We start from the raw sequence: 70,055 nt of genomic DNA on the forward strand, positions 1-70,055 counted from the left end.
ACAGACTTTGGGTTTGGCCGCTTACTGTTCTATCAGGATAAAACCCAGAAGTGACGGGGGACAGCAGGCCGCTGGGCGGGTCCGGCATCCCCACCTGGGCTGCAGGGGGAGGGCACCTGCTCTGTGGCCAGCAGAGACCGTCTCCGCTCTATCCAGCTGTGGACAGCCCCCCTCCAGCCTCCTGCAGTGTTGGAAGACGCTGCAGGACGTTTGCATCTGTAGGGTTTTGTGAGCAGACATTCATTGAGCAAATAACTGTGCCAGGCAGGGCCTGGCGGTGTAGGTTGAACCCAACGAGATCGGTGCCACCCTCCTCCACAGCCACCGGCCAGCGGCTTGGGCAACTGCCCCTTGCTCCAGGACAGTCCCTCCAGCCCTCAGCAATTGTGCCGAGGTGCCCAGAGCCTCTTGGAGGCTGTGCCCTAATCGTTTGCAATTAGTATGTTCTCTCCGAATAATTATTCCAGAGAACAATTCTTAGCCTGGCGCTTATCACGGAAGAGGTGTGGACCACCACGGGGCAGGGACTGTGGAGCACCACAGGGCGGGTATGACCTGGGGTTCTGCCCTCTGCAGCGCTCCACACCCTGCTGGTGCCGTCTTCTAGGTCTTGCGGCCTCTGAACAGGGACCCTGAGTGTTTATGCACACTGAGCTCCACGCATTCTACAACTAGTCTTGAACAGGAAGCCACTGTGTGCAGCTCGGTCCTCGGGTTCCGAAGGACGATTACGCTGCCAGGAACGGGACGTTTGGGGAGCCATCGCTGAGGAAGCCAACCTCAGCTCCATGCAAGGAAGGACTCTGCTGCCCGTGGAAGTGGCTTCAGATGCACTGCCTTCCAGGCACTTAACCCAATCACCACCGTCCTTCCTCCTCACCACAGCCCAGGAGGCCGAGACAGGAGGCTCGCAGGTTCAAAAGCAGCCTCCGTGAGGAGGGAGACACTGTTATCCCCATTTTGCAGAGGAGGAAGCTGAGGGTCCGTGGGCTTTGTTACTTGTCCAGCTTTGGCCAGCTGCTCAGCAGTGCTGCTGGAACTCAAGTCCCAGTCGGACCATTTGGGTGGGGCCGGCTGTCGTCCTCACCAGGGTCCTAGCCAGCAGGGCCCACCCTAGCCCAGCACAGGCACGCAGGGTTCCCCCTTGGCAGAGTCTGATCGCATCACCCAAAACACCCCCACCCAGCAGGGCTGGCAGTGCGGTGGCTGGCAGCACCCCATTCCCGGGCAGTCTGACCCATTCCTAACCCCTTCCCACAGCACAGGCCCAATTTATGAGGATTTCCTTAGGAAATAAACTGGATACATTTGTCCTACTACCGTGGTTAAGAGCAAGGGCTCTGAAAGCGGACAGGCCTGGGTCTGAATGTAGCCCCATGGCGTCCTAGCATCAGGGCCTCGAATCCTGCCTATCCTCTCTCTACAGGCCGAAAAATGAGAATAATGTAGCACCTGGCCTCTTCTTTCTGAGTATCTGTTTATTGGTCCAGAGATTGAACCTAGGGGCATTCTACCTTGGAGCCATAACCTCAGCCCAATTTTTTTTTTTTTTTAATTTTGAAACAGTGTCTCACCAAGCTGCTGAGGACCTTGCAAAACTGCTGAGGCTGGTCTCAAACCTGCAATCCTCCTGTCTCAGCCTCTCAAGTACTAGGATTACAGGAATTCACCACCACGCCCAGCACTTTGCAAACACTCAGTTCAGACTTGTAAGTGTGTGAATACTGAGTTAGGTGGTATATATAAAAGAACGTCCGGAGCAGGACCTCACAGATAACAGACTTTGATTCATTGCTTGCTGTCGCTTTTGCATGCAAGGAGAGTTGCTTCCTAGCAGACACCTCTTCCGTGATAAGCGCCAGGCTAAGAATTGTTCTCTAGAATAATTATTCGGAGAGAACATACTAATTGCAAACGATTAGGGCACAGCCTCCAAGAGGCTCTGGGCACCTCGGCGCAATCGCTGAGGGCTGGAGGGGCTGTCCTGGAGCAAGGGGCAGTTGCCCAAGCCGCTGGCCGGTGGCTGCGGGGGAGGGTCGCACCGATCTCTGGGTTCAACCTACACCGCCAGGCCCTGCCTGGCACAGTTATTTGCTCGATGAATGTCTGCTCACAAAACCCTACAGATGCAAACAAGCTCAGCAAGACGGAGTCACCGGGCCCAGAGCCCAAGAGGTGCTGGAGGAATCGCACCCACAGGCGCCTTCCCCGCAACCGAGCGGGCGGCGGCCCCACCCTGGACCTTTAAGCGCCGCGCGGCGCCGGTACCGGGACACCACGCGGATTTAAAACCCACGCGGCCTCCGAGTTCCTGCCCTCTCCCGCCATTGGTCGAGGCCTCCAGCACTTGTGTCCAATGGAACTGGGTCCTCCTGAAATCCCAACTTGGGATTGGTCGATCCGCTGTGTCACTTAGGGCTGCCTCTGACGTCACTGAGTCTGGCGCCCCTCCTCCTGGTGTCTTCGCTCCAGTTAAAGGAGCCGCCGCAGGCTGGGAAGCACGTTTGTCCTTCCCTTCCAAAACGGTTTTAATGCTTATTGTAGGAACTATAGAGAACGATATCAAAGAGATATACCGGGTTTAGTCCATTACACAGAGCTAGTCCCTGTTAACATTTTTTCTTTTTTTTTTTTGCGGGCCTGGGGATGGAACCCAGGGGCATTCTACCTCCGAGCTAGAACCCCTGCCCTATTTCTTATTCTTTATTTTGAAACAGGGTCTCACTGAGTTGCAGAGGGCCTCACTAAGTAGCTTGAGGCTGTCCTTGAACCGTGATCCTCCGGTCTCAGCCTCCCTAATGCTGGGATTACAGCGTGCACCACCAAGCCCGGCCCCAGTTAACATTTTAGCCTATTTCTGTCCTTTTTTTCTAATCATTTTATTTGTACAAAATTTGGACCCATTCTTCAGCCAAGTTTTTAGATTTAGTTTTAAAGAAAAGCACTTCTTTAGATCCCCAAATAATCTTTGAAAACAATTTTGAGCTGGGCGTGGTGGGGCACACCTGTGAGGCCAGTATTTGGGAGGCTGAGACAGGAAGATGGCGCAGGTTTGAGGCCAGCCCCAGCAACTCAGCGAGACCCTAGCAACTTAGTGAGAGCCTGTTTCATAATGAAAAATAAAAAGGCCTGGAGGTGTAGCATGGAGGTAAAATGACCCTGGGTTTGATTCCTGTACAAAAAAAAAAAAAAAAAAAGAAGGAAAAGAACAAAGAAAAGAAAAAGAACCCTCATGTTGAACAGTTTTGTTACTTTTGACCTTTCTTTTTCTTAATTTCATTGCATTTTGACTTTTACAGAGATATGATCAACATTCTTGTCTCTACATCTTTGCTCAGTTCTGTAATCATTTCTTTGAAATACGTCCTACAAATGGCGCCACTGGGTGGCAAAAGTGCCTTCTACCCTTTCCGGCAAGAGGTACTTACTGAGCACATCCACTTGCCAGTAGCTGCTGGAGCCAGGATGCGGCAGAGATCAAAGGCCGCCTAAGCCACGCCTTCTTAAAACAGGCAGTGAGCCGGGTGTGGTGGCACCTTGTAATCCCCGCGCTTGGGAGGCTGAGACAGGAGGATTGCGCTGGTTGGAAGTCAGCCTCGCTGGCTTATGAGACCCTGTTTCCAAATAAAAAAATATAAAATAGGTCTGGGAGTGTAGCCCGGAGGTAGAAGGGTTTCCAGGAACCCCAGTACCACAAAAAAAAAAAAAAAAAAAAAAAAAAAAAAAAAACAGGCAGTGAGCCAGGCATGGTGGCACACCCTTCTAATCCCAGCATTTGGGAGGCTGAGAGCAGAGGATTGCGGTTCGCGGACAGCCTCAGCTACTTAGTGAGGCCCTTTGTAACTCAGTGAGACCCTGTTTTAAAATAAAGAATAAAAAATAGGTCTGGGGGTGTAGCTCGGAGGTAGATGCCCCTGGGTTCCATCCCTAGTACTGAAAAATAAATGAGGCAGTGGAGCCGGGTGTGGTAGCCTGTGCCTGAGATCCTCCCAGGAGGATCACAGGTTCAAGGCCAGCCTCAACAACTTAATAAAGCCCTCCACAACTCAGTGAGACCCTGTTTCAAAATAAAAACTAACATAGGGCTAGAGGTGTAGCTCAGAGGTAGAATGGCCCCGGGTTCCATCCCCAGTAACAAAAATAAAATAAAATGGCAGTTTCTTTGCCTTCAGTGCTGGTACTTGAACACTTTCTCCTGACCTGTGGGGGAGGTCAGTGTTGCCCAGCTGGAGGGTCCCAGTGCAGACAGACAGACAGGAGAGGGAGGTATCTGTGACCCTGGCAGGGGGGCTGCGACGTAGACCACTGAGAGTGCTCCTGTGCACGCCCACAGGAGGACCACTGGGGCACCGTGGTACCGAGTCTCTGGATTCTGACAGCGTGGGCCCAGCCTTCTGGAGTCTCTGGGGACATCTGACCTTCCATTCCTGGGCTCAGGCACAGGGGACACAGCCCAGCTGGGACGAGAGACACCAAACAGAGCAACTCCCAAATCCATAAAAAATGACAATTCAAGAGAATTTCTCTAAAGGGGAGGCGGGAAATCTACAGTTCATTTGCATTTTGTATGGCACCTGGAGCCCAGCGCATACAGCAACAACCATCATCAGTAACAATAATCAGCCCTTTCCTGGGGCCTGCTCCAAGCCAGGCGCCTTGCTAATGGCCTTTGTGAGTTCTCTATTTAATCCTTCCAGCTAAGGGAGGCTCCCTGAGAGGAAGCCCCTTTCTGATTCCCGCTTTATTTATTTATTTATTTATTTGTTTATTTATTTATTGGTCCTGGGGATTGAACCCACCCCCAGCCCGATTTTATTTCTTATTTGGAAACAGGGTCTCCCAACTTGCCCAGAGAGAGGCTGGCTTCCATCCTCCTGTCTCCGCTTCCCAAGCCCTGGAATTATAAGAGTACGCTGCCACCATTGGCCCCGGTTGATCTCCATTTTAAAGACGAGGAAGCCAAGGCCCTGGGTGGATTATTTCCTCACCAAGGTTATGCAGTTAGACTTGGTGAGGTCAAGTTTGGGAAACAGACCGAGGAAAGAGGGGGGACCCCAGAGAGCAGACTCTATGAACACAGAGCCTGCCTCGCCGTGGTCTCCAGGCCCGGTATGGCACAGGTGGAAAGGGTCTCTGTGCCTGCTGAGGTGCCCGCCGTTGGCCCAGCTCCACGCAGGCAGGCACAGCATCCTGGCGGCATCCTCTGTGGCTGCTTGGCCTTTGCCCTCACAGCTGGCAAATCCACTTGCCTCCAAATCCACCGGCAGGGTGCCAGGGCCAGCCTTGCCCCCACGCCCCGCCTGCCCGCTAAGGATGAGGGTCCTGCACTACTGCACTTCTCACAACAGCGGTCTGCCTCGTTCCTGTGAACGGAGCTGCAGAACATTTCCACTCCAGTATTTCTGGTCCGTGAAAGCTGTGTGACTAGCAAACAGTTCTTTTAGGAAGTGTTTCCGGTAGAATCCGAGCATCTGGAAGCTTCCCCACCCCTCGCAGGCTCAGCCCGTGTGCAGCGGTCTCTTTGGAGGCTATTTAAGGCGGCCAAAGACCCCGTAGACCTGGGCCAAAAGTCGGGGCGTGGGGGAGCTGCATCCCGGCTCGGCTTTCAGTTTCCTGAGCACCTTGCCTTTCCCAAGTTACGTTCCTCTTTGGGCTTCAATTTACAGAGGCGGAGAAAATGCAGCCGCTTGACACCTGTCCATCGGCTAAGCTCCTACGTCCACACCTAAACACAAGTGACAGAACCAGGAAAATTCACCGAATGCAGGCACATCCAACAGAGAACAGCACACGCCGGCTATACACACTCCCACACGCTCCCCACACACGCACGCACCCCCTCCCACGCCCCGCGCGTCTTTGTGTTTGAGACCTTCACTCACTATACTCCTGTGCGTCTTTAAGGTTGAGACCTCCGGTTCTGCTTTGGCGCTGGCCAGAGCTTGTCCTCCGTGCTTGGGTCACGCAGGCCCGCGATGCTGAGAAGCTGGGACCCAGAGGTGCAGGAGGAGTTCAGCACGCAGGCAAGAAACAATTGTAAGCAAGTGACGGAGGCGGTGCTTGTGCTGCCAGCTGGGCCCCCCTGAGGCCCCAGGACCCAGTGCAGAGTGAGCCGCACGGACCGCCCACCAGGGGCTCCTGGGTGTCAGATGAGGTCTATGCACCTGCCCTGGTCCTTGCTGGGAACTCCTGTTCCACATGCACCCGGTGGTGGAGGGAACGCGGGTTCAGCCAGGTGAGTCCCGAGCAAGGAGATCCAGGCAGGGGCCGCAGGGGGAGAGGAGGCACCTGCCGCCGAGGCCAGCCACTCGCCCAGCTTTTGGTCCCAAGTGTACGTGTTCACAGCCCAGATCCGTCCTCGCTTGCGGGCGGCAAGCCTCAGTGACCCTCTCCGTCGAATGGGACCGATAAGAGCTCGGCCTCCGTGGTTGTGTGGGGCTCCAAGGGGCGGACCCTGGCTCGCTGGACGACTGGCCGCAGGCACAGCCGGTCAGTGCTTACTTGGAAAGGCATGAAGTCAGGGAGCCGGGCTGTGCATGGGGGTCCCCAGCCAACACTGGCTCTGGGTGGTCTTTAGCAGACCAATAAGAGGATGGCTAGGCAGAGGGAGTGGAGGCTGGGGGGGGGGGGACCTGCAGTGGTGATAAGCCTGCAGCCCAAAACAGCTCAGAAAGGGCACCTGTGTCCCCAGGCCAGAGGGATGGGGCAGGCGGGGCTGGCCCCAGGGAAGCTTCCTGCCTCCTCTGGGCCTCAGCTCTCAAAGCGGCCCCTTTGTGGCCTCCCCGGCACCTGTTTCTTTAGTGGCCGGCCACCCTCGGCCGGCAGGCACCATCAAGGCATCGCCAGCCACCCTTGGCCCTGGCCACAACCCACGCCAGCCTCCACAGACTCCCGGCAGCCAGCCAGCGCGGGCTCGGCATCTGAGCCGGACTGGCGGCAACCTTAGGGTTCCTTGTTGAAAAATTATTACTTATTATCAATTTCAAAGAGGTGGTAGACAATAGAGCATTGAATTAAGCCTGGGCTCTCCAAGTCTGGGGCTCATGTGGATGCAGGATGCATCCCAGGAAGCCAGTGACCACCCCAGCCCACTCTATCCCTGGGAGCAGAGCCTCCTCTCTGACCCAAACAAGGCTTTTTCTTTCTAAATATCCTCTGAAGCCCGTCAAGGCAGACGCCGCACAGGCTGCCCGGAATCCCTGAGAGCCCCGCCCCAGCCACCACCTGGGGACACAAGCCCATTTCACAATCCTGGGACCTTAGCCAGGTTGGGAAATATGTCCCAAACGCCACACGGCTTCTCCACCACCCACAGCCCTGGCCTCGGCACCCGCTGCCCCTGGGCTGGGACCCCAACTCGCCTTATTTCCTTATGCTTCTGGGTCCCACCTCCCCAGAGAGGCCACCCCGACTTTGGGGGCTCAGCCACCTACAGACCCTCTCCCTCTCTGTTCTCCTTCGGGCTCGTCCTCCTCTCAAGTGGCCACCTGGACTCCTGTTTAGACACGTGTTGCCTGGGTCTCCTTGAGAACGAGGACCCCAGTGACAGGGCCCTCAGCGGGTGCTCGGTGAGCCCTCTGAGTCCAGTGACATGCACCACCTCGGGAGGGCCTCCTGACCTTACCCCCACCCCGGCCTCCGCTCACCACGACCCCATCTGCAATGACCGTGGGGTGCTATGGCTTGCATGTGGTCTCTGGTCCCATGTCACATGATGGCAGGGAGTTGATTTTATTGGTAGCCCTACACCCAGGGCCCCGGTGCAGAAGCTGACACCCACCCCCACCTGGCCCCACTTGCCCCAGGGCAGGATCTCTAAGGTGAGGCTCCTGCAAGCTCTCTGCCCTCATGGCTGAATTCCCAGCCAGAAACACCCAGCGCTCAGAGGGTTACCAGACCCAACAAATAAAAATACAGGACATCCTGTTCCGTTTGAATTTCAGATAAGCCACACATAAATTTTTAGTACCAGGATGTCTCAAATATTGCATGGGATATATTTGTTAAACATCGCCGTGGTTTATCTGAAATTCAAAGGTACCAGGCATTCCCAAGTTTTAGGTGGCGGCCCGAGGCACCCACATAGCCTGCCCCCGGAGCAGTGTATGCAGAGCAACCCTGTCTTCTCCTACTGCCCACCTCCTCCTGCCGATCAGGCTTTCACCTGTAAACTGGACAGGGCTGCCGCGAACACCGAGTGGCCGCTGAAAGGTCTTCACTGTGTCTCGTAATCAGTGGTCCCTTTTTGCAGAAGAGAAAACTACAGCCAGACAGATGATGACAGGCACGTGTCCAAGGCCCCCCCAGCTGTACCCCAGTCAGGTTTGGGGCCAGATTCCGCCCCCACGCTTGACGCCCAGCATGGCGCTCTCCAGGCAGAACCAACTTTGGAACGAGGGCAAGAAACCACTAAGCCCATCCCAGGTGCTGCTGCCAGCACGCCGGGGTCACGCTGCGGTGCTCGGCCAGCGGTGGCATTGCCTCTGTCCCAGACGGATCAATAGAGGCCAAGCATGGGTAGGTTTGCTTTTTTCAATCTGCTAAACTAACTGGTTATCTTATTTATTTATTTATTTATTTATTTATTTATTTATTGCCGCTCTGGTGCTCACCCTCCATTGTGTAAAAGCTGTCTCATTTCCAAGACGATCAGCGTGTGATTTCTTGCTACCAGATAAGTCCCATCTCCTGCAAGAGACTTCTGGGAGAACGGGGGCTGTGCCTCACATTGCTGGATTCCAAGTGGAGATTTGTTGATTGCATGGAGGAAGGTTAAGAGGAGGGGTTGTGATGGGTGGTCTCCACCTGCCTAGGAGGGGAGCGCTTGGTACCAGGGCCATCCCAAGGCCTGGCCAGTGTTTCCAATGCCTTCTAAGGCATCCTCAGCACCCCCTTTCCTCCCCAGCATTTCTTCCAAGTAACAGGGACTGACCTGCCCCAGAACGTTCCCCGGTGAAGCAAATACTTACTCCAGAAACTGCCCTCTCCAAGGCCGAGCAGCGCTCTCTGAGGTGGGGGCTCGGGCCTGTCCTACGGCCGACTGTGGCCGGCTGTGGCTCTACGATGCCTTCTCCAACAAATGGCCTTCGGCACCTCTGAACCTCCTTCTGGTCTGGATACTCTTAGGCTCCCGGTAAAGCTCCTATAGGTCCTCTACCATCTCTGGGGAGCTTGAACCCTCCAGGGAAAGCTCCCAGCCCCTGGGAAGCTCTGGCCCCCAAACGGACAGAGAAACAGCCCGGCCTTAGGCTGGCTCTGTACGAGGGCGTTTTGTACAGGTCTAGACTGTTCCTTAGCACTACGGTCACCTCCCAAATTCTCACCTTCTCTACCCAACCCATTAAAAATAAAAGAATGCTAACTTGTAGAGAGAGAGAGAGAGAGAGAGAGAGAGAGAGAGAGAGAGAGGGAGAGAGAGAGCTTTCTTTTTCTATCATTATTATTATGTTTGGTGGTGGTTCTGGGAGTTGAACCCAGGGGCATTCTACCTCCAAGCCACACCCAGCCCTTTTTACTTGGAATCCGGATCTCACTGACTTGCCCCAGCGATCCTGGAACCTGTGGCCTCCGACTGAAGCTTCCCAACATTTTTTTTTTTTTCGTCTCTATACAAAAGCAGTTCTTGCTCCTGAATAAAAGTCCAGGCATTATAAGAGCCCTGCTTGTGGATATTTAGAGAACTAGAAATACGCCTGCGTGGGGGCAGATGCCCCGGCGCCTGCTTGAGAGCTCGACCCCAGCACTGACTGTGGCTGAAGGGGACAGCGAGCCAGCCTTCTGCCCTGTGACAGGAAGACCGGGACGCTTCGCTTCCCCTACTCCGAGTCAGCTGACCTTGGCGGCCTTTCTGGCGCACAGTAGGTGTCCCACCAGGGCTTGTTCAGTAAGTGGAGATTTTTGGAAGGGGTCTAAGAGGCGTCACACCAAGCGCTGAGAGGTTAGGGGTGTGCTGGGGAGGGGAGGCCTCTTATGTAATCTTTTAATATCTTTTTAAGCCAAGAGAATGCGTTCTTGTAGCAGCCTGGTAATAAAAAACTTAATAAAAGTTCACCCCGCACCCCACCCCTTTTGAACTCCGGAGCCACGCCTCCCAGCGGGGGGGGGGCAGGCCGCAGACAATGGGTGTGTGGATTCGCCCGGGGCTCGGCCGGCTGGGGCAGCCACCGTGCACCCGTCCAAGACGCGTATTTACATGACAAGGGCCCGGGGCTTTTCTCCGAGCTGTCCGGGGCGTGTCTACGCGAGTTCCAGTCTTGACAAATCGACGGCCCGGGGGCTCGGGCTGGGAGTGCGCGGGGGGCCGAGTGGGTAGGAGCCTCGTGCGTCCCCGAGGCGGCGTCCCCGGCGCCCCCGGGCAATGGGTGACTGACCGGCGCCGGGGGGGGGCGGGGGGGTCCTCCCGCTGATCTGTCTCCGGAGCCCAGGGACCGCGTGCGCTTTAGGAGACCGGCTTCCCCCCCAAAGCCTGGGTCGGGCCCCCCCAGGGGCGGGCGTCCGCGGCGAGGGCCCCGCAGCCCCGGGCCCCCCACTCGCGGCCCGAGCCCGGCGCCCCTCCTCCGCCGCGCGGCGCGCTGGCCCTTTAAGAGCCCGCCCCGCGGCGCGTCCGCCCGCCTCCCGGGCCGCGGAGGGTGCGGGGGAGCCGCGGCGGGGATTGGCGCAGCGCGCGCCCCCTCCCCGGCCCCCGCGCGGTGGGAACCGCGGCCCCGTCTAGCGCTGACGTCAGACCGTCTGCCTGCTCGGCCGCGGGCTCGGGCGAAACCCGATCTCCTTGGACTTGAACGCGGAGGGCGGCGGCGCTCGCCCGGCTGCCCGCCATCGCCGCACGCCGGGAACTTGGCGGCGCCCGAGCCGGCCGGGCGAGCCGGGGCGCCTCCCCCGGCGCCCCCTGCATGCGGGGCCCGCGCGCCGCGCGCCGGCCCGAGCGCCCCCGGCCGCCCCCGCGCGCCCCCCGCCGCGCCGTCCATGCACCGCTGGATGGGGGCCAACGACACCGCCGCCGCCGCCGCCGCCGGGCAGCCCAATGTCTCGTGCACGTGCGACTGCAAGCGCTCTTTGTTCCCAAGCATGGAAATCAGTGAGTGCCCCCCCGGCCCGCCCCCCCGGCCCGTGCGCCCCCTCGGGCCGCGCCCCGCGCCCCCGCGCCGGCCCGGCTTTGTCCCGCGGGCTGCGAGCCCGGCCCGGCCCCCGCTGCCCCCCACCCGGCCGGCTCGGACCCGGGGGCCCGCTGCCCCCCACCCCCCCGGGCTCGGACCCGGGCCCCGCGGCGGGGCGGGGGGCCGGCCGCGTCCCTAAGTTTCCATTTTGTCTCCCCCAGGGGCCGTCGCGCCGCCGCGCCGAGGCCGGCTCTTTTTCAACTTTGGCGGGGGCGGGGGCCGGCGTGCGAGACGCCGTCTGGCCCGCGAGGTGTCTGGGCCCCGCGTGTCTGGAGCGATTGTGGCCGCGGCGTGGCGGGGTCGCTGCGAGGGGGCCCCGCGCGCCGCCGCCGCAGGGTCTCTGGGGTGTGCGCGCCTGTGTCTGGGTCCCGGCTGCCTGTGGGTCCGAGTTCCCGGTGTCCGAGTCTCCCTGGGTCTGGCGGCTTCTCCTGCCCGCTTTGTACCGCTCTCTGGGGGGTCAGGTCTGCGGTCAGCAGATCCGAGGACCACCTAAGTCCAGGTGTCTGCGTGCAGGTATCAGCCACAGTGCCCCTGGCCCAAGGTGGATCCCTACCCAGTGTGTGCCGTGTGTGTGTGTGTGTGTGTGTGTGTGTGTGTGTGTGTGTGTGATTGTGTCTGTGTCCGGGACGCACCTATAAATAGCTTCAGTCTGGACAGCTTGGCTCAGTCTGGCCGGGACATTGGTTACAAAGCAGTCAAAGCTTGGGCCTGTTTGTGTTCGGGACTGTCTTGCCGGGAAGCTGTGGTGGACCAGCGGGGAGTGGGGAGGTTGAGGGGGGCGCTGACGTCTGCATCAGGTGCCACCAGGAATCCAAGCTAGCCAGTGTCCACTTCCTCCTTGGTAGCCCACCCACTTGGACCTCTGCCTGGGTGGGGAGCCGAATCCACGTCCCTAGGTTCTAACGACTTCTAATATAGGTCCCTCCCCAGCCCAGCCACTTCCAGACCTTTTGCCCCTCTGAGCAATTAATAGTCTCCTCTCGCCCCCAAGCATTCCAGGGAGAGGGGCACCTAGCCCGCCCTGCCCCGGCCAGCCTTCCTCCAGCTGGGTCTGGAAGCCCAGGGGCAACTGCCATGGGACCAGGGCAGTCTCTAGGTGACTCATGAGCCAGTTTCTTCAAGCAGCTGCCACAGTTCGGGGCCCGAGCCCGCACAGTGAGCTTCAAGGGGTGAAAATAACCCGCGACCAGCCGGCCTTGCTGGGGAAGGGTGGCCAGGCTTTGGTGGTGGGTCCTCCTGTCCACCCTGACTTCCTCCCCCTGTCCAGGGGTGGAAAGACCAGCTCCCCAACCCCAGCCTTCTGGTGAAGCTGCCTTTGTGTGGGGGGGCAACCCCCAGACAGCACTTGGAGAACTGACTTGCATTCAACTGGATGGGTTCCCAGAGGTCCTTTGTGACCTCAGGAGGCTCCTGCGGTTCACTGAGGATATTATTAAAATATGTCCACACACGTTTGGAGACAGGCTCAGCCTCTCTCAGCGGATTGTGGCACAAGTACCCTCCTTGTCTCTGATTCCACGGTCACACTGTAAAGCTTGCTTTTAGGGGACACCCCCCCCCCCCCAGCAGCCTTCATTGCTTGTCACCTGTATTCCAAGATCTAGGCACAGTGGGACATTCCGGTCTTGTCCTCGCCTTACATTCTGGCCTTTAAAAAATGCATTATTTTAATTTTTTTTGTCTCAAGCCAGTCAGCCCTGATGTGTTTGGGGACACCAAGGCGTCTTGTTAAGATCCGTGGGGTGAGGGTAATGTGCCCCAGTCAGTCCTGAGTCCAGTAGAGAGTCCTCCACTGGCTGGAAGAAAGCCCCAGTGAGAGAGAGGGTGTCTCTTAAAAATGTGTCTGTAATGTGACAGTTTGTTGCAAGTGTTAATCAGATTTTCCTGAAAGTCTGAGGTGAGGAAGCCTCAGGCCTGATGTTTCCTGGAGTTTCTGTACACCACGAGATAGGAAGGGAGGGGAAAAGCTAAAGGCTTTTCGAGTCCCCGCCATTGTAGAACTTTGACATGGGACTCTACTTAGGCCTCAGGGGCAGTTCTGTTTCTTTCCTTCTTTCTTTCTTCCTTCCTTTCATTCTTTCAAGTAGAGGATACTTTGTTTTGTTTTGTTTTTAAGAGATACTTTGTTTCTGCAAAGGGAGATTGGCTTCAGTGGGGGCTTCAGTTGCTCCGAAGTCCAGACCTGAGAGGAGAGAGTCAGAACTGGAGAAAACTTTGCTGACCCGCCCTGGGCCCCGGGTGGTGGTGTTCACGGGAATCACACCGATGCTGCCTGAATTCAGAACTTGGGCCCCAGACCTGGAGCTTACATCCACATTGGAAGCAGATCTGCTTTGAACTTTGACAAGACACTCTGGGACCCTATCTTACCTGGGAGTCAAGGAGCAAGGGTGTACTCTGGTGGAATTCACTCTTTCCAAAACACACAGTAATATATATACATATATACTGTTCTTTTAAAGAGCCGGGGGTCAGCTGAACGTGATGGTGCATGCTTGTAATCCCAGTACTTGGGAAGCTGAGACAGGAGGATTGCAGGTTTGAGGCCAGTCTCAGCAAGTTACTGAGACTTCGTTTCAAAATCAATCAATCAGTCAGGCTGGGGGTGGACTTCGGAGGTAGAATGCCCCTGAGTTACATTCCCAGTTCCACCAAAAAGAAAGAAAAGAGCCAGGGGTCTTGGGATTAAAACAGTTTGCAAGAGAGAGGACCTGACAGAGGGGACACCAGGAAGCTCTCTGGCTACTTTTGAGGAAAGGACTCCTCCTGGCTCACATTTTTCTTTGGGGTGTGTGTGTGTGTGTGTGTGTGTGTGTGCGCGTGTGTGTGTGTGTGTTTTATACTGGGGATTGAACCCAGGGGCATTCGACCTCTTGACTATATCCCCAACTCCTTTTTAAAAATTCTTTTCTTTTGAAACAGGGATTCACTAGGTTGTCAAGAATCTCACTATGTTGCCGAGGTTGTCCTCAAACCTGTGACCCTCCTGTCTCAGCCGCCCAGCTGCTGGGTTCTCAGGCGTGCGCACCACGCCGCCCATCGTGGCCTCCTTTGACCTTTCTTCAGTTCAGCTGTGGCTCTGAGCAGTGATTCCCGTCTCTCCTCCAGCTCTGGCCTGAAAGTGGGGGGCAGGTGGACCCAGCATGCTCAGGAGAACCTGGATGGCAGCGGCACACCGCTGGCTTATGGGACAGACATTTTTTGGAGGACGTGGGAGGTGCCCCCTGACCTGTACCCACCACCTCTGCCGCTTCATCCGCGCCGACTGTTTTGTTTGTTGACACACACTGGCTGGCCAGAGTCCTTGATTCCAATTTCTTCAACCTATTTCATAAACAGTATTCCAAACTCTGAGAAACTCCTAGGACACCCAGTTTCCTATGGTTTGTCTGGCACAGTGTCTGAGTTTGACACGGCTTGGCCCCAGGATGTCTGAACCCTCTATCCAAGGACATTCTGAGCCAGATAAGTCTTGGTCCGATAGAGAGAGAGGCTGTCCTGAGCAGGTACGAAGCTAAGTAGCATCCCTGGCTTCTGCCCCCTAAATGCGAATACCCCTCTGCCACTTGGCACAACCAGCGACATCTCTAGACATGGCCAGATGCTGGGTGGGAAGGGCTGCCTACAGTCAACGGTTGGCTTCTCCGGAGGGACTCGGGGTCAGGGGCAGCGTCTGCGTCGTCAGGAGGCCCTCAGTTTCCTCTGGTTATCAGTCCCCTGAAGGCCTGCGGTCACTCGCTCTCCAACTTAGTACCTGCCCCACATCCTCTCGGGCGTCCTTGAGCACCTGACGGGGCCTTCTCTGGGGTGAAGCCTCCAGTTTTCCTCGTGGGTTTGCCTTCATAAGGGGAGAGAGACTGGCATCAATTTAGCCTGGAGTTTTGGGATTCCAGTTAAGATAGAGATGTCGGGTACCAGCTGTTCCCCGCCTCGGGCCTCGGGGCTGGGACTCTTCCGGCGGGCTCGCTGATCTCTGGGCCTTAGGTCATGGTGCAACAGGGAGTTGGTGTTGTGACTGCAACCTCAGGTCAGACAGTTGGCCGCGGCTTCCCAGGAGGTCTGGGCCAAGCCAGCTATGCCGGGAAGCAGAGTCAGGGGCCCGTTTGGTGTGTGCCGAGACACAGAATAACTGCTTCTTCACACCCGCGCACGCGTGCTTGCATGTCCTGTGTGGATCCCCACTTCCCTTCCCTGCTGTCCTTGCCAGCTCCTCGTGGGGTTGGAAATGGTTAAAATATCCAGGTATACGAGGAGAAGCGGGGGGAGGGGTGAATGTGCCCTTTCCCCTCAAAGTTGTTCAGATCGATTCTCCTCATCTTCAGAAGAGCAGAAGCAAAGTGGGTCGTGCACACGTGTGGCTGCCCAAGAGGAGAGGGAGGCTGTCAGGAGGGCCAGGTTTCCCTTGGGGTCCCTCCCAGCACTGCCATGCCGTAAGATGCACCCCGAAAGAGCCCAGAGCTGCCGGCTGGCTCAGCTATGCCGGGTGCCTTGGCGAGGGCGCTGGCACATTTATGGCTTGGTCCATCATCTGACAGCGTCGGTGGCGGCCCCGACGGCCCTTGCCTGTTGTGTCGCCGTCCTTGGGCAGCTGGACTCTGGGATCCTGCCTGGAGGCCAGCGGCTCCTGCAGCCGGGTCTCGCAGGCAGCGCTGTGGCCGGCCGCAGCTCTCCCGAGACGCCAGGCTGAGGGGTCCACAGCCGAGGGCTCTCTTTTTTGCCTTTTAAACAGTGCTGCGTAACGCAGGCATGGTTGGGGCGCGTGTGGGGCCGGGTGTGCTGGGGTGCCTGATGTCTCGGAGCAAAGAGGGTGATGCCACGCTGCCCCTGGGCTCCCCAAGCCCAGAGGGAAGGGCTCAGGGCAGACTTGGCCGGCTCCGTGGGGCCTCGGGCCGGCGTGGGCGCAGGGGCTAGTGATTGCCTCACATGTACGGCCCTGGCTCCTTCCCCGCACCCTGTACGCAAACTGTCCCTCTCCTCTCTCCTCCTCTCTCCCTCTCTCTTCTCCTTTCCTCCTCCTCTCTCTCTTTTTCTCTCTCAACCCGCCGTTGCCATGTGGGCCCCACGTGGCCAGACCTTTCAGTCTGGGGAGGCTGGGTAGCCAAGTTTTATGTAAAACTCTGGAGGCTTTATTTTTACTACTATTTTTTTTTTTTAACTGTACTAAGGATTGAACCTAAGACCTTGCGCATACTAGGCAAGCACTTTACCACTGAGCTACACTTCCAACCTCCTAAACATCTGTTTTGTGTGAGGGGTGGGAGTGTGTACGTTCAGGGCCATTCTGCTTCTGAGCTACCCCTCTAGCCCTTTTTATTTGTTTTATTTTGAAACAGGGTCTTGGTAAATTGCTGAGGGTTTCACTAAGTTGCCGAGGTTGGCCTCAAACCTGTGACCCTCCTATGTCAGCCTCCCATGTATTGGGATCATAGGTATGCACCACCGCACCCAGATAACGCCTAGGCTTTTAAAAATGGGGAATTCCCTCTTTTCTTTCTTTCTTTCTCTCTCTCTTTCTTTTTCCTCTTACTGAGAAACCCTACAGAACCTGCCCATGAGCTGGGGAGAGTGGCACACACTTGTATTCCCAGTGACATGGGAGGCCAAGGCAGGAAGATCACAAGTTTGAGGCCAGCCTGGGCAACTTAATCTCCAAATCAAAACTTAAAGGGCTGGGGATGTAACTCAGAACAAACCTGGGTTCAACTCCAGTACCGTACAAAAACACAGAAAGCCAGCCCCCAAAGTCCTGCCCAGCACTCTGTCTCGTCGTATGACCTGCCTGGCAGTGTGACCAAGGGCCAGAGCGCCCCAAGTTTGCTGGTTCTGTCACCCCTGCCGCGTCTGAGCCGGGTTTGCTTGAGCCTCACACCCACGCTCTCTGGCCTTTGGCCCCAGCTCCCAGCTTCTTTCCCCACATTTTACACTAATTCCCGGGCTCCACTTTTCTTTACAACACTTGTTGTTGCAGGGTTATGGTAGGTTTTGTCCTGAGACTGCAAGCTCATGTCAGACTGTTAGTTAGGAAAGCACGCTAATAGCCTCCCAGAGCAAGGGCTGGTCCTTTCCACTTGGTAAGACACCTGCTGACCTTCAGAAATGTGCATTTCCAGCAAGGCCCTGAGGAGCCAGGGTCTGTCTCCAGGTCCTGCGTGCATCCAGACACTGACACCAACACAAGCCATGGCGGTAGCTTGGTGCAGGAGTGTCCCCGAAGGGACCAGATCCAGGCTTGGGCACCATGGGATACAGAGTATCCGTGTGCTCAGGCATCCATGGCCACGCTGCCATGTGGTCCCAGATGCAGGGAGAGCCACAGGGTTAGCGGGGAGGAGCAAGGACCCTGCCCTCTGAGAAGCTGCCCTTCAGCAAGTAGCTATCGGGAACTCACGAACACCCGGCGCGGTGGCTCATGCCTGGAACCCACGTACTTGGGAGGCTGGAATAAGAGGTTCATGGGTTCTTAGCCAGCCTCAATAAAGTGAGACTCTCCACAGCTTAGTGAGACTGTTTTAAAAAAGGTGTAGCTGAGAGTGTAGCTCAGAGGCAGAACGCCCCTGGATTCAACCCCTGCTACCACACACAACTCTTGAGTCCATTTCTGGGAGGCGTGGAGAGGAGGCACGCTCCTCGCCTCTGCTCTGGGGTCCCCTGAGCCCGGAGCGCCAGGCGGCCCTCTCCCTGCGCCTTCTAGCAGTAGTGGATACTTAGGAGGCCGGTTGCATAGCATGCTTTTCCCTCCCTCTGCCGGGCACAGAGAGGCCGGGGACTGTGTCTGTTGGGCACATTGCAGCCCCTCCCCCAGCATTCACTGAGGCAAGGCAGCCGGCAGGTGCGCAGGCAGGCTTCTAGAATACTCCAGGCAGGTCAGGACAGAGACAAAAGGCTGGCTTAAAAACCTCCTATCAGGAGGCAGGCTTGGCATCCCTCCTGCACCCCCACTTGCCTTCTCTGAGGTGGGGTGCAGGGTTGACGTAGGATTGACGCCTACATCAGAGTTATCAAGACTGGTGTGAGTGTGACGAGTACCTTGGACACAAAGCATCTTCCCCATTTGGTGATACTGGGGGTGGAGCCCAGGGCGTTCTACTCCTGAGCTACACCCCAGCCCTGTTTGATGTTTAGTTTGAAACTGGGTCTTGCTAAGTTGCTGAGGCCCCAAACCTACCATCTTCCTGTCTCAGCCTCTGCCTACCAGGGTTATAGGCCTGCTGCAAAGTATTATTTTCAATATCCTGCTACAAAGTAGTCTTTTTTTACTTTTTTTTTTTCTTTCAGGTGGTACTGGGGTTCCTGCAAGCCCTTCTACCTCCGGGCTACACTCCCAGACCTATTTTATATTTTTGAAACAGGGTCTCTTACACCAGCGCGGCTGGCTTCGAACCTGAGCGATCCTCCTGTCTCCACCTCCCAAGCTCAGGGATCACAAGCGTGCGCCACCACGCCCAGTTTTTTTTTTTTTTTTTTTCTTTTTTGGTGGTGGTACTGGGGTTTCTGGAAACCCTTCTACCTCCGGGCTACACTACACTTCCAGACCTATTTTATATTTTTATTTGGAAACAGGGTCTCTTAAGCCAGTGAGGCTGGCTTCGAACCTGCGCCATCCTCCTGTCTCGGCCTCCCAAGGGCGGGAATTACAAGCGTGCCCCACCACGCCCCACAAGCCAAAGTGATCTTTTCAGTGCCCTGCTACAAAGTGTTATTTTCAATGCAGAAAAAGTCTCCACTCTGGGAGGCTGGGAGCTGAGTGCTTGGGCTTAGGCGGGCCCCATGCTGGCTGCCGAGGCCCAGGGATCAGCGCAGGTATGAGCACCCTCGCTGCTTGGTCCCGCTGGTCCTCATGGCTTGGTGGCGACTGCTCAGTCTCACTGGGAACATCGGAACGACAAAACCCACCCGGAAAGAGAACTCTGGGCGAGTCTCCTCTGCACACACTGCTGCAGGCGTGGGGCGCTTGTGGGGTCACTGCCCTTCCCATTTGGCAGCCGCGGGTGGAGCCTGCTTTGCGTCAGGAGTGGCTCTGAGATGCCTCCTGTTGAAAGGAGTGGGTGGCGATTGTGACTCAGTGGAGGGAGCAGGTGGCCCTCAGATCTTCCTGAAGTTCCAGCGATTCCCAGAGTGTATTTGCTTTTCCTGGGAAGGGGGCAGGGGAAGAGGGACGGCTCAGAGTGTCAGAGACCCTGGGCAGTGGGGCGTCTGGTAATCCTGTCCTTCTGATGAAGTTTCAGTAAAATCATCTATTATTATATCAGTGGGTTTGGGATATGGCCCTACTGGCAAGAGAGTTTTAATTATTTGGTAATGACTTTATTGATCTATTTATTCCTTTATTTATTTTGTGGTACTGGGAGCTGAACCCAGGGGCATTCTGCCTCTGAGCTCTACCCTCAGGCTATTTTGTTATTTTTTTTTTATTTTGAAGCAGGGTCTCACTAAGTTACCAAGGGCCTCACTTAAGTTGCTGAGGCTGGCATTGAACCTGGGATCCTCCTGTCTCGGCCTCCCAAATGCTGGGATTATAAGTGTGCGGCACTAAGCCCAGCTATTTGGTAACAATTTTAAAATCCCCGGTGGTGGCTCGGGCATCCGAATACTGGAGAGGTTGTCCTTGACCTCCTCGAGCTGACCTTTTGAGTTGCAGCATCGACTGGAAAGGACACCTCCTGCTTCTTGGAGGCAGTGCTGGGCATCCTCCGGGGCTGGACACAGTCCAAGCCTCTGAACAGTCAGGTTCCCAGGATGACGTTTTGAGAAATTGTTCCATATTGCCTGCCCCTAAATTGGGCATCGAGGTGGAGGAAAGCTGTGCGGAGTGCTGGCTGGGCAGATAGAACTTGCCCACTCTTGGCTTATAGTAGCTGCTCAATAAACAGCCAGGCAGTTGGTGAGCAAGCAGGTAAGCGGTGTGCCTCGGTTTCCCCCACAGGAGCGGGGAGTGGTGTTCTACCCAGCGCGGCACCTGGTGGGTCTGTTGGTGGCAGCTGCCACCCTCTTGTCACAGACAGGTTGCCACTGGTCCCCATTGAGTTTCTGTGGGTCCCTGAGAGCGGTGACATATCCATCCTTGGCTTTGAGAGGTGGGGCAAAAGTGACAGCCCAGCCGAGGGTTTGTTTGGATGCCTGTGGTTGAGAATAGAATAACGCACGTAGTTATATTTAAAACACTATTTTCTCTACATGTTTTAGGATATCGGTGTGCAGACACACACACCACACACACACACACACACACACACACACACACACACACACACACATTGCTTTAAAACGTGTGCCTTTCCCCACCAGGGCTGCAGGCTCCCCGGGGTCTCTGCGCTGGCGCCCATATTGGGACCCCGTGTCCGGCAGGTCTTCCCCAGGACTGAGCCTCAGACTTCTTCCAGACTCACCCTAAGCCCCCCGGGCAGCTGAAGTCAGCTTCTGAGGCTCTGTCCTTACAGGCAGTGGGAAACTGAGTCATTTTCCAGAAACTTTGGCAAAGCAAATTGCCCTTTTCCCGAAAGAGGTTTTCCAGCCACGCGGGCTTGGTTACCTAATCTCACACTGCTCCCCTGAGCCAGCTTTGAGGGAGCTGCAGCTCACCCCTCTTGTCCTCTGACGGCGGGACAGTCCAGGCAGCTGGGATACTCGAAGACCAGGTACCGAGTGTGGAGGTCTAGGGTTTCAAAGGAGCTTGGCTTCTTTCTAGCTGTCTTTGGTAAGCCAATGAGAGCTCAAGGTTCCAGGCTGGGGTTGTGGCTCAGTGGTAGCATACTTACCTAGCATGCACAAGGCCATAGGTTCAATTCCCAGCACTGCAAGAAAAAAACAAAGACTCATGACTAAGGGTGATTTCTTTCGAAGCACCCCCTCATGTTACATGAGGGAGGCTGTAACTGTCTTCCGTATTTCTTCTGTCTTTTTAATAAACTTCTTTAAATCTTCAAAAAGAAAAAAAAAAGGTTCCTCCAGCCAGGTGATTAAAGAAACCATCTATTATGTATACCTTGTAGAGCTCCGTAAAGAGTAGGCACTCAAGAAGTCATAGCGGGGCTGGTGACGTGGAACTCCGGCTGAGCATTGGCTGGGCGTGGGCTCAGTCTCATCCATCCTGAACCAGGCGGTCCCCTGGCTGGGACATCCCGGAATCAGGGTCCAACTTTGCAACAGCTGTCCTGAATAGTTCAGATGCCGGGGCACCGAGTTCAACCTGAGCCCTGTGGGGTGACTCATCTCGGAGGCCCCGTCTCCATGAGGGAGGCTCCGGATGTGTGTGTGGCCGCAGCAAACACCGCGTCTTCATCAGTCTGCGTTTTATAGCAGGTGACGTGGTTTTGATCTGAAAGAGCTCTGGTGGATGTCAGCAGAGAGGTGGCGAGAGCCGAGTTGTTGGTGCATTTTAGAACCCCGCTCAGAGAAGGAGGGAGTCCTCTGTGTTCCGTTTAAAGAGTAAAAAAGAAAAAAAAATTTTTTTTTGGTACTGGGGATTGAATCCAGGGGCATTCTACCTCTGAGCTCTACCCCCTAGTAGCCCTCTTTAAACTTTTCTTTGGAAAATGAGTCTTGATAAATTGCTGAGGCTGTCCTCAAACCTGCGATCCTCCTCTGTCTCAGCCTCCCAAGTACTGGGATGCCAGGCACATGCCACCACACCTGGCAAAAATAAAAGTTTGTATTGAGACTCTGTATTAAGCACAGACTGCCTTTCCATCGCTCTGGCAGTTACACATTTAAAGGACTGAATTAGGTTGTAAGTTTCCATCCAGAGGAAGGTAGACAGTCACAGTGGGGAGGGTCTGCTCAAGCCTGGGCACCTGCCCCCACCCCATTCTGCAAACCCCCTCGCAGGGCCGTCGCCCGTCCCACCGGTCCCAGATCTAATTGCCTTCCTAAAAACAATGTGGTCGGTAATAATTCTGTAAGCGTATGAATCAACTTTGTGCAAACACCCTGAGTAATTTCTTTGTTCTCTTCTTTCTACTTGGTAATTGGTGTCTGTGGAAGCCAGAGGCTTGGTCTTGCGGAAGACGTGATTCATTTACTGGTGTCTGTGCCGCCTTGCCATCGCTCCGTCATCACGGAACGCCGTTGCGGTGTGCCACGAGTGACTCATCCGGCTGAGCCGAGCAGCCGGGGTCATGGCCAGAAGGAGGGAACTACTTTTCTAATCTATTCCTGATATGGGAGAGAGCAGTAGGAGAGTGGAGACGAGGAAGGAGAGGGTGCCGGTCACATGCCAGCAGCCCACCTCTGTGCCCCTGTTGGTTCCGATGACCCCACCTGTCCGGGTGTATCTCGCCTCGGATTTGGGATCCTGACCTCAGAGCCGGTTACGTGGAAGGGATGATGACCCCCTTGGAACCTGGGGGGCAGTTTTAAGCAAGTCACAAATGCAGAAGGGTTTGCTTTACACAGCAAATACAAAACCAAGCACGCCGACGAGGTCCACCTTGGAGCCATCTAGGTGTCTGTGCTGAAGTGGAAGGGGCCACCTCTGCCCCTGCCTCCCAGCATTCGCTGTTGGATTTTTGAATTACTCTCTAAAGTGCATGAACTGACAATGCAGTGCTACTGATTTTGCCTGCTTTTATGAGTTGCTTTGGGCCCCAAATAAAATTGCCTCTGTCTTCCCATCTCGAGGGCAATTAGAGTTGCTTGCCACATGGCCCAGAGGTGTAATTAGATGTCCAGTCGTCTGTATAAAACTAGGTTCCGGGTGTAAGTGTGGGTCTACCAGTTGTTGGAGTCTGTGGGGTTTAATTCTTCTTGCGGGGGTTTCTTTTTTGCAGGACCTCCCCGGCTTGACCTCACCTGCACCTCTGCCCTGTGCCCCCCACTCTGCAGCCTCAGTGCCGGCCTGGCTCCGGGAGTTGGAATTCTCCAGCCCCTGGGCCAGGGCCAGGGCCAGGGCACATCCGTTGGTGTCTGTCCAGTTACTGACCACACAGCGGTGAGAAAGTTGGCTGGAGGGGAAGTTTGCTGGTGTCTCTTGAGAGGAGGACCCAGTCGGGATTTATTGAGCGGCTGTGTGACTTCCAAAGTATAGATCGGGGTGCTGAGTACATGACATTCGATCCAGCACTCTGGTGGTCACCCGTGGCAGACATTGCTAATCAATTACAAAATCTCTCCTCGCTGGGCTCGGATCTTGATGGTGTCCGAGTGCGTTTGTGATGGCATCCACAGCCATTCAGGATGTGGATGATCCTGACAGAGAAAACTAGAAGTCATCTGTACAGAGAGATGGCTAGGGGCCCCGCGGGGGCCTCAGAAGGCCTGGCAGGGGAAGGAGTTGCTCCTGAATTCAGCCACTGGGACCTCCCGCCATCTGCTCCTCCTGGCTGCTGTGGAGCCTGCTGGTGATGCAAAAATGTCCCTCACTGCAGAGGACCTGGCCTCCTTCCTGCCTTAGCCCCCAGACCCAGGTCCTCTCCAAACATCAATCAGCGACCTCAGCTGTGCAGTGGGGCCACGTTCAAGTGTATACCAGAGCAGAGCAAGGGTGTCCCCGAAATCAGATGAGAACTGCAGGAAGACCCCCTTATGGGACTTCCCAGGCCCCGGGGAGCACTGCATTTGTCTTTACAATGGGGCCACAGAGCCACGCATGCGCAGACACCTCTGTCTCTCCTGACAGCTGCTTTCCAGAGGCTGGAGCCCGCCCTCAGCCGAGTACAGCATCCCTTCACCCACTAGTGAGAGTGAGCTCTGGGCTCTCCCCAGAATAGACTCAGGTGGGTGTGGGCGGGGTTCAGGAACAAGAAAAAGAAGGGGCACGCCTGGGAGGTGGAGGGTGAACTCCATGCCCTCAGCGTGGTCTCCTGGAAGGCTCTTCTGGGGGTTCACCACAGCAGCGGCACGGCCGTGTTTTCAAACCCCAGCTGGTCCCTCTGATGGTGGCAGATTCGCGGCGTGCACTTTTGCACACCCGCTTTATTAATCCTTAAGGCAACCTGGCTGGCACACGAGGAGGCGGGCCCGAGTCCCTCGCCAGAGATCCCTGGCACGGAGGAGCAGACAGGATTTGAACTTGGGCCGCAGGCCTCCTGTCCGGGCAGGGATGACCCCACCCTCCCTGAGCCCCGGAACCACCTGTCACTGGGCTTGAGTGGGGGGAGGGCTGAACTTGGACTTTTCCAGCTGGGCCACGTCCTGCGTGCTCACCTGCCCCTCCTCCACACACTTCCCTTCTTGGAAGGAGCCCTGGGCTTAGCAGGAGCGCAGGAATTGACCAGTATCGGGTTGCGGCTGAAGGGAGAAGGGGCCATTTCGACCACAGGGTGTGTGCATGAGATGGAGGGAGAACCCAGGAGAAGCAGAGATGGGGACAGGGAAGCCCAGGGTGAAGGGCAGTGCTCCCCGCACATAAGGGCTTCTTGTCCCTGAAGCCACAGCTGAGCCCAGGTCCCCATCTGTCCCCAGTATGGTGGTGCACGCTTGTGATCCCAGTACTTAGGAAGCTGAGACAGGAGGATCGCAGGCTTGAAACCAGACTCTGCAGAAGGGAAAGAACTGTGCCCCAGGGGTCTGCAGAGGCCTGGGCATCTCTGTCCTTCCCCGCCCCTCTGATGTGTGCGCCGCGGTGTAATTTACAGACAGCCAAGTTCGTGGTGCAGGGTGTGCTGCGCTTTGGCAAACCGGCACAGCCAGCCCCCAGATTCAGTGCGAGGCAGGCGGTGGTCTCCCAGGAGGTCTCCCCTTCCCCTCGGCACCAGCCAGAGATGGTCCCGGCGAGGAGCCCATCATCTGGTGAACGCTCTCCCCTCGCCCACTCGGTGGAAGCGCAATCATCGCCTGTGCGTTCGCTGGTTTGATTTATCGCATCTCCCGGCAGCAGTTTCTGTTGGTTTTGCGCCACATTCCCCGCGTAGACGAACCCCCGGTGACCGTTCTAAGCGGGGCAGAAGTCTGTGAGAAGGCAGACTGGGCCCGGAGGAAGGGTGCTCATGGTGGGATTCCAGTGCCTGCCTGGGAAAACGCTTTGTAACCTGAATCCGAGCCCTGTGAACAGGTGCCAGAGGCCCGGGCATCTGTTCCGGCCCCAGCCAGGGGGACGCGGGGGGTGGCAGGCTCCGAGTTGCAGCAGGCCCTGGCACTCGCCCGACAGCTGCGGACGCCAGCCCAGAGCTGCCCGCCACCACCTGCCTCACCTGCATTCCTTTGCAAGATGAGGATATGGGTGACCCCAGACAGGTATGAGTCATGTCTTGGGGAGGTGTTACTCAGAGGCGGTGAGCGCCCAGGCCTCCTTCCTCCCAGACAGCATGGCCCACGAGCTGAGCTGCACATCCGGGGGGCCTAGGCACCCAGGCGGGGGCGCACAGTGCCTCGGTGGAGGGCGTGGGGCTCCAGGCTGCAGTCCCTGGCCCCTCAATGCCAGCTAGACCCATCTGAGGAAGAACAGGTAACACAGAGTCAGGGTGCCAGTTCAGAATGGAGACTAGCTGGGCTCCCAGGCCTGTGTTCTTCCTCTGTGAAGTGGGCGCATGGGTCAGTGGTCCTGACCTTGGTGCTGTGTGGGGATAGTGCACAATTAGGTCTGATTTCCTGAGCCACCGTGTGTCAGGCCCGGAGCTCCCTGCAGGAGCCACCAAACCCATTTGACAGCGGGGAGACCGAGGTCCGAGGACAGCAGTGCTTGACCGGTGTTGGGCCGGGCTGGACGTGGAACCTGTCCACCCCGCCTCTGATATAAACACCCTTCTGTGTGCGTCGTGGAGGTCCTCAGGCTGACAGCACACTGCTCTCCCGTGAGGAAATTTCAGGTGGCACGTGGCCGGGCATTTAACAGTTCTGCACTTAAGTTAATGTATGTTAAATATACGTTAGGAAAAGCAGCAGGCACAGTATTGATTTCGTGAGCAGTGCTGTTTAAGAAAAGGCTGTGTCTTAAAAGCGAATCCACTGGCGTATGCATTTCAGTTGAAACAAAAATGACTGGGGATTTAAATCCGGGAGCAGGGCATTTAGAGGTGATAAAAAGTCCAAAGCCTGAAAGTGACATTAGCAGGTCCTGGGAGCATCTTCCATGAGCTCCTGCAGCCCTGGGGCCCTCCGGAATGGAGGAAGCGCTTTGCTCTTTGACACTGAAGGTCACCCAGCCCTCTAAAGGCCAGGGTCACCTGGATTCTTAAGGATCAAGGTCACAGGGTCAGGTCTCCTGGGGGTTGGGCGGGTCCTCCAGGGTGGCTGGGAGCCATGGACCCTGGAGGTCCTCAGGATGACATGCTGGTGCTGGGGGGGCAGTGGGTCACTGAGCTCCCCAAGGCCCATCACAGCACCCCTGGGTATACAGAGGAGCCCCCTGGGTGCAACACGACCCTGCTGCCCCTGGGTGCAGCCGCAGCATTCCGACCTCTGTGTCTTAGCCAAGACCTCTGTGTTTTCTTCTTGTAAAAGGAAAAAAAAAACCCTCTTAATTGCCCCGGGGCCTGGCAGGCCCTTTGCCTGAATAGCTCTGCAGAGCAGAGCAGAGCTGAGTAGTTGTAGTTGCAGTTGCGTGGCTTTTAACCTAGCCTCCTGGGGCACCTTTTAACTCTGAGGAAATAGAGGCCCTTAGGAAGGAGTCTGGGGCCCTGTGGCCGGGCCTGCAGGGGTGTGTGGTGCCCCATGTCGCCCCCAACTCGCCCTGTGTCTGGTGGGAGGGAGAGGCCTGGCCGGGAAGGGCTGGAGCCTGCTGCCACCTGGCTGGGTTTTGGTAGACCCTCCTTCCACAGCAGGCACTGGGGAAAGTGGGGGAGGTGGCACCCCGGCCCGGGGGGGCAGTGAGGGCAGGGAGCTGCCGCCTCTGCTCATCCTGGCGACCTGACTACCTGTCTAGGAATTTTTATGGCAGCCCACAGGGGCATTGCAGGAAGGCTGGAATGCAAAAACTCCTGGCCCTGAGAACCCGGGGTGGGCGGGCTTCAGACAGCCAGGGCCTGGGCCAGCATGGGGTCAGCAGGTCGTGGACATCTGGGTGGGCCACTTCTAACCTCATCTGGTTTTGCAGTGTTTGGACGTGGATTTGACCATTTCCCTGAGGGTTTCACCTACAAAGGGGCTATTTTTTATTTGTTTGTGGTACTGAAGATAGAACCAGGGGCATTCTACATTTTTTTTTTTTTCAGTACTGGGGGTAGAACCCAGGGGCATTCTACCTCCGAGCTATTTTTTATTTTACCCCCAACTTTCTTTCTTTCTTTCTTTCTTTCTTTCTTTCTTTCTTTCTTTCTTTCTCTCTCTCTCTCTCTCTCTTTCTTTCTCTCTTTCTTTCTTTCTTTTGGTGGTACTGGGGTTCCTGGAAGCCCTTCTACCTCCGGGCTACACTCTCAGACCTATTTTTACATTTTTATTTGGAAACAGGGTCTCCTAAGCCAGCGCGCACGGCTGGCTTCGAACCTGCGCGATCCTCCTGTCTCTGCCTCCCAAGCGCGGGGATTACAAGCATGCGCCACCACGCCCAGCTTATTCTTTATTTTGATACAGAGTCTCACTGAGTTGCAAAGGCCCTAAGTAGCTGAGGCTGTCTGCAAACCGTGATCCTCCTGTCTCAGCTGCCTGAATGAATGCTGGGATTACACGCGTGCACCACCACACCCGGTGGCATTCTACTTCTGAGCTACGCCTTCAACCCTTTTTTTAAAAAAATTTATTCCTTAGTTGGAAACAGGGTCTCACTATGTTGCGGAGGGCCTCACTAGCTGAGGCTGGCGGGAAACCTGTGCGACCCTCCTGTCTCAGCCTCCTGAGTGCTGGGATTACAGGTGTGCGCCACCAGGATGCTCTAGAGCAGACTGCTGATGTGCAAAGAAATCTGCTAACAGCAGCCGTACCACCAGCCTGCAGCGTGATCCCTCCTGGCTGCAGTCGCTGTCCCGTCCCCTGTGCAGATGTGGACACTGAGGCTGGGAGATGCTGGTGGCAGGGTTCACAGGTGGTTGGTGATGGGGCCCCAAGCAGCCCAGGTCCTGAGCACTCTCATTTTTTCTAAGCATTGGCTCTGTGTTCCCTCCTGGATCTGGTCAGTGTCATCGGTCTGGGGTAGATGGTGGCCCAGCCCTACATAGAAGGACCAGAGCTACGGGGACAGAGCTTTGGGGCTTGAGCAAGGTCTGGCAGGCCCGGACCCAGACTCTGCCCTTCTCCACGCTACAGTGTCGAGGCAAAGGGTGGGTAGAGAGGACTTCACAACCAGCCTCCCAGGGCGCCACTACTGTGGAATGGGTACAGGTCCAGTTCCTCTGAAAGGGGGACCGGATCTAGAGGTGCTAGGTGCCAGTGACTGTGAGCTCAAGGTCCCCTACTCTCTGTCCTAGCTGCCCCATGGCTTCCTGCCTCCAGCCTTGATAGCCACACTGTTCACCCGTGACCCCATGATTCTACCCACACACCTGCTTTGTGCTGGACAGGCTGCTCCCTAAGGCCTGCTGGAGGTCCCAGGCGAGGCCAGGCCCCTCCACAGAGAGTGAGATGGAGCCAGGGATCAGACCTTAGAAGGGGGTGCAGTGGGCAGGTAGCTGGAGCCAGCAGCCCGGGTCCATCCTCCAGCACGTAGGCCAGTATCTGTGGGTGTATCTTCCTCCGAGCCTCCATTTTCTCATGTGTAAATCAGGGATAATACTAAGCACCACTGCATTCACATCTGCATGAGAATTGAATGAGATGATGTGGGGGGGAGGCGCTGAACTCAGTGCTGAGTACCTGTATCGTTGCAGGAATGTAGCCATTCTGTTATTAAGACATGGACCACATCCAGGAGGGATAGCTGGCCGAGCCCGGGCTGCCCGGGGAAAGGAGACGAGAGGGCGTGGTGCCTCTGGGAGGCTCCTGGGGAAGGGTCCTGAGGCCTGGGCAGGAGTTCGTTTCAGCCTCTCAAGGGCACATCCAGGGGCTTCTTCTCCCCGTACCACAGAGGGAAGCTCAGCTGCCTGAGACCACACCGTGCGGGCGCCCCAGAACCCGCAGCGGGGCTCCTGAGAGCTGGGGCTGTGGTGCGCGAGGTGGCCAGCCACATCCATGTAGCCGCAACTTCTGACGTTCATTGCTCTGCAAACGAATTATTCCCTAAACAATAGCCACTGTTTACACCGCGCTTACATTGGTCTAGAATCTAGAGGTGATTAAACTGGATGGAGGGGCAGTGACTACCCAGGTGGACCCTGTAGACATCCCAGGGCAGGATGCACCCCGTCCCCGGCTGCAGGGCTCACTATGAATTTCTTTTTGGTCTCTTCTGATTGTAAGTAGTGATGGTCTTTAACCAGAAATTCAAAGAATTTGCTAAGCGATAGACAAGCCTCAAGTGCCTGCGGCCGTGTCTTGGTAGCTGTTGGGTTTATTCCCAGGATACCATCCATTACTTCTTCCCTTGTGTTCTTCCGTTCTGATGGCTGGCCACCAGTGGGAGTCAGTGGGTGCTGGGCTGCAGGACCCCACCCTTCCCTGTGGCCGACTTTAGTAGGTGCATCTCCTGTCTACGGAAGCTCGGGGAACACCCACTGCATGGCGAGCACCCCGAGATCTCTACTGCCTCTGGGGGTGCAGCTTGTCACCTCTGGGACCCATTTCCACCCAAGCAGAGCCACATCTGTTTCCCTTATATATCTGCACTTAAGAAGAACAAGCCTGAAAACCACAGATCTGACCTGAGCCTTTCTTAGCAGATAGAGGTCCCCAGACCCAGAGAGGGTAAGCAGGGGCCCGAGGTCACCCAGCCAGCTGCCAACGGCCCGGAGCCTCTGAAGATTCCAAAGACAGTCCATGCCCCAAAACTCTATCCTTAAGAGGTGAGCTGCTCCCCTAGGGGCCAGGCCCCGAGGGTGATGAGCCCCCATGCCACCCCAGGGACCGCATCCAGGAAGACCCATGGGCTCTCCATCCTGCTGACCAGACACAGGAAGGCCCCAGGACCCCTTGCCACCCTGGCCTGGGCTGCGCATAGCACTTCCAACCGGCCGTGATGAGCAGCTGAGGTTCGAAGGTGCCACCTGGGTGCAGGCTCTGCTCTCGGACTTCCTGGAGCCAGCGACAAGCAGAGAGCCCTGCACCATCCAGAGGCAAACGTCTGGTCTTGGCGGTGACCCGGGTCCCATCCCAGCTGCCTTTGGGTTAGAGCCCCGTCTGGCTTTGCCCAGCGCCCTGCTCCGGCTCTGCCCCGCCGCATCACGTAGAGACCAGGGGCCCGACTTCTTGCTCATTCCCCCGCACCCAAGGGCCCGGGGCTGGGAGAGGGCTGCAGAGAGGGACCTGAGCCAAGACGAAGAAAGAGGGTGGACAGTGGGCGAGGACCTGACTTCGAAGGACGTGGTCTGGCAAGTAACCAGCCCCTATCAGAACCTGCATCAATTTATAAACACCAAGCCACCCCGGGGCAGAAACGTGTTCTGAAACTCAATCCAGTGGATGCCCTCTGGGGCCCGCGCGCCCAGCACCGCTTAGCTGACACCGGCTAAATAAAACCCCACGGCCCATGCCAATAAGTCTGGGGCAGGCGGCCAGTGGGGCTCGGGGCCCAGAGCAGCGTCCAGCCAGGTCCCAGCCAAATAAACCCCTGCAGGGAGAGAGGAGCCCGCCGCGCCACGCTGGCCTCACCTGCCCGGGGAACGCCTCCCTGAATGGGCACTTTAGAATTTGCTGGATGGCATGATGCCCCCCCAAGGATATAGGGACCCCAAAGCCACATTGGCACCGTGGCTGTTGGTGGCAAGAAAGCCTGGCGAGCCCCCCCCCCCCCCGGGCTGCTGCTGAGAAGCACGGAGCCCTCCTGGCTCACGCTCTGCTTCTAAGCCTGGTTCTTCTTTTAATATATATTTTTTGGCATTGGGGATTGGGCCCCAGGAGCATTCTTCCTCCGAGCTACACCCGCAGCCCTGTTGTAGCACTGCTGGCTGAAGTTGTCCGCAAACCTGCCATCCTCCTATCTCAGCCTCCCAAGTAGTGGGATGGCGGGCGTGCGCCACTGCGCCCGGCTTAAGCTTGGCTCTTGGTGAGCAGGATCTGGGCCTCGGTGAGCCTCGGCCGCTGTGTCTGGAAAGCGGGACAGTAGATGCGGAGCAGACGTGAGCTTTGCCAAGGCCGGTGACCCGCGCTGCCCGCCCAGCACAGAGGGTCTCCGCATGGTCCTGTCGACCAGACCCGGCGCCTCTCCAACACTCCCTCCGGGGGTCCTGGCCACAACCCCCAACACTGGCCACGTCTGGGAGACGTTTGGTTGTCACAAGTGGGGCGCACAGGAGGCCCTTACTGCAGTGATGGGCCGGTCACCGCTCTCTGAGTGGCCTGTCCCTACCATAAGACCTTGGCTGTGCTGTGCCCAGAGGGAGCCCCCAGAGCTGGCATGGCACAGGTCCTTGACACCACTCTGGCCTTGGTGCCTGGGGGACGGAGGAGCAGTTCACCTCTCGGTGCAGATTGCACCTTTGGGAACTTCAGAGCCTCCAGGGTGACTGGAGTGGGGAAGAGCAAAGCCATTAGGGGCAGGGCTGCAGGGTTGAACCTAGTTCTGCAAGCAGCATGGGGTGCTGGGGAACCCTGCAAGGGTTTAGAGCAGAGGAAGCTTCCAGGGTCCAGCTGGTGTCGTCTCTAGCCGCTGTATGCAGAATGGATGGGGAATGGGGAGGCCAGGAGGGCAGGTGCAGGGCCCTGGGAGGGTGGCTGGACCAGGGGGAGGGGAAAGTTCAAGGTCATGGTGAAGGCAAAGGTCACAGAGAGACCTAGACCCCAGTGTGACCCCACAGTGCTCTTGTAGGGGGAGATGGGCAGTCTCAGAGCCTGGGGGAGCTGCAAGGTCAGAGGCCATTCCCAAGCCTGACGGTGAATCTCCAGACCTGGGTTCAGATTCATGTTCCTGGTCAGGAACCCACAGTATGGAGAGAGCTGCTCCTGCCCTCGGGAGCCCTCCGTGAGACGGTGGGGACGTGATTTGGAGGAGCAGGCAGGATTGGAAGGAAGGCAGAGCAGGACCTGGCATGGGCAGGGGCACTGAGGCTGGCGTTGCTATGGGTCTCTGCAGTGGTTCCCAGGGCTCAGCTGCTGTGGTTTATCCCCAAGAACTCCTATCTTGTCCTGTTGGGTTTCTTAGGTTTCTCCTGAATATTTTATCATTTCTCTTCAGGTCAAAGATTCCCATGACTATGAGGAAGAGTTGGCCACAAAAGTTTTTATTTGCCTGATGAAAGGAGTCTTCCAGGGCCATGTGGAGAAGAAACTTCAGAGGACCAGAGCCAGGCTCTTTGAGGAAGGGGTGGTGATTGATTAGTAATGTCTATCATGGCAACCGGATGAGGGGGTGATAGCAAGAGCTCTTTGAGAAAGGTGTGGTGATTGATTAGTAATGTCTGACTTGGTAACCAGGCAGGAGGGCGGCTCTTAGTGTATTTGGGGGGATTTGCAAACGCAGCAGTGACTGGGTTCTTTCTCCACGCTCGGATCACCTGGGCAAGTTGCAGCCCTCTGGCTCTGGGTCTGTTAAATGGCAGGGCTGACTTTCCAGAGCACACTGTCCCAAGTCCTGACCCACATCTGCGTCCCCGATATCTTCCAGGCCTGTGCCTCCAAGCCGTGGGGGCTGTGGAGGCTGGAGGCTAGCCTCTTCCAGAGGCTGGGGGCTTTACCCAGGCTGCAGAGGCTGGGGGAGGCTCCCTGCAGGGTAATCAAAGACCAGACATGGCCTGTAAAGCAGTTTCTGGGCGTGGTGGAGCACACCTGTAATCCCCATATTTGGGAGGGAGGCTGAGACAGGAGGATCACAGGCTCGAGGCCAGCCCCATCCAGTAGTGAGACTACCAGCAGCCTACAAGGCCCAGAGGAAGAACGCCCCTGGGTTTAATCCCCAGTAGCACACGTACACGCACATGTACACGCACACACACAGCAGTTATTAGAAATGGGAGCGTGGACGTCAGAACCAGAGGGGAGCACCTGTGTCCCTTTGACACCCAACCCATGGTCCCCGAGGTGGACACGCTCCAGCCCGGGCCCCGGGCACTCTGCCCACCGGGGACCTGAGCACCTGGTGGCTCCTTGCCTGTGGAGAGCTGACTGGTTCGGCTCCCTGTCCCTGGTCACCCAGCTCATGCCTGCAGGCAGAGCAGCCGGAGAGTGCGGGGCTTCCCTGTAGAAAGGGGCCGCCACACTAGGGGCCGGTCCCGCAGAGACATCTAATCCTCAGCCCTTCGGGACAGGTAGTTGGGGCCCAGCATCACAGTTGGGGAACCTGAAGCTCAGAAAGCCGAGGCCTTGGGCCATGCAGCCAGGCAGTGGTCTTAGCTGGGCTTCGACCTCTGCTGGGCGCCCGCGTCCAGCCAGACTCTGCACCACTGAAGAGAAGGAGGGAGGAGGCAGGCCCGCGGGTTTCCTGAGCGGCAGCTGACTCTGCCCGCCAGGTGCTGAAGCGAGGGCCAGGTGGCTGGCACCCTGGCTCAGAGGGGCAGGGCCTGCGGAATGGGTGGCCCTTCTGGAGCATATGGCAGCACATGGCATCTGTCCCCCAGGGGAGGAGTCTGGGGTGCCCATTAGGGGACCGTCCCTGTCCTGCCGCCCAGGGCAGCACAGGGCTGAGTCAAAGCCACACGAGATCCTAGACATTGCTTCTAATCCCTTTTTTAAAAATTATTATAGTGCTGGGGATTGAACCCAGGAATATCCTACCTCTGAGCTACACCCTCAGCCCTTTTTTAATTTTTTACTTAGAAACAGGGTCTCACGAGGTTGCCGAGGGTCTCACTAAGTTGATGAGGCTGATCTTGAACCAGTGTTGCTCCTGTCTTTGAGCCCTGCTGGCTGTGTAGAGGCGTAAACCCAGGGCACGCCCTTGCAGCCAGCCCGCCTCCCGTTCTGTTCCTCTTTTTCCCCACCTGTGAATGCAAAGTTAGAGATGTCACCAAATTTCTCCCTCCCCATTTATTCCCCAGAGGCAGGTGGACTCAAGGGCTCAAATCTCCCCCCTCCATCCTGTATTTATAACTTAACCCTTTTTGCCACACACCCCACTTTTAAGTGCCACGATGTAACTGCCAGTCCCCAGGTGTTAGAAACATTTGAGCACCAGGAGAGCGAGGGTTCTTTGCGGCCAGCCGCCAGTAGCCCTGTTTTAAGAGCAAGCCAGAGGGCAGTCCAATCAGAGATAATGCTTTCTCCTTCTCTCCAGCCCCCTCCCCCCCTGCACACCAGCAGACCCCCGAGCAGGCCGATAACTTAGCATTTTTATTTAAGTCCATCTGACAAATCATTTGAGACGGAGAGAAGGCAATACCGCGTCTGTAGATGGCTACTTTGTCAGCGCGTCTGTGTGCGCTGTAAAAAGTCCTTTGTTCTGTGTCTAGACAGCACGCCGGCGGAATATTTGGTCTGCGTGAGGGGAGAGAGAGACCTGACAAGATTGGATTCATTTACCGGCTTATTTCAAGTGGGATTTCAAAATACCGGCTCGTAAACCACCGGCCGCTGTCGCCGCCGCCGCCGCCTCCTCCTCCTCCTCCTCCTCCTCTTCCTCCTCCTCCTCTTCCTCCTCCTCCTCTCCTCCTCCTCCTCCTCCTCTCCTCCTCCTCCCTGGAGCCCACGCGGGCTGTTCTTGTTTTAGTGATTTTTTTCCTGTTGGGAAGTTAGGGTGCGCGGTGCCCCCCAAGGAGGAGCGGACTGTGGCTCGCAGTGTGATTTTTTTCCTTGCTTTAATTGCCCTCTTTATGACTGTCTAGACATCCTGCAGATGCATGTTCTCAGGGGAAATGGATTTTCCCTCTGCTCCAAGTGGCACCACCCCTCCGCCCTTGGGCCACCCTCCCCTTCCAGAGCCTTCCTCAGACAGCCTCCCTCCCTCCCTCCCTCCCTGCCTTAAGGTACTTTGCCTCTTGGCTGGGTCTTTGTGTTTATAACACATTTACTTAACTGTGCTAATTTTATACCACCATCGAGAGAGAGAGAGAGAGAGAGAGAGAGAGAGAGAGAGAAATATTCTGGGTTTTTGGGTTTCTCAAAGGGAGAGAAAAAAGAATGCCAGCAGGGACCCACTGATCACTTCTTTTTTAGGGGAGAAGCGCCCAGACGCGCTTTCCAGTTTTCTGGGGTGGAGGTGTCAGGGCTGCTTGGATGGGCGCGAGTTTTTAGTTCTGCCAAACCGACGCGCTAATGAGCCTCATCGTCATAGCGACTGGGTCCTTGTTGTCAAAGTGAAGCGGGACGGGCTGGGGGTGGAGAGTCTCCAGGCCCCCAGCACCCACCTTCCGCCCCACGGGAGCCCAGAGCACTCAGGGCAGAGGAGGAGGCTCCCTCCGTGGCCCCTTCTCGAGCAGGGGCGGAGGATGGAGGGGGACTCCATCCTGCTGCCCCAGCCAGACCCCTCACTCTTTTTCCTGGAAACTATTATCATGGCTATGGACGCGGCTGGAAAGCCATAAATTTCCACCCAGGACGCCTGCTCTCATCAATCTACCCTCTAGTTTTTACGTAGCAGGGGCGCAGGGGGCGCTCAGGGACCAGATGTCTCCCGGGACCCCTGCGGCATCTCTATCTCCTTTCTGCCAAATGAAGCGGCCTGTCCAGTTCCCTGGGAGGTGGGGCAGACACGGAGAGACCTCGGCACGCGGGGTTCCTCGGCCAGATCCTTTTATTTCTACCCTGAAACAGACAACTCTCAGGCAGGAGGGGAGCAGGCCGCTGAAGTACTGCCGCTGTCATTGGTAAAGAGGGTTTACTGTGGGCTCTGGGGGGGCCCAGGAAGCCACCCCCTCTTTGCTGTTGCCTGGAGACCTGTGGATTTCTGGGGAGGGTCAAGCTGGATGACTAGGTTTGCAATATTTTTCTTTCTGTGTGTGTGTGTGTGTGTGTGTGTGTGTGTGTGTGTGTGTGTGTGTGTGTAGTACTGGGAATTGAATTCAGAGCTACACCCCTAGTCCTGTTGTATTTTTTTATTTTTAAAACAAAGTCTCACTAAGTTGCAAAGCGCCTTGCTATGAGTTGCTGAGGCTGTTCATGGACTGAAGAGCCTCCTGTCTCAGCCCCCCGGATACTGGGATTATAGGCGGGTGCCACCACATCCGGCTTAGGTTTGAGGTATTTTAAGTTGGAAAGTCATTGAGATTTCTCTCTCTCTCTGCTCATCCCAAATTATAATATCTTTAAAAGGAATAACCCAACATGAAATATTTTAGCCGAGTATGATGGTGCATGCTTGTAATCTCAGTACTTGAGAGGCTGAGACGGGAGGATCTCGGGTTCAAAGCCAGCCCTGGCAATTTAGTGAGCCCCTCTTTCTAAATAAGAAATAAAATTGAGCTGAGGATGCAGCGTGAAGGTAGAATACTTCTGTGTTCAATCCCCAGTATAAAAACAAAAAAAAAAAGAAGCATTTTGAGGGCCCTGTTTGGGGAGGTATAAACCAGGGGCATTTTATTCCAGAACTCCACCTCCCAACCCTATTTTTTAAAATTTATTATTTTTTGGTGGCACTAAGGATGAAACCTGGGGGTTTTCTGCCTCTGAGCTCTACCTGCAGACTTATTTATTTATTTATTTATTTATTTATTTATTTATTTAAAAACAGGGTCTCAGCTGGGTGTGGTGGCGCACACTTGTCATCCCAGTACTTGGGAGGCTGAAACAGGAGGATCATAGGTTTGCAGCCAGCCTCAGCTACTTAAGTGACACCCTCCTCAACTTGGTGAGACCCTGTTTCAAAAAAAAAAAAAAAAAAAAAGGATAAGCCGGGCATGGTGACACACGCTTATAATCTCAGCATTCAGGAGGTAGAGACAGGAGGATCGTGGTTTGCAGACAGCCTCAGCTACTTAGCGAGGCCTTTCACAACTCAGTGAGACCCTGTTTCAAAAAAATAAAAATGACTACAAAATAGGACTGGGGATGTAGCTTGGAGGTAGAATGCCCCTGAGATCCATCCCCAGTCAGTCTGTCTGTCTGTCTGTCTGTCTGTCTGTCTGTCTGTCTGTCTCTCTCTCTCTCTCTCTCTCTCTCTCTCTCACACACACACACACACACACACACACAGGGTCTCACCAAGTTGCTGAAGCTGCCCTGTGATCCTCCTGTCTCAGACTCCTGAGTACTAAGATTACAGGTGCGGGCCCCCATGCCCAGCCTGTTTTTTTCTTTTTAATGGCGGTACTGGGAATGGAACCCAGGGCATTGTACCTCCCAGCGAACTGTGATGCTCCAGTCTCCATTTTAAGGGGTCTTATTTTTTCCTTTTTGGAACTGGGGATCAGAGCCCAAAGCACCGTACCTGCAAAGCAGGCGCTTTGCCACTACATACCACCCGGCCCCCTGTTTTAAAACAGTCTTGCTGCGCTGCTCAGGCTGGCTTTGAAACTGCAGCCCTACTGTCAGCCACCCAAGATCCCGAGCTATTGGGATCACAGGAGTGCACCGCTGGGCTAGTCTGCGGAGGGACCTTTCAAAACAAAACAAAACAACACCCACAAACAGAAAACAAAACTGCTTCTCCGCGTCTGTGAAGCGCGCCGCCGCCGTCCGCTGCTCCGCAGGGCCCGGCCCGGACTGCTCGGCAAGACGGGGCCTGCGGACGCTGGATTCTCGTGCTGGCAGCTGCGTCTCTCTGTAATCGTCTGTCCTGGGGTAATTAGAGGAGCACGATGACATTACCCCGGTCACCACGGCAGCCTGGCACACCGGGGAAGGGATGGCACCCATTCTTGCTTCCAAAAACTGGCCCTTCTCAGCCCGTCAAGAGCCGCTCCCTGGGCTTGCGTTGCTTTGGTCTTTGCTGTTCATTCCTTGGTTTTGTTTCTGTTGTTTTGTTTTGTTGCACATTTTGTAATGATCGCAGGCCTCCTGTCTTCGCTTTTAAAAGTTGTAGGAGCCCCCAGGAGGTGTGCGCTTGAGGGTGTGCACAGTCTAGATGCCCCGAGAACCCGCCGCTCAGGATGTGAGCTCAGGGGAGGTCTGGGTTCTAAGGCTCCAGTCCGGGAGGGCTGGACTGACTGACTTCCTTCCTTCCTTCCTTCCTTCCTTCCTTCCTTCCTTCTTTCCTTCCTTCCTTCCTTCTTTCCTTCCTTCCTTCCTCCCTCCCTCCCTCCCTTCCTTCCTCCCTCCCTCCCTCCCTCCCTTCCTTCCTTCCTTCTTTCCTTCCTTCCTTCTTTCCTTCCTTCCTTCCTTCCTTCTTTTTTCTTTTTTATCTCCTTTTCTCTCCCTTTCTTTCCCTTCCTTTTCCGTAGAATTGGAGAAGCCAGAGTTTTCGCTACGGTCTTGTGCGCTGCCTTATTTAGGAGGCGAATTGCTGTTCACTTGTCAGGCAAAACAGATGTGGCGGAGAGACAACATCTATTTTCATAATTCGAAACAAATCTGGCCAGCCGCCTTCCTCCTCAGCCCGGCTCCCCGGCAGCATTTAGCAGGGGTATTTATAGCTGGGGTTGAACCCCCTCCTCCCCGGGGAGCGCGGGCTCCTGCGGCTGCGGGGACAGGCTCCTGGGTGGGAGGCGGGTGCTGCTGGACTTTGAAAATCAGAAAGTCGATCCTTGCGCAGTGGCCAGAGCCGTCGCGTGGCGGGGCCGGCGGGTCTTTTCATCTTTGAGGTTGTGGATGTTGGCGGAGAAGGCAGAGGGACCGTTGAGGCTGATTTGGGGGGGCACTCCTAGACAGGCAGCCCCAACCCTGGCCCCCCAGGAAGATGTGGGGGCTGAGCCCTGGTAAACTTTGTGCTGAATTTGCAGGGGAGCTTAGCTGTTAGTTCCCTCCTCCCCCCACTTTTTTGTGGTGCCAGGGATTGAACCCAGGGGCATTTTACCTCCGAGCAACACCCCGCCTTTAGTTTTTACTTTAGAACAATGTCTCACTAAGTAGCTGAGGGTCTCATTAAATTGCTGAGGCTGGCCTTGAAACTGCAATCCTCTTGTCTCAGCCTCCCAAGTACTGGGATTACAGGTGTGTGCCACTGTGCCTGGCCAGCTCCCTCTTTTGTGTGTGGGAACACTCAGGCTCAGAGGACAGCTTGCCCGAGGTCACGCAGCGGGTTGAAGGTGAGGTTTCCAAGCCCAGGGCTTCTGGCAAGCTCATTGTAGAATAGCCAGCAATAACAATTCTCGCGCAGCCAATAAAAGTAGGCTTGCCATTTGGAGGCTACTCAGCCGTTTCGAGTATAAAGATTGAAAGAAGATACAGTCATCCCAAGGAATCTACAAGAGATGGTTCTAGAACTCCTTCTACCCAAAGGACACCAAAACCCAGGGGGCTCAAGGTCCTTGTATAAAACGGCGTAGTCTTCGCGTAGACCCGCACACATCCTCCTGTCAACTTTAACCCACCTCTGTGTGGCTTTTAATACCTAATGCAGTGTAAGTGCTATGCAAATAGTTATCATATTGTATTGTGTAGGAAAGTGACCGGGAGTAGGGTCTGCACATGTTGAGCCCAGACACAAATTTTGGGGTCCCCCCAAATGTCTTTGATCTGCGGACGGTTGAGTCTGAGCTCGTGGAGTTCAGACTTTGGAAGCGGCCGTCCCTGGCTGCTGGGAGGCCCCGGCACGTGGCTTGTGTGCGCTTGGTGGGAAGGACTCCGGGTGCTGCCGTCTGTGCGGAGGGTGAGCGGGCGCCCAGCAGGTTGGCGGTCCAGCCCCTTGTGCTTAGAGAACTCCCTTTCTCGTTGACTTCGACCCTCCTCTGTTGGTCTTCACCTCCCCACTCCCGAGTGGGGCCCGGGAAGCCATGATTTGTTCGCGGAGACCGTGCTCCCTTGTGGCTTTGGGATCCCAGGAGTGTAGACGAGGTGGTGGCTACTATTCTTTAAACCCATTCTGTGGTTTGGGTCCTTGGTGCTGCCTTTATATTGGGGCCGTCGCCCGGCCGGCGGTGACCGCGCAGGTGACCAGAGAGCTCCAGTTGTCTTAGCTCCAGTGGAGTTCCTCTGCAGTGATGCGGTTGACATTTGGGCTGGAAAATTCTTTTCTGGGGGGAGTTCCCTGTGTTCAGCCGTATCCCTTTTATCCTCAGAGGCCAGCAGCACCCCTCCCCTTGTTCCTAACACTACACATGTCCCTTGGGGGTGCGGCCATGCCCAGGAAGAGCCAGCGCCTAACAGCTGCCCTGGAAGAAGCTGTCAGGTACAGACAGGTTGGTCAAGGCTCTGCCTCAGTCTCCCCATTTGGGGCACCCCGTAACAGTCTGGCTAGGCTGTGGTGGCCACCGCTCTCCCGGGGGTGTCTGGGGGACAGAAGTTACACTCACCATTCACCTAGCCCACCTGGGTCTTGGGGGGTTGCAGTGTGAGCCAGGCTCCCGGACCTGTGCAGAGGGGCAGTCACGGGCATCCTGGTCCGTACCCCTATGGCAGCCTTCCCCTCTCTGGTTCTTTCCTGTTCTCATATGATGCGTTTCAGGGCTTCCAACTCCACCCCCAACCTCCAGAAACCCAGCATCTAAGGCTTAGAGTTTTTTCCTGCATAATCCTGATTATTCCGGGGGGGGGGGTCTCAGAGCCCCACAGTGCCCAGTGACCACCATCAGTTTTTTTTTGTTTTTTTGGTGGTACTGGGGGTGGAACCCAGGGGCTTCCTACCTCCGGGCTACACTCCCAGACCTATTTCCTACTTTATTTGGAAACAGGGTCTCACTAAGTTGCTGGGAGCCTCACTAAGTAGCTGAGGCTGGCTTCGAACCTGCGCGATCCTCCTGCCTCAGCCTCCCAAGCGCGGGGATTACAAGCGTGGCCACCACGCCCAGCATGACCATCGTCAGTTTAAATAGTACGCTCCCGCTGTGGTTTGTACATCCTAGGGTTCCGCGTGCGTTTTTTCCACTGAGGGGGAGGAAGCTTAGGACCCAGGCAGTCCACAGCAGGTACCGGGAAACCGCCGCCGGGTCCCTGCACCTGCTACCGGAGGTGTGGATCCGGTCAGTCTGTGGAACAGCACAGCAGCGCTCATGGCGGCGTTTGGCGAGGCACACCTGAATCATCTGCAAACCCACATTTTCTGTGCTGCGTTGCCTCAGGCACATGCACACAGCCGCCCCCAGGAGCATTCGTGCACGGTTGCGGGGCCCCAGCCCCCGTCTTCTCCTCAGTAGACGCCTCAGCAGCAACCCCGTTCTTTCCCTTAAATGAGACAAACGCTCCTGCCTCGGGGCATTTGCGCTGTGTCCCGGTGTCTGTCCAGAGGCATCCTTCCTCAGCTCTCAAAAGAATCTTTAGAGTCTCAGCGTAAAGGCCGCCTCCTCTGAGGAGGTCCTCCCGCCCCAGCACTCGCGATCATCGCCGGCTCGGGTACGCTCAGGTTTCCCGAGACAACGACGGAGTACTCTCCTCTCCAAAGACATCCGTGATGCCCAGAGAGCCCCGGCCATCCCAACTCTCTGTCCCTGCAGTGGCTACCGATACCTGATCAAGAAAGATACACTGGTTTTCATAATGACATTTTATCTGGAGGACAGAGGGATAGTTGGACACACTGTGTTGGGGCTATTTGACCCTCGTGGGGAGGCACAGGTAGTTTATGATCTGATACTATGCATTGGCCATCCACCAGCACTTTGATACGTTGTATTATAGATATTTGTAAGTCAGAAAATAGTGATACTTCACATTAACAATGCAGAGACACGTTGGCACATGCATGTTGGGTTTTTTAATTGTACCAGGGACATGTTGATAGTTATAGCGATACTTTGTCTTGGCGACGCATTGATACGTTGTACACGCACTAGACATTTGACTGCATTGGGAATGGGGTGACGTTTGGCATCGTGAAGCCCACACCGCTCCTCTTCCAGGCTCTTCTCTGCCCTTTGGAAAGCGGTGGGGTTCTGTGCTCCTTGTCACGGGGAAGGCAGTAGGAACCTGCGCTTCCAGGTTGCTTCAATTCTTCTCTCTTCGTTTCGAAATTTTCAATGACGTGTTTAGAATTTAATCTTCAAACCCGGGAGCCAGGCTTGCAAGTGGAGAGATGACAGCCGAGGGTGGTTTCGTTTGGCTGGAGGCAGCGGCCAGATGGCAGATGCCGCGAGCGGGAGCTGAGGAGGCTGGGGCTGAGGGACGGGACTTCTGCTTGACTCCTACCTCCACCGCACCGCGCAGCGGCCGCCCTCCCCGTGCCATGCAGGGTCACGGCCTACCCTCTGCTGCCGTGACCGAGTGACACCAGGGTGGGGCCCTTCCTGACCGTTCACTGAAAGAGGAAAATAAAACTTGTATTTTGAGATGATTGCAAATCAGCACGCACTTATAAAAAGTACTGCAGAGAGCCAGGCGTGGTGGCCCACACCCGCCATCCCAGGACTTGGGAGGCTGAAACAGGAGATTTCATTGCCAGCCTCAGCAATGAGCAAGACTCTCAATGACCTAGCAAGACCCTGTTTCAAAACAAAAAAATTCTAGCCGGGCGTGGTGGCGCCTGCGTGTAAACCCAGTACTTGGGAGGCTGAGACAGGAGGATTTGGGTTCACGGCCAGTCTCAGCTACTTAGTGAGGCCTTCCACAACTTAGTGAGACCCTGTTTCAAAATAAAGAATAAGAAATAGGACTGGGGGTATAGCTTGGAGGTAGACTGCCCCTGGGTTTACACTAAATAAGTAAATAAGTAAAAATAAAGGACTGGTGGTGTTGTTTGAAGGTAGAATGCCCCTGGGTTCAATCCCCAGTACCAAAAAGGAAAAAAAAGAAAAAAGAAAAGGCAAACAGTAACACAGGAAGATGCTGTGTCCACCTCCTCCGGCTTTCGCCAGCCTCACGTCATCCCACGGAGCTACGATCGCGGCGCCATCGCCGGCCGCCGGCAGTGGGTGCCGCCATCAACCTCACTGAGGTGTCTCCAGCTGCACACGCACAATTGCGTGCACGCACGTGTGTGTACTTGGTGCAGTGCAGTTTTGTCACGCGCACGTTTGTGTAGCCAGCGGTCCAGACACACAGTGGCCCCTCCCCAGGCCTCCTCGCTCCTCCCGTTAGAGCCACAGCCACCCCCTCCCTCCTGGCAGCCAGTAATCTGCTCCCCGTGGCTGTGGAGATGTTACATAAACGGCACCGTACGGGATCTAACCTTTGGGGACCGCTGTGTGCACATGGCGGAGCTCCCTGAAGACTCACCCGCGTTGCTGTTTGTACCCGCAATTGGTACCTTTTAATCTCAGAGTAGTATTCCAGGCGCCACGCCACACTTGGTTTAGCCATCACCGGGGCACCGTGGGCCACCTGGGCTGCATCCAGCTGGGGATTGTTAGGAGGGAAACTCGTGGACGCTCACGCGTGGGGTTTTGAGTGAACACAGATCTCCGTTCTCTGGGGCGAGTGCCCAGGAGTGGTTGCCGGGTCCTACGGTATTTGCAGGCTTCGTTTTTGGAAGAGCCTTCCCTTTTCGTTAACACCTCCCAACCTCCGTGGAAGGAGGTGAGTCCGGTGGAATGGGCAGTGGGCGGAGATTCAGTCCTCCTTCAAATATTAATTAAGGGCAACTGATGGCTACAGGCCCGGTGTTAACCACGACAGCCCCGGCAAGAATAAGGTGGACAAGGGCCATCCGGCGGAGCTTTCTCGCTAGTGGGTGAACTCCGTAGTCAACAGGCAGGCAAGCAAATAAAGAAAATAGCTCTCCTGGCAGCGAACCCTGAGCGTTTCTTGGACACCTGACAATCCGCAGACCACCCAGGGAGGTGGGTCTGTGTGAGGAGCCAGAGGGATAATGTCAGCGCCGGCCAGAGGCTGCATTTCCTGCCCATGCAGGGACACACAGGGGCTAGAGTTGAGTGCAACTTTAAGGAAAGAGCTCCCAGCCCATAAAGCTGCCTGTGCAAAAGCCCTGGGGTGGGGCAGGCAAAGGGCCCGAGTATGGCGAGCCAGGGAAGGAGATAGGGCAGTGGGCATGCAGTGGGAGCTTTCTAGGGTTTTAATCTGCCTGTGTTAAGGCGGTGGGGGTGGTTTTAGGAGTGCCTCTGGCCCTGGGATGGAGGTGCCACCGAAGAAGCAGAAAGCACCTGCTTCCTGTGTGCATGCCACGCACACAAACCTCTTGCATTTGAGATGACTCCCCAAGTCCCCAGGTCACAGGACGGATCTCCCCTGAGCAGCCTTCCTGCTGCTCTGACCCCCTCCCCCCAGGCAGGAGGGACCCCGGCTAGCTGTGTGGTCTCCGGCATCTTACCATGCCTCTCTGAGCCTCTGATTTCCCGTATCCCTGGGAAGGTAGGTCTCACACACACTGCGCATCTGCTGTCGTCAGACTGGCTCTCGAAAATTCTAGGTAATCAGTTGTGTATCCAGTTATCAGTTGTGTATCCAGGCAGGAGTCTCGGGGGCACAGGTTCAAATTACCCTGCCCCCAAGAGGACAAGCCACAGGAAGATCAGAAGTGCCTTGTCTAGCCCGGAAAACCCCAGCTCAGGGACTCTGGCTGTGACCACCGTGAACCCCCTGTGGCCAGGCAGGACCTGGCCCAGGACTCAGCACACAGTAGGTGCGCAGTAAATTTGAACTCAGATGAGTAGCACAATCTCCAAGGACCAATTCCAGGGACTGAGGGCAATGTCTTTGGTGGAAATATAATCAGGTCTCCCGGGCATCGAGGCGCGGAGGTGGGGGCCGGGGTGATGATGAGCGCAGCGGGGCCTTCTCCCACTGCGGGGGCCCCTTGCCTACAACCTGCAGCCGGTGGTCATCCATTTAGCCCCTTCTGTTTACGCAGAGGTCGTTCTGGGCCGCAGAATGAAAGGCCACGGGCAGTGTGCCTCACACGATGAACGCTTCTGGCCCATGTCTTGGGGGTGTGAGATGACGGGGCTGGTGCTGGGGTGCTGATGAGGCCTGTGGGTGCGTCCTCAGATACTCACATGCCCTTGCCTTGATGTATGTCTGATAGAGACACCAATCCTGTGGACAGGGCCCCACCCTTAGGGCGTCATCTTACCTTAGTTTATTTATTGAGCAGTGCTAGGGATGGAACCCAGGGGCATTCTACCTCCCAGTTACACCCCCAGCCCTATTTTTATTCTTTATTTTTAAACAGGGTCTCACTGACTCGCAAAGGGCCTCACTAAGTAGCTGAGGCTGTCCTCGAACTGCCATCCTCCTGTCTCAGCCTCCCAGATGCTGGAATGACAGCGTGCGCCAGCGCGCCCGGCCTACTGAGCCACGTTCAGTTCTTAGGAGCCGGATGATGAGGGGGCCTCTCCCCGCTCCCTCGGGCCACCTCCCACCTCTGCCTGGGCGACAGCAAGAAGAGCCGGCCCCCTCTCGCTCCTGTATGACAAGGCCACCCCTCCCCCGTCAGCACTGAGACCCCTCAGACGGTGCCGGCGCAGGCTGACCCTCGAAGGCTCCCCAGCACGCGGCGGGCGGCAGGGAGGCCCCGCAGGACTGAATGCGGAGCTATTGAGGCGCGGCTGAACCGCCGCATTGTGCCCCAGGACTCAGAGTGGCCCTTTTTGTTCCAGATGCTTGGAAACAGAGCCCCGGTTCACTTTCCTTCCCCCACCCCCCGCCGGAGTCTCAGCTCTTGTCAGGAAACGCCAGGCTCTTGAAAATCAGTAATTGAGAGAAACATCTGCCGGTTTCCAGGGAGCACGGGGCCTCCCGAGTGGAGGGCAAGTGTGGGCTGCCCTGGCGACCAACACAGACACACACGCAACAGCGCACGTGTGCACGGGCAAGGGTCCTTTCATGTATTGTTAGGATTTTTTAAATGAAATTACGAATGCTGCTGGGCACCATGGTGCACGCCTGTCATCCCAGTCCTTGGGAGGCTGGGAGGATTGTAGATTCAAGGCCAGCCTCGGCAGCTTAGTGAGATGCTGTTTGAAGGCAAAAATAAAACAGGGCTTGGGAATGTAGCTCAAGACGTAGAAGGTCCCTGGGCTCAATCCCCAGTACTGCAAAATAAATAAACTGCAAATAAAATCAGCGCTTGTTATAAAACATTGCAAACAATACCGAAATACAAAAAGGAAAGAGGACAGCCGCCCTCCTCTGGCAGGAACCATGCTTTTAATTATTTTGTCTTTTTTTTTTTTTGTAAAGGCGGGTCTATATTATATGCACCTGTCCAGCGTGGCATGCCTGCCCAGCTAGACTTGCAAGTTAAATCAGTGGACCCTAGTCTTCACCCAACACTGGCTTGACCCCCCCAGGCGCCCCCCGAGGACGTTTGCAGTGATGGGGCCATCTCTGGTTGTCAGTCACTCAGGGAGGTGACCATTCTTCAGCTTCTACTGGGTAGAAGCCGGGGACGGGGCCCAGCACCCTGTGGTACCCATGGAGCCCCACGACAGGGATTGTCACCCGCCCCAAAGGCCGCCGTGCAGGCTGAAGGCGGCTCAGGACCCCCTCATCAACACGGGCCTCTCGTCTCCATGATGTGAGGCTCCGGAGCTTGTCTGGCGGCCTGCGCGCGTGGCCTCTAGTTCGTTTTAGACCCCACCCCCTGGAACGTCCAGGCTTCCCCGTACATAAATTTCTGTGGATTTTTGAGCCCTTCTGTGAGTTTTCCTGTTGGATACAATCCTGGAATTAAAAGTTGCCGAGTTGAAAGGTAATATGCGTGTTTAGTGGTTTTCCTTTTTGTTGGTACCGGGGATTGAACCCAGGGGCATTCCACTTCTGAGCTACACCCTCAGCCCTGTTTGCTTTTGTTTTTTATTTTGAAACAGGGTCTCATTAGGTTACCAAGAATCTCACTAAGTTGCTGACGCTGGCCTCAAACTCCCAGTCCTCCTCTCTCAGCCTCCCAAGCACGGGGAATACAGATGTCCACCGCTGCATCCGCTGCCCATTTAACTTTGATGGGTGCTGTCAGAGAGCCCTGCCAGATGGGGTGGACACCACCGCTGGCAGACACCTCGCGCGAGCGCCCACTCCAGCGTCCTTACACTTCCGGCTCATCTTAAGTGACTTTCTGTGCCCCGGACGTGCACGCTGGTTAAAGGGGCTCTCTCTGCGAGTCCGCTCCGTTCTGCCAATAACTCTCGATATTTTGCTGACAGTGGGTGTTTAAAGATGTTCCATGTCGGTGACAAAAGAAAAGAAAAATTCCATTCGTTCTTTCCAGCTGGATTAGCAAGGAAGCCGAAAGGAGGTTCTAAGGTGGCGCTGCGGGACTTCGGCCGGCCCGCGCCCTGTTTTGCCCTCCTGCCCCCCGCGGACGCTCACGGTCAGCTCTCCCTGGACGGCCGCCTCCCGCGGGACGACCTCGGGAAGCTCCGGAGGCACATTTGGTGCTCGGGCATGAGCCGGGCCGTGGGTGCTGCTCCTGCCCCAGGAGCAAAGAGGCGGCCCCCCACTGCCTGACGGGTGCTGGGCAGACCAGCAGCGGGTTCCGGTAGAAGGAGACGCACGGCGCAGATGCCCAGCCGTGGCTCCCCGGCGTCTTTGCAGCCCCGCTCTCTCTCTCTGTTGGGTCATTCCGGCACCTTGACTCCGCGCTGTCCCTGCAGCTCGTCTCCACGGGCCAGGTGTCCACGGCTGGGCCCTGGCTGGGAGGACGGACGGGCCGAGCACTGCTGTGGGGAGTCGCCCCCGGCGAGGGCTGGCTGAGGCAAGGCGGGAGTTGGCCCTCCTGCCCAGGGACCAGCTCAGATCCAGATGCGAAGCACGGCGCCGTCGCTCAGAATCTTCTGTCGCCATCGGCCCCACAGCAACACGGGAGCCCAGAGAGTTCACATGCTTCCCTGGAGGGGCCCAGGGTGTGGTGGCCACACTCGCAATCAATCCCAGCATTCAGAGGCTGAGACGGGAGGATCGCGGTTCGTGGCCGGCCTCAGCTACTTAGTGAGGCCCTTTGCAACTTAGTGAGACCCTGTTTCAAAATAAAGAATAAAACTCAGGCTGGGGTGTAGCTTGGAGGTAGAATGACCCTGGGTTCCATCCCCAGTACTGCAAAAAAAAAAAAAAAAAAAGGAAGGAAGGAAGGAAGGAAAGAAGGAAGGCAGGCAGCGAGCCATTGGCTGTCACAAGGTGACCTGGAGAAGGCCCAAGGGAGGTGCCCAGATGTTAACGTCGCCCATGAACGACAGGGCTGGCAGACGGGGCCCCATGCTGGTGGGCCTTCTCTGCCCCCTGCAACCCAGGTCTATGTGGGGACAGCGGACAGGGGAGATGCCAAGTCCAGGGCCTGGAGCTCTTTTTTTTGAAGAAGTTCCCTCTAGAAATTACCTTCAAGAAGTTGGTCGGTAATTCTTGCCGCCGCTATGAGAAGTGGAGGCTCTGTCACCGCTCTGTTAAGGACATTGTGTGGTTTGCCAGAGGCCATGGTGAGGGCCGATAAAGTTGAGGTTAGAACCCAGGGCTTGGGGAAGCAAATCCCACGCTCTTGTCTGTACCTAAAGCTACCAGGAGAGCAAGCGGAGCCGCAGGCCCTGAGCCCCCACCCGCGTGGGCTGGCCCCCTTGGCTTCCCCCGCGGGGGCGTCTCAGTCTTCTGCCCGGGCGCCCGGCTGCACCTGGCAGCACAGGAAGCCACACTGCCCTACGATGTGGGCCCACCCGGCTGGCTGCTCACTCCCAGACCCCCAGAGAAGAAGCAATCTTGGTATTTTTGTTGTTGTTGTTTTTTAACTCATAGGAGTTCTTACCCTACAAAATGAATGTGCCTTGGAGGTTATTTGAAATAGCACCGAGAGCCATCAAAAAGCTATTCCTCTGGCGTCTGGTTCGATTTTACTTGACATTCAAGGGTGTGTGTCGGGGGAGGCTGGGTTTTATTCAGAGACCGTGAGGCTGGGTGGGGGAGGGGCTGTGAATGAAGTGGCTGGAACCCCATTAGGGCCGGGGATCTGCTGAATGACCGAGTGGCCGGCCCAGCGGGTCCCATCCAGGCAGCCTAATAAGATTAGATTTTCATAAATTTCAGACAGTGTCAATTCCTAATTCCTCCGTGTGCGGCCAAGAGGCCAGACAGTGCTGTGCGCCGGCCTCTGCCCCTCCCCGGGGACAGACAAGGGCGGCGGGGAGGGGGACGTCTGGTCTGGAAAACCCCATCGCTGGGCTGGCAGGGGCCAGGTGAACTCTGCCCCGCTCAGCAGCTGAGAAAATAGAGGAGAACTCCGGCGCCATCGTTTCCGATCATTAACCAGAAGCTGGGGGCCTGTCGCACCTGCTTAGGCAGTGTCTGGGCAGCCCGTCCTCATCCACACCTGGAGGTCTCCAACAGGGATCGAGTTGCAGGCCCCGCCGAGCCTTAGTGTGGGTTCAGACTCTTCCAAGAGAACAGGGGTCCGGACACTTGGGGAAGAATGTCACCTCTGTCCTCTAACTGAGATGGGACATTTCCTGGGTGGAGAGGGGACCCCAGATCACAGTCTCCTGAGCGGCACCTGTTAGGTGCCAGTGGTAGAAACCACAATTTCCTAAGTGCCACATGACTAGTGTCTCTTAGAGACACCACAACTTTGAATTACGTGGGTATCAGACCTGTGTGCAGTCATATTAAAGCAGGTGTACTCTGTTATGCAAATGTAATTCTGTATTTTATTCCCGTATCAAAACAGGTTAAGAGTTTGCTAATTAAGCGAGGCTTAGTGGTGCAGGCTTGTAACCTCAGTACTCAGGCTGAGACAGGAGGATCGCAGGTTCCTGGCCAGCCTCAGCTACTTAGTGAGGCTCTCAGCAATCGAGTGAGACTCTGTTTCAAAATAAAAAATAGGGCTAGGGATGTAGCTCGGAGGCAGAATGCCTGTGGGTTTCATCCCCAGTACCACAAGGGGGAAAAAAAAAGTTTGCTAAGTGAATCTCAATATAACTGCCTTCCTTTTTAGACTCAACCCCCCTGACCCCGTGTATGTGGTTCTGGGGGTTGAACTTCCTGAAGCCTGGTTTGCTCATCTGCAAACCGGCAGGCAGGGTGGTGGTGCCTGGGCCGAGGACTCAGAGCACTGGGCCTGGGCATGTGCGTCCTTGGGCGCTGAAGCCTGGGAGCCAAGGGAGGAGGGCACCGCGGGCCCCCTCTGCGCGCCTTAACTGGCCATTTTGACTAGAGTGTTTCTGTCTCATGTCCAGGCAAAGGAGCGCAGACTGTCAGGTGGGGGAACCCGGGGCAGGGCCGCAAGGCTCTGGCTCTGTCATTAGTGTTGACCTGGGGCTGGTCTCTAGGCTGGAGGTCCTGAAACTACCTGCCCTGCGATGCCTCGGGCCTGGCTTAGGACTCTAGAACAAGCTGCCAGCCAGACTGGCAGCCTCTGGTCTCTGCTAGGAAAAGTGACCGCTCTCGGGCCTGCCTCCCCCCTGCGTTGCCTGCTGGTCCTTTCCTGGTTTCTTTACCTCTGCCGAGGCCGCCAAGGTGTCAGAGTGAGCGTCCAGCCCAGCCTGCCTGCAGATGGGCCCCTGCCAGCCACCCAAGCTCCATGAATTCTCCGTGGAGCCCAGAGGCCCATGGAATTCTGAGCTGTCATGGTCGGAGAGAGGTGTTGGTGCCGGTGCTTTTTCGTGCCCATAACATGCTCTGAATTTGTCTCCAAGGCCCTCGGGGTGGGGGGCACCCTTCTCTCCCCACAGTCTGCCTTGCTGATCAGCTAGTGCTGCCTGTCTAGAGGGATGTGTGACTGAGTGAAGAAAGGTGCTCGTGCTCGATTAGCTATGTCTGCTGTGGGTTGAGGAGTGAGTAGGAGAAACAGGGGCCAGGCAGATAATGTCAGGTGGGTCCTGGGCACTGGCGGCCAGCACAAACCCTTGTAAAGAGGGTGGCTTCCCACACCTCCTTTGATGCCAAGAGGGAACACTGGGCTGGGGCTGTGGATATAGAGTCCTTGAGCCTCTAGTGTGGGATGCTCCCAGCAGGTATTTGTGTGGTGGTGCACATCCCGGGAACCAGATTCCTGTTCCCTGGCAGCGAACAGGTGTGCGGGTGGCGTTGTCGGGGCCAGAGCCCCTGGCCCCACAGCCAAGGGTCATTGGTGGCCCGTCCAAGGGCCCCCATGCCGCAGCAGGTGTATCCTCACAGCGCGGGGCAGTGGAGATGGACTAGGCCCGATGGAGAGCTGGGGACCCCTCGCAGGACACCCAGCCAGGTGGTCCATGCCTCATAGCTGTGGTCCCTGCCCCACATCCCTGTTATAGTCTGAAATCTCCAGAACAGTGAGCAATAACTCTCCTTCCTCTGAGATGTGGTTGTCAGGTTTTTGGGGGCCGTAGCAGTGAGGACGCGGACTGAAACAGCCCAACAAACCTCTGCGCGTGGGTCTGCCCAGCAGGGTCCCACCTCCAGCCTCTGTCTCTCCCTCAGCACCCACCGGCTGCTTTTTGGACTCCAGTACACACCTTGCAGGAAGCCTTTTTAGGTCTCCGGAGGATGCCCCAGGGCAATCCAGTTTCTGAGTGTTCTTGGAAAGCCTAGGAGAATCCCCATGTGCTGAGCACACCTGTGCACACACTCTGTCAGGCACCACCGCCATCCATGCAGGGAAACTGTGACGGACTCAGAGGGCCACAGCCACTGTGCTGTCCACCCACCCACCCGTCCCCCAGAGCCAGTCTTGGGGATCTTTGACTCTCCTTCTGGGCCTGAATGCCAGGCTGCTGGCCAACAAGGTGTAGCCCAGTGTTGAACCACAGTTTCCCTTTTTGGAAGTTGTCCCCCTTCTGCCTCGCCTGGGTGGATTCTCTGGATCTGTACATTTGTGCTGTTGGTGACCCCGGAACCAAGCAACCACCCTTGTGCTTAGCGACACAGGCACCCAGATCTGCCCGCACACCTGAGCCCGCAGGGGTCTCTTCCCCGCCCTCAGTCCCCGCCAGCCACACTGCCTCACCACTGGCACTCCCTGCTGCCTGTGCCCAGGGCGAGGACAGGGACAAAGGCGGCCCACACCACCCTCCCTCTGGCCTGGCATGGGCGGAGGCAGTGGAGACGGCCAGAGCGGGTGTCCCAGCCGGGGTGAAGAGTGCACGGGCTTGTGGGAGGGAATTGCAGGCTGGGGGGGGGGGCGTGGGTGTTGCACAAAGCCGGCCCTGTGTGTCCCTTGAATGAACGGCTTTATCCCCGTCCCCAACACAGACTTGAGCCGTGTAGACTCCAGGCTGGCCAGGCCCTGGACCCAGCCGCCTAGGGAGACAAGGGGTGTGGTCACAGTGACCTGGTGCCTGCCCAGCCCATCCTCGGCCCTCCAGGGGGACCCTGGGGTGACCCACAGTGGACCCCGAGTGCTGCCAGGCTAGGCCCCAGCAACTGTCACCCAAGCCCTTGCTCCGTTCGTGTGGAACTGTGTAAAGTGGCCAGAGAAATCCAGTCCCACAGTCCCCAAAGACCTGGGGGAGAGGAGGTGGCCGGAAGGTCTGGGCAGCCAAGAATGCTGTGGGCAGGAGCTTCCACAGAGCCAGTGCCCACCCAGATGCATTGCTTTCCGCGGAACCGTCGGTGGCAGGAGACAGTGGGCGCTGGCGGGGTTTGGGGTTTGGGCCCCTGTGGCTGGCTTGGGGTCTTGTCGTGGAGGGAGGGACTCCGTGGCCTTGCACGGGGGTCTGCAGCGACACCCTCAGCTCCTTGCTCTTTGGTCCCTGGGCTGGAGGCTCCAGCCACCTGGGGAAGCCGTTCCTGCACCTTGGGCAGGGCCTTTTGTGCCCACTTCTCGGGCTCCAGCGTCCTGCTGAGGCACAGGCCCACGAGTCAGTAGAACCCCCGGCTTGGGCTTGTCAAAATGCATCCTTTCTTTTCCAGAACTTCAGATTTATTTCTAGGAGAAAAGCCAAAAGAAAAAAAAAAAAAACTTTAAAAAAATGAGAGCTGTGCCGGGAGTGGCGACCCTTGTCATCCCAGCATTCGGGAGGTTGAGACCGGAGGATCGCAGTTCGCAGACAGCCTCGGCTACTTAGTGAGGCCCTCTGCAACTCAGTGAGACCCTGCTTCAAAATAAAGAATAAAAATCGGGCTGGGGGTGTCACTGGGAGGTAGAGTGCCCCTGGGTTCCAACCCAAGTACCTCAAAAAAAAAAAAAAAAAGAGTTGTAATATCTGCAGCCCTGGGGATCTGGTTTTCCTGAGGTCCTGGTCACCAAGGGTGTCCTCGCAACCCTGTCCGATGGAGGGCGGGTGTGCGGGCGGTGACTCCCCACGCATGCATGTGTGTGATGTGTGTGTGTGTGGTGTGGATGCGTGTGGTGTGTTCGGTGGGTGTTTTCTGTGTTTATTTGCATCTGGGGATGTGTCTGGTGCTGTCTGTTGAGGGGCAGAGGCGTTGGGTGTTGTTTTCTGGGGTGTGCGGGGCTGTTGGCTGTTGTTGGTTGGTGTTGTTACTTGGGGTGCACAGGAGTGTCGGTGTCTGAGAGCATCGAGCGTGCCCTGGTGTGCACACACACGCCTTCTGCGCTCCTCTCCACGCCCGACTCCAGCATCCCCCGTCTGTACCTGGGCCACCTCTCCCTCCGGGCCGCCCCCCAGGCCCCCAGAGAGCACAGGGACAGGCCGCGCGGTGTGGGTTCTTCTCTGTGATGCCCTTGAGCAGGCATGATGGTGCTCTGCAGCCCCCGCCCCAGCTGCTGTCCCGCCCGGGAGGGTGCCAGAGCCCGGCGCCCAGCCTCATACTTCCGCTCTCCTCTGCAGCTGAGCTGGAGTTCGTCCAGATCATCGTCATCGTGGTGGTGATGATGGTGCTTGTGGTTGTGATCACCTGCCTGCTCAGCCACTACAAGCGGTCTGCGCGCTCCTTCCTTAGCCGCCACGGCCAGGCCCGCAGGGAGGACGGCCTGGCCTCGGTAAGTGCCACGTCCCTGCCCCGGCTCCCTGGGCGACCCCGCATCCAGCAAGATGCCCGAGGTGCCCTTGCAGGGCTGCTGGAAGGGACTCAGACGCAGGGCAGGACAGGGGGCTCACTGCCTCTGCCCAGCAGGTGGCCTCTCTGAGATGCTGGGGCACCCAAGGAAATGAGCTGGGCTGGAGGGACTTCAGGGTCTACGAACTCCACAGTTCTGAGCCTCTGCTGTGTGCCCAGCGCTGCCCTGGGGCCTGGTTGTCCAGGGCTGATATGCAAGAGAGAGACAGGAAGGGGCAGGTGGCGGCGGTGCCGGGCCTCTATGGGAGCCCCGGTGCAGAGAGCACAGCCTGGCTTGTGTCTTCACCGCGGCCAGGACTGCAGGGAGCAGGTGGAGGGCAGGAGGCAGGAGGCACTGGGGCAGCGATGGCAGGATGGGTGTTATAGGACACCCGGAGGTTGCAAGGGCCCGGCAGCTGGCATTTGGCTCTGCCCAGGGTGGGTGCAGCTGTGGCCCAGACGGTTTCCACTCTTGTGCCAGTGCCCTGCCAGTGTCTGGGCGTTGTGTCACAGTGCCCCGGGGAGGCCGTGGAGGCCATAGGACACCAGGAGAGGCCCTGCTGGTGACGGTCAGCGCAGGAGGCCAAGGGGCTGTGGCTGTGAAGCCCACGCTGAGTTCCTAAGGCTACAAATAGAAATGAACTGTGGGAAGCTGGGCGCGATGGCACAGGCTTGTGATCCCAGCATTCGGGAGGCTGAGACAGGAGGATCGTGGTGGTTCATGGCCAGCCTCAGCTACTTAATGAGGCTCTTTGCAACTCAATGAGACCCTGTTTCAAAATAAAGAATAAAAGCCGGCCATGATAGCGCACACTTGTAAACCCAGCATCTGGGAGGCTGAGACAGGAGGATCTTGGTTTGTGGACAGCCTCAGCTACTACTGCTACTTAGCGAGGTCCTTTGCAATTCAGTGAGATCCTGTTTCAAAATAAAGAATAAAAACCAGGCAGGGCTGGGGGGGGGGGCTCAGAGGTAGAATGCCCCTGGGCTCCATTCCTAATACTGAAAAGAAAAAAAGAAAGAAAAAAGGAAATACCTGCAAGGAAAGCAGTGTCCTGCTGGACACATCCAGGCGTCTCTCCTCCTCGGCATCAGATTGAATATTAAGTCATCCAGATAGTGACTTGAAGGCCACAGGAGGATGTGCCTGGGTAGGAGGATGTGCCTAAGTAGGACAAATCCTACTCCATTCCATATAAGGGACTTGAACGTCCGCTGTGTCGGTGTCCTGGGGGTCGTGGAGCCCATGCCCTGCAGACCGAGGAGCCCTCTCTGTGCCAGGGAGGCCCTTGCTCGTCCCCAGGCTCCCATCAGTCCCTAGTTCTGATGTTAGGACCGGGAGCATCACCGAGCATTTTAGATACCTGGACGGTGGCTCCTCCAGACCACAGAGCCAGGGCCTGGGCGACAACTCCCCTGGGTGGGAGCACCCAGCTCCTTCTGTCCTGCTGTCCGGTGCCTTCTCTAAAGGGAGACAGTTGTAGGTCCGAGTGGTTTCTGTTTCTGTGCCGGGGTGCAGAAGTGGGGAATGTAGGGGGGAATCGCTGTCTGGACAAGCTAGCAGTGGCTGGGAGGAGGCGGCCTGTGGGCTCCCAGCTGTGGCCCGTCCCAAGTTGGTGCTCCCAGCTGCAGGGGAGGGGGGCAGCTCGGGAAGTGCCCAGCGCGGCTCCCCAGTCCTTGGAGACGCCTGGGGCTGGCCCTGGCTCCTGGAGTCTATGGGCTGTGCCAGGTCGGCCGTGTTGGCTGTGGCTGGAGCCAGCAAGACCATCCCTGGCAGGTTTGGGCATCTCTGCTCACGTCAGCCCCAGCCTGGGTGCGTCACCAGGTCGTCAGGGCAAGAGCTTCGGGCCTGGCACCTCTGACGGGGACACCGGGCACCCCCGACCCAAGCCCGGCTCGAATCCAGAGAAGCGCAGGCTGCACACCTGCTCTGGAGAAATTGCCGCCTCCGAGCCTGGGCTCAGCCGGGTCTGTTTGCTGTTGCGGTCACCCCAGCAACGCGGCCAGCGTTCAACGCGCCGTCTCTGCAGTGGCGGCTTGTGAGGCTGACTCTGCTTTGCACAGGAGGGGCGGGGGCTCAGAGGGCTGGGCTCAGCGTGTCAGTGTCCCCGTGAAGAGTCAGGGCGCGGGTTGGGAGGATTAAGTTGGCTGAGCATGTGGGAGACGCAGGCAGGGGCTCTGGGTGGGCACACGATCCTGGCACTGAGTAGGAAAACCCCATGGCCGTGCCAGGGACAGGAGGGCCCAGCCATGGCTTCCCACACACCTGGGCAGGAGTCCCCACTGTTCTGCAGCTGTCTATACAAGCCCCCCACGGAAGCCACACTGGATAAGAGGGAGCCCCTAAGGCCCAAGGGACATGGTGGTGATGCCCTGGGGATCCCCGCAGACAGGGCGTGCCTCCAAAGACACCCAGACACAGCTGCTCTCGGCCTGCGCTGGGCCTGCATCTCTCCTGCCCCCCGGGCCTTGTCCCTGGCGTGGCTGCCAGCCGAGGCCCCTTTGCAGGGTGACCCTCCTCCCCCTGTGAAGCCTGCAGGCCCTCTTACCTCTCCTGCCTCGCAGTCGGCGGCTCTCCCATCCCCTCTTTTTGTGATACTAGGGGTGGAGCCCAGGGGCATTCTACCTCTGAGCGGCACCCCAGACCTGTTTTCTAGTCTTTATTTTTGAAACAGGGACTCACTGAGTCGCAGAGGGCCTCCCTAAGTAGCTGAGGCTGTCCGCCAACCACGATCCTCCTGTCTCAGCCTCCCGAATGCTGGGATTACAAGGGTGCGCCACCACGCCCAGCCTGTTGGCCCCTCTTGCCGTGTGACACTGAGCAGGTCCCTTTCCTCTCTGATCCTACCTGTGTATTTATGTGTCTCACTTGCTCAGCCGGAACTGCGGCTGGGACAGCAAGGGCCGCCACGTCCCCAGGGTCCCACACCCAGACAGTATACAGCAGGCGCTCAGGTTGCTGCGTGAGTGCATACATAGGGGGATTAGGTCCGAGTGTGACCCGAGGGTGTGGAGGCGCACAGCCCAGAGCCTGGCACCATGTCCACCTTCGTTGGTGGTAATGTAAGAGCGTGTCCACAGGGATGCTGAGACGGAAAGTTGGGAGGGAGCCAGGCATGCGGCAGGGCGGCGGGTGCAAAGGCCCTGCGGTGCAGGCTTGTAGAGACATGGGGCAGCTGGTCTGGGTGGCCTGTGGGGGTTCAGTGGTGGCCCTGGCACTTGCGGACATTCCTCCAGGCCGCATGGGGCTCCAGGCGATTTTTAACGTTCCACTTGTTAAATTCTCCCGGCACACCGCGAGCCCTGCGCCATGATCAGCGTATAGTCAGCTGCAAAGCTCAGAGCACTGACGTCAGGCAGCTTGTGCTAGGTCACCCAGCCTGCGGGAGACAGGCAGACAAGACCACCCGGCCTCTTTCCCAGCCAGTCAATGCCGATCTGAGGTCCTGGGGGGCTGCTTGGGGCAGAGAGGGGGGCACAAATTGGAGGTGCATCTTGGGAAACTGCAAAGAGCGGAAGGCGGTTGAGGGCAAGCCAGTGTGCTCCCATCCTGGAGAAATCGTCAGGCTGGAGGGGGGAGGGGGGAATGAAGAAAAAGAGCCCAGGTCTCAGAGTAAGCCAGGTAACCTTCGCCCTCTGCCCTCCACCTGCCCCTTGACGTCCTCCATCTCCACCCTTGCAGGAAGGATGCCTGTGGCCCTCGGAGAACACGGTGTCAGGCAGCGGAATCCCAGAGGTGAGACGAGGCTCCCCTTGGCCCTTCCCAGGCCCTGCTGGAGGGTGCACACTTCTCCGTGGACCCCTCGGAGGAGGCTGGGACCCTTGGCCGGGATCGCACCCCCTCCCCAAAGGAGCGTTCCAGGGATCAGCAGAGAAAACACAAAGACTGCCCTATTCCCGGGAGGGAGGGCGGAACAGCACGGGTGCCCCCAGTGGACGCCTCATCTTCCCCGGGGAAGAGCTTGGGCAGCCCACCCCTGCCCCAGGCTGTAGTTCTGGGACCCCCATCCCCTATTAGAGACCACGGGCCTCCCTCACTCCAGGCTACTCCCTCCAGCCGCAGGTCTACGCCCCGCCTCGCCCCGCAGACCGCCTGGCCGTGCCTCCCTTCAACCAGCGGGACCGCTTCCACCGCTTCCAGCCCACCTACCCCTACCTGCAGCATGACATCGACCTGCCGCCCACCATCTCTCTCTCCGATGGCGAGGAGCCCCCACCCTACCAGGGCCCCTGCACGCTCCAGCTGCGGGACCCTGAGCAGCAGCTGGAGCTGAACCGGGAGTCGGTGCGCGCGCCCCCCAACAGAACCGTGTTCGACAGCGACCTGATGGACAGCGCCATGCTGGGCGGCCCCTGCCCCCCTAGCAATAACTCGGGCATCAGTGCCACCTGCTACAGCAGTGGGGGGCGCATGGAGGGGCCGCCCCCCACCTACAGCGAGGTCATCGGCCACTACCCTGGGTCCGGCTTCCACCTCCAGCAGAGTCACGGGCCGCCCTCCCTGCTGGAGGGGACGCGGCTCCACCACCCACACCTCACCCTGGAGAGGAGCGAGAAAGAGAAGCAGAAAGGACATCCGCTCTAGGAGCCCCGGGGCCAGGCCCAGGAAGCTGTAGGTAAAAAAAAAAAACAAAAAACACTCTGCACTTCTAACCCCGAGAAGAGAGGTGGCCGGGGACGGGAAACAGCCTATTCCCCCTCCGTGTATAAATATTTACATGTTATGTCTGGTCTGAATGCACAAGCTCAGAAAGCTTGCAAACAAAAACAACAGCAACAACAACAAAAAACATGTTTCTTTGTCGAGCTATGTCTTCAAAAGAGAGGGAAGAACACCGAATTCTACCGGACTCTTTCTGTTCGTTTCCAGTTGAGCTGCGTGCGTGAAAGCTTAATTTTTTGTTTATGATGATTTCACTTAACTTTAAAAACATATTTGCACAAAACCTTTGTTTAAAGATCTGCAATATTATATATATAAATATATATAAAATAAGAGAAACTGTATGTGCGAGGGCAGGAGTATTTTTGTATTAGAAGAGGCCTATTAAAAAAAAAAGTTGTTTTCTGAACTAGAAGAGGAAAAAAAAAGGCAACTTTTGAGTGCCAATGCAGAAAGTGTGTATTAACTTGTAAAGAAAAAAAATACAAAGCAGGGGTTTAGAGTTATTTATATAAATGTTGAGATTTTGCACTATTTTTTAATATAAATATGTCAGTGCGTGTTGGATGGAAACTTCTATCGTGTTCGTTGAGATGTGGGGGAAGAAAGGTCAGGGTCTCGGGGTGCCGTCAGCCAGGGCGCATCCCCGAGGGGTCTGTAGTGGGCCGCAGTGGGCTTCCCAGGGCTGCTTCCCGGCAAAGCCTAAGCCACTGTCCAGCCAAGGGTGGTTACCACGTTACACATTCCCTACCGAAGGAGAGACACTTTTCCCTCTGGGCCAGAAATAACCTTTGGATCACAGACAAGTCAGGAAGGTCCCCACAGAGGTACCAGGTTCCAGGTAGATTTTGCCTTGCCCCAAATAAACTGTTAACGAAGGAATCTTAATTCTTATTCCTGTTTTTTTTTTTTAAACTATGAAAGTCCCCATGGGGAGAGGCTAGGTGCTCCCCGCAAGCCACGGCCACCCTCTGTGCCTGTGGCCGGGGACATGCGGGGCGGGTGGCTTGTGTTTGCAGTGTCGCTGGGACCCAGGGACTCCCAAGCTGGTCACCGAGGTCCCCGCAGTGCACTGGCCAATAGGACAACCCTAAGGACTTGCAGTCTGACCTCACCCCTGTGCGTTTCCCGTTAAGTATCGATTTCCACTAAAGAGGCCATAGACAGTTGACCCAAAATGAAAAGACAACCAGCCTGGGTCAAGTTGGGGGAACAGGAACCCAGGCAGACCCTGCTTCAGGCCGTAGAAGAGCCCCTTGCCTTCCTTCCCACCGAGACTCCCTCCCCCGGGTGAGGCTGCATGTCGGTGATGCTTCCTCGTGTCCCCAGTTCTCACTGGGTCATGGACAGGAGTGGGTGGTGGTGAGCAGGTGAGGCGGGAGGAAATGTCCGTAAACATGGAGGACGGGCAGGGCTGCTGGGGGCCGGAGCTCCAGGTCCTTCTGCTCCTCTCTGGACTTTGCAGCAGTTCACAGAGTGACCCCCATTCGTGGGAAAAGCGGGATCCCACCATCAAGTCCTCCTGTCCAGCCCCAGGAGTCCTCATTTCCGGCAGAATCCAGCCAGTAGACTACAGGGAGAAAGGGACCTAAGAGGCAATATGTGCATAAGCAACTTGTTTATTACTTGAAAAACCCACACCTGAAAAGAGCTTTGCTGTTGACACCGCCTGCCGGGCTTCTGTCCAGACCCCGCATCTTAAGAGCGCTGTGGTTGTGACCGGCGGCACGCGGCGCCCTGGTTCTCCCGCTGAGCTTCCCGGCGGCAAGTGCCCGTACCTCAGCTAGCAGGGCCTGCCTTTCCGTGAGCTTCAGCCCAAGATCTGCTTCTCGCTCCGAGAGGAATCTTTGTTCTCAAAGGCCATGCAGAGGAATCAGTGTAGTTTGTCTTGAAAGGGAGCAGGGACTCACGACGAGGTTTCCAGTGTCTCTTTCCTGTCTGTGAAGCTTGTCTGGTGCCTTACGGAGGAAGCTGTCATCCTCTTGCCTCGGGGCGGGGACGGTGGTCCTGTCCCCACCCTAGGTCCTCAAAGGGCTCCTGCTCCTTTTTAAACACCCACCACCCTCCAGAGTCCTCAGCCCTCTGTCGAGGGTGTGCCCTTCCTGTCCTGGAAGCCTTCGACCTCATCTGTGCCCGCAGTGTCAGCCACGAGCCCGGCAGAGGATCCCGCTGCCCTCTTAAGACAAACTGCTTGGTTCTTGTTGCTTCGTGGCTTGGTCTGTATTTGCCCCAGCGAGGACCAGGGAGGAGGGGAGTCACTTAACTGACCTCAGCTGGCCTCAGGACAGTATTCAGTGTCCCTGGGCTTCACACCCATGGCTGAAAGGTGCAGAAGTTCCAGGGGACGGGGCTAGGCAGAGGCAGTCTGTGTCCCCAGACGCCACGGCTGGAGCGAAGCGCTGGGCATCCCTGCTGGGCCCTGGCTCCAGAGAGCTCACGTCTCGGCTTAACCTGGAGAGCACCCCTCAGGAGCCCCCTTTGCAGCAGGAAGTCGGGTGGGCCCTGGCAGGTGGCTGGTTGGAAGAGGGCCAGGTTGGTTCAGGGGGTGTTTCACCCCAGGTTCAGAGGCAGCCACAGAGCTCAGCTTTCTCTCCCCTCCCCAGTGATTGCCCCAAGATTCCTCCAGAGACAAGTCATGTCCCCTGCAAGCCCGGGTCTACCAGGACGGGCTTAGCGAATTGCACTAAGAGCCACCCACCCATCTTCTCAAAAGCCCAGTGTTTTTGCAAAAAGCTAAAAATGACCCCTTTCCCCACGTGTAGCACAAACCAGGGCAGGGCTGGACCGGATCCACTGCCTGTCCTTCTTGGGGGGGTCATCCCTTGTGCATTGTACGTTTTGGATAATTTTTTTTCTTTTCTATGTACAACACAGCTTCCAGCACCCTAGACCATCCCCATGATCCGCAAAGAAATTGTGTTCTGTTTTGTATTTGTTGTTTTCTGGAAACCGCACCTGCAATGTTGCCGCGCCCCGAGCTCGGGAGGCCGGCCGCTCGCCCGCCTGACCCCGTGACTGTCCGCTGCTAGGCTTGCATGGCGCCCTCGGGCGTGGGACCGCTCTCCTCTGCAGCCGCCGCCTGAGTTTCGTTCCCGTTAACCGTCTGTGGGCGCCCCGCGCTGGCCAGGCGCAGCGCCCACGCTGCCGCACTTCAGACTGTATCCGAGCGCCCTTCCGAGGCGGAAGCGTGCTCCTCTGTATCTGTAATCACTAGTGGCACCAAGGGCACACAGAAGCTGCAATACTTATACAATAAATTTTACAACTCTTTGGATGGAGGCCTTTTATTTCTGTGTCTCTCTCTCCCCGTCCACATCACCCCAGCCACAGGGACCCCAGGTTCCCCATGAGGGAGGGAGGGAGGGAGGGAAGGAGAGAGAGGAGAGAGAGAGAGAAAGGAGAGAGGAGAGAGGAGAGAGGAGAGAGGGAGAGAGAGGATGCGCCTGGGAGCTCTGTGTCTCCTTAAACAATTGGTCCTCTCTGTTTCAGTTCAGGAAGCCAGAGGAGAACACCCACTACAGCCAGCAGTTTGAATTCGAGAGGCAGCCGCTGGGGCTAAAGAGATCCCCCAACATCGCATACTTGGCCCCCCTCTGGGGAAATCATTATTCGCCAACACATGATAAAAGCTCTGATTAGGCCTGCAGGAAAGAAGCTCTTAGGTGGGCTTCTCCCAGACGTGAGCCCAAGACACCAAGACAGGGGGAGGGGACCCCTTACTCCCCAGCGGGGCCGATTCAGTTGCCGTGGGAAGCCGAGGATGGTGCCACGGGTGCTGCTTTCGGGCCCTCAGGCGCTGATCACAGAACGTTATGAGCAGCGAGGACCCGGGTGCCATCCGGAGCCATCTGGTGAGCAGGCAGGGTGCCCTCACCAGGGGTGCGAGGTGGCCAGAGACACGTCCTCACTTCCGCTGTGCAGGCCAGCGTTGGCACAGGTGGCAGAACCCCAACCCCCGTCCTTCAGCACCAGGCGCAGTGCAGGGTTTCCTGAGCAGATCCTCCCAGCTGCTGCTCCCGGGGTCCTCCCTCCTCCCTGTCCCATTCTCCTTAATTCTACCCACCACTCAGCCAGGCCAGGCTTCCTCGCTGGGCGGCCACCCCGGCCTCCTGGCTGACACCTGGGGGCGCCCCAACATCTAGTGGGGCTCCGAGCCTCCCCTGGAAGAAGCCTGGGCACAGTCCTGCAGAGCTGCCTCAGGCTCCTCTGCCCCCGGAGCCCCTTCCCTCAGCCCCTTTGCCCTCCTGGCCTCCCTTCACCATCAGGACCCAGCTCAGGTCCTGGCCTCCTCCAGGAAGCCCACACCTGTGTCTGCCCCCTCTACCTCCACTGACAGGCACTGCATGGCCTGCGGCGTCCACAGAGGCACACAGGCACGGGCGCTGGAGCCATTGTCCCAAGATCAGGGGCCCATAGGCTCCCTACGGTGCCCTGTCCTGCCATCTCAAGCTGTCCCCACCCAACTTCCTCAAAACATTCCAGGAAGCCGGGCGTGGTGGCACACGCTTGGAATCCCAGCATTCGGGAGACTGAGATAGGAGGATCCCAGACACACACACACAGATGGGCGATGTCCAGCTCCTGCTGAAGGCAGACAGAGCCCTCTCACACTCTCCCCGGGAGCTGTTTATGAGCTTCTGTCTGCAAGACAGAAAATAAGCAGCCAGGCATCCATGCTGTGAGGAAACACGTTACCTCCAGTGTGTGGACCCTGCCAGCCAGCCCTGGACCAGGGGCCAGCAAACTACAGCCCGGGCATCAAATCGCCACTGCCAGCCCACTTTGTAAGTAAAGTTTTGGGATTTTTTTTGTTGTTGATTGGTTTGGGTTTTTTTTTGTTTGTTTGTTTGTTTTTCAGTCCTGGGGATGGAACCCAGGGGCATTCTACCTCCGAGCTACACCCCCAGCCCTATATTTTAGTCTTTTTTATTTTTTGAAACAGGGTCTCACTGAGTTGCAAAGGGCCTCGCTAAGTAGCTGAGGCTATCCTCAAACCGCGATCCTCCTGTCTCCACCTCCCAAATGCTGGGCCGGGCTGTAAGTAAAGTTTTATTGGCACACAACCACACCACTTAGTTACACAGTATCTATGGCTGGCCTGGCGTTACAGTACCACTGATGACCCAGAGAGTCTGAAGCATCTGCTACGTGGCCATTTGTAGGAATGGTTTCTGAAGACGGCCACAGCTTCAGACATCACATTCAAAGAAAAAAGATGACCATTCTGCTTCACATTTTTTTTTTCTTTGCAGTACTGAGGGTGAAACCCAGGGGCATTCTACCTCCAAGCTACACCCCCAGCCCTATTTTTTTTAATTCTTCATTTTAAACCAGGGTCTCACTGAGTTGCAAAGGGCTTCACTACGCAGAAGCTGAGGTTGTCTGCGAACTGCGATCCTCTTGTCTCAGCCTCCCAAATGCTGGGATGACAAGCGTGCGCCACCACGCCAGACTTCACATCTTTTTAAAGAAATAAACTTTGAAAAATAGACTGTATTTTCATCATAGTTCTATATTTAAATAAAATCATCGAGAAGCTAAGATGTCCACAGAGATTCGGTTTTGCTGGTCATTAACACCTTGCGTGTGTATGCTACCTTGTTACAGTGAATGAATCGATATTGAAACCTTATGACTACCTAAAGCCCAAACTTGATTCGGGCTTCCTGAGTGTTTTAGGTTTTGCGTCCGGGACCCCATTTGAATTTCACACTATAGTTCTCTATCAGGCTTTCTTCCGTTCCCCTGGCCTGTGACAGTCTCCCCACCGTCTTGAGTCTGACGACCGTGGCCACTTGGGGGAGCACTGGTCAGGAAGCCTGGCCCTCTCTGAGGACCTATTCACGTTATACTGGAGTTGTTGTTTGGGGAAGGAGGCCACAGGGACAAGGTGCTGATCTCAGTACCCCAGACCCAGGGCCATCCTGCCAGCGGCACCTGTGGCCACAGATGTTGACCTTGCTCCCTGGCGGGGGCCGCGTTTACCAGATTTCTCCACTGTAAGTTACTTCTCTTCTCCCCGGTCTACTCCTCGGCGGGGAGTCGCCACGCACAGCTTACCCAGGAGTATAAGGCCGCACCGGCCCTCCTTGAGGACAAAGTCCTGCATAAACCATTTGAAAGTCTTCTCCATAAAAAAAAAAAAAAAAGCAGCCATCCAATCGCGCCATGGTTTATACCAGGGCATCCACTCGCAGACGTTTGCTTGGTACCTTGGGTTATCGTCCAACATCACCTTATGCGTTTTCTCTTTTATATTTCTGCTCAAATTGATCCAGCTGTGGCCATTAATCACTCCTGTGCCCTTGGACATCACCCTGTCCCTGTGAGGTGGCTTTTGTGCTGTTAGTGGGGGGTCTATTTAGCATTTTTCTTACTTCCTGGCACTACCCAGTGCCCCAGCCTCATCCTGAGTATTTTCTGCTTTGGTCCTAAACCAACTGTTTCTTCAAGGATCCCTGGTTCCTATTATGGGAAAACAGCATTAGGAGCCAAGATCTAGACGTGGGCTGCCTTGTTGCTACAGAGGCGTCCCAGTTCCTAGGCCTCCTCTTCTGCTGGAGCATGGTTTCACGTGCATGCAGGCTAAGCCATGTGTATAACTATAAATATTTCTTTCTTTTCCTTCCTTTCTTTTGTGGTCCTGGGGATTGAACCCAGGGACGTTCTACCTCTGAGCTACAACTCCAGCCTATTTTATATTTTATTTTGAAACAGGGTCTCCATAGGCTGCTGAGGCTGTTATCGAACCTGTGATCCTCCTGTCTCACCCTCCAGTACTAGGATGGCAGGCATTCACCACCATGCCTGGCTAACTATAAATACTTCTGTATATAACCTTCCACATCTAAAAGGGCAGGGGCTGGGAGGCTGAGACAGGAGGATCGCACGGGTTCGAAGCCAGCCTCAGCTACTTAGTGAGGCTCTCAGCAACTTAGTGAGACCCTGTTTCCACAGTATAAAAAATAGATCTGGGAGTGTAGCCCGGAGGTAGAAAAGCCCCTGGGTTCCACCCCCAGTACCACCAAATAAATAAATAAATAGGAAGGGACTAAGCAGGTGGAGGATCGTTGGGAGGGGGATACTGGGAACTGAACCCAGGGGCCTTCTACCTCAGTGCTGCACCCCCAGCCTTTTATTTTTTGTTTTGAGACCGTGTCTCATTAGGTTGTTGAGTCTTGCTACTTCCTGAGGCTGTCCTCAAACTCACAATCCTCCGGTTTCAGCCTCCCACGTACTGGGATCACAGACATGAGACGCCACCTTATCCAGCAAAAGGTATTTTTTAGGGGTGATTTACTGTTCTGTAATGCTACTACACTGGTAGGTAAATGACACTACACATTTATCAAAACCTGGAAAACTTGACAGTGTAATATGTGTATTTTTTTGTGCTGATCCCAGTGGCCTGGGGGTGAATGGAGACAGGAAGCTTTGGGTCGGGGGGCAGGGGAGGCGCTTCCTCTAACAATCTGGTAGCACTAACCACCAACGCTATTTTATCTTTATTTTGAAATGGGATCTTGCTAGGTTGATGAGAGTCTTACTACTCTCTGAGTCTGTCCTCAACCCTAAAATCCTCCTTTCTCAGCCTCCCCAGCACTGGGATGACAGGCATGGGCCACCAAGCCCAGCACCACTTACCTTTTTACTCCTACCGTGGTTTTGCCTTTTACAGAATAGCATATAACTGGAATCAGATGGCATGTCTCCTTTTCAGACTGGCTTCTTCCGCTGAGCGTGGTGGCTTATTTCCTTTCATGGCTGATACCATTTCACTGTATGGCTGGACTATATTTTGCTTGTACCTTCACCTGTTAAAAGACATTTCTTTGTTGTTGTTGTTGCTTTATAACCACAGTTTACAACCATGAGCAGAGACGCTAACGTATTCCCAAGCAGACTTTGTGTGGGGAGGGCCAGGGATGGGCATAGGGCATAGATTCAAATACGCTAGGTAAATACCTAGAACATAACGGGTGGATTGTACGGTAAGATTCGTTTTACCCTTGTAAGAAACCGTCTTTCCTCCAAAGTAGCTGTCCCATTTTGCATTCCCAGCAGCAATGAGTGAGACTGCTTGTTGTCCCACATCTGTGTCAACAATTAGTATTGTCAGGCTTTTTGTATTTTAGTCATTTATTTTTTATTTTTAATATTTACTTATGTGTGTGTGTGTGTGTGTGTGTGTGTGTGTGTGTGTGTTACTGAGGCTTGAACCCAGGTGCATTTTACCTCCAAGTTAGATCCCTAGCTCTTTTTAAACCTTTTTTTTTTTTTTGGATTATTTATTTATTTATTTATTTATTTATTTATTTATTTATTTGGAACCAGAATCTCACTATTTGGAAACAGGGTCTCAACTAAGTTGCAGAGTCTCACTACGTTGCTGAAGCTGGCCAGAAACCTACAATCCTCCTAGCGCAGCCTCCCAAGGGCGAGGATTCCAGGCATGTGCCGCCAGGCCTGACTTAGTCATTCTGCTAGATGCATCACTATGTCTCGCTGTCTTCGGTTTTAATTTTAAAATCTTGAGTGGCACATGACTGGGCCTCTTTTCACACGCATGGATGCCATCTTCATCTTTTTTGCCGCAAGGTATCTGTTATTTTTTTTTTTTAATTGGGCTGTTTGTGTTCTTATTCAGCTTTCCAAATTCTTTGTATATTTTGGAGACAAGGCCTTTTATCTGATACGTGTTTACAAATATTTTCTCTCAGTCTGCGGCTTGTCGCTCTTGACAGTGTCTTTCACAGAGAAGACATTTTTATTTTTAATAAGACTAACACTGTTTTTCTCCTGCGTTCGGTTTCGTATTCATTTGGAGCTGACTTGCGCAGGGCGACATGCTGGAGTCTAATTCCAATCTTTTATGTGTAGATAACCAGTGCTTCGGCACCATTTGTGGAAATGCCTGTCTTTTCTCGAGCATGTTTTCGCCACCTTTGTCAAGAACCAACTGGTTATAAGTAAGGAAATTTGTTTCTGTATCTTCTGTTCTACTTCATTAGTCTATGTGTCTATTTTTGTGCCAGTACAGTGCTGTTTTTATTACCGTAGCTCTGTAGTATAATTTGAAGTCAGGTATTGTGATGCCTCCAGTATGGTTCTTATTGCTCAGAATAGCTTTGGCTCTTCTGGGTTCTATATAAATTTGAGGACTTTTTGTAGTTCCAGTTAAGAACGACCTTGGTATCTTAATAGGGTTTGCATTGAATCTCTAGATGACTTTTGGTTGTATGATCATTTTTATGCCTGTCTAAGAACATGGAGGTTTTTTTCATATTCTAAGATCTTTAATTTCTCCAATGTTATATACATTTTATTGTAGGAATCTTTTACTTCCCTGGTTAGATTTAATTCCTAAGTGTTTTTTATTTTCTTTTGAGGTCATTGTGAATGGAATTTTTTTCTGGATTTCTTTTTCAGTGGATTCATGATTGGTATATAGAAAAGCTACTAATTTTTAAGAGTTATTCTGTATCCCGCTACTTTGCTGAATTTATCAGCTCTAGAAATCTGAGATTTTTTTTTTTTTTTTTTTTGGTGGTGGTACTGGGGTTCCTGGAAGCCCTTCTACCTCCGGGCTACACTCCCAGACATATTATTTTTTATATTTTTGAAACAGGATCTCTTACACCAGCGCGGCTGGCTTCGAACCTGCGCGATCCTCCTGTCTCTGCCTCCCAAGCGCGGGGATGACAAGCGTGCGCCACCACGCCCGGCTGAGGTTTTTTTTTTTAATCTTCTAAGAATTAGGATTATGTCATCTGCAAACAGAGATCATTTTAGTTCTTCCTCTATTTTTTCCCCTCTGTTTTCTTCTCTTACCTTATTGCTCTGGCTAGAATTTCAAGTACTACACTAAAAAGTAGTGATAATAGCGGGCATCCTTGTCTTGTCCTGATTGTAAGAGAATTGTTTCAGTTTCTCCCCGTTCCGTATACGCTTTGGGTTTATCACGGGTTGCCTTTCTGATGTGGAACCAAGTTCCTCCTATTCTTAATTTCCTTGGTGCTTTTAACATGAATGGGTGTTAAATTTTGTCAAATGCCTTTTCTGACTCTATTGACAGGAACGTGTGGTTTTTGTCCCTTGTTCTATTTACGTGGCGAATTACATTTATTCAGTATGTCTGTGGAGCCAGCTTTGCATCCCTGGGATAAAACAACTCCATCATGGTGTACAATCTTCTTGATGTAGTTTTTACATGCAGATCGCTCATGTTTTATTAAGAATATTTGCATCTATGTTCATCAAGGACGTTGGTCTTTAATTTTCTTTTCTTGCATGCTCTTTATTTAGTTTTGACATCGGGGTGATACTGGCTTCCTAGAATGGCTTTGGAAATGTCCCACCTCTTATTTCATGGACTAATTTGAGGACCTTTGGGCTTAGTCTTTCTATAAAGATCGCACAGAATTCAGCTGGAAATGCACCGCGTCTTAGACTTTTCTTTTCTGGAAGGTTATTTATTGCTGTTTCAACCTCTTGGCTTGTTACTGGTCTATTTGGGTTATCTCTATCTTCTTGGTTCAACGTAAGTCAGTTGCGCGTGTCTAGAAATTTGGCCGTTTCTTTTAGGTTTTCCAGTTTACTGAAGTGTAATTTTTCAAGTAGTTCTGATAATCCCCTGGATTTCCACACTGTCTATGGTGATATACAGCCTTTCTCATCTCTTATTTGAGTCAATCCTCTCTTTTGGTTTGATGAGCTAATGGTTTATTAATCTTGTTTATCTTTTTAAAAACAAGCTTTTTGTTTTATTGATCACTTGTATTGGTTTTTTTTCTCTATTTTGTTGATTTCTGTTCTAATTTGAATTATTTCCTGCCTTCTACTGACTTTGGGGTTGGTTTCTGTTTTTCAAAGATCTTGCGATATGCAACTTTTTTTTTTTTTTTTTTTTTTTTGGTGGTGGTACTGGGGGTGGAACCCAGAGGCTTTCAACCTCCAGGCTATACTCCCAGACCTATTTTATACTTTATTTGGAAACAGGGTCTCACTAAGTTGCTGAGAGCCTCACTAAGTAGCTGAGGCTGGCTTTGAACCTGTGCCATCCTCCTGTCTCAGCCTCCCAAGCGCGGGGATGACAAGCGTGCGCCACCACGCCCGGCCTGCGATATGCAACTGTGTTGTTTATTTGGAGTCTTTCTGTTTTTCTTATGTATACATTCCGTGCTATAAATTTTCCTCTTCATGCAACCTTCGAAGTGTCCCAGAGAGTATGGTAAATTGTGTCTTTATTTTCACTTTATTCTAGGAATTCTTAAATCCCCCTTATTTCTTCTATGATCAAACGCTGTCCACAAGTGTATCATCCAGTCTCCATGTATTTGTGTAATTTGAATCTTTCTGTTGATTTTTACTTTCATTTCATTATGATCTGAAAATATGCAAGAAATTATATCAATGTTTTAAAATTTGCTAGTACTTGTTTTGTGGCCTAGAAGATGGTCTATTTGGAGAAGTTTTCATGAGCAGATTAAAAGGTGAATTCAGCTGTTGTTGGATAGAATACTCTGCAAATGTCCGTTAGATCCACTGGCTTATACATGTGCGTCTGTGTGCGTGCGTGTGTGTGTGCATGTGTGTGT

General features: G+C 55.5%; 1 protein-coding gene across 1 annotated transcript; it reads left to right on the forward strand.

Annotated features, from left to right (window-relative positions):
* Positions 1-10,962: 10,962 nt before the first annotated feature.
* PMEPA1 (prostate transmembrane protein, androgen induced 1) lies at positions 10,963-58,380 on the forward strand (the record flags this gene model as incomplete). Its single annotated transcript, XM_080716587.1, has 4 exons — positions 10,963-11,074; positions 53,588-53,739; positions 57,478-57,531; positions 57,853-58,380. The coding sequence occupies 4 exons, from the start codon at positions 10,963-10,965 to the stop codon at positions 58,378-58,380; spliced, it is 846 nt and encodes a 281-aa protein (XP_080572713.1).
* Positions 58,381-70,055: the final 11,675 nt, after the last annotated feature.

Source organism: Muscardinus avellanarius (genome assembly GCF_963383645.1).
Source record: "Muscardinus avellanarius genome assembly, chromosome: 19".
Taxonomy (NCBI): Eukaryota; Metazoa; Chordata; class Mammalia; order Rodentia; family Gliridae; genus Muscardinus; species Muscardinus avellanarius.